The sequence below is a fragment of the Elgaria multicarinata genome, chromosome 10, assembly GCF_023053635.1.
Source record: "Elgaria multicarinata webbii isolate HBS135686 ecotype San Diego chromosome 10, rElgMul1.1.pri, whole genome shotgun sequence".
NCBI lineage: Eukaryota > Metazoa > Chordata > Lepidosauria > Squamata > Anguidae > Elgaria > Elgaria multicarinata.
Window position 1 is genome coordinate 58,434,668 of NC_086180.1, and position 72,089 is coordinate 58,506,756.

General features: G+C 39.9%; 1 protein-coding gene across 1 annotated transcript; it reads left to right on the forward strand.

The window, feature by feature from the left end:
• Window positions 1-288: 288 nt before the first annotated feature.
• Window positions 289-37,903, forward strand: CEP135 (centrosomal protein 135). The gene is made up of 26 exons (XM_063135800.1): window positions 289-385; window positions 1,686-1,842; window positions 3,920-4,110; window positions 5,913-6,080; window positions 8,001-8,142; window positions 9,635-9,719; window positions 10,266-10,394; window positions 10,986-11,201; window positions 12,433-12,498; window positions 13,801-13,951; window positions 16,611-16,804; window positions 18,524-18,667; window positions 19,038-19,181; window positions 21,278-21,355; window positions 21,795-21,946; window positions 22,979-23,094; window positions 23,576-23,730; window positions 26,077-26,132; window positions 28,079-28,247; window positions 30,082-30,192; window positions 32,435-32,620; window positions 32,985-33,194; window positions 34,432-34,634; window positions 35,479-35,583; window positions 36,011-36,151; window positions 37,539-37,903. The coding sequence occupies exons 2-26, from the start codon at window positions 1,730-1,732 to the stop codon at window positions 37,585-37,587; spliced, it is 3,474 nt and encodes a 1,157-aa protein (XP_062991870.1). The 5' UTR covers window positions 289-385; window positions 1,686-1,729; the 3' UTR covers window positions 37,588-37,903.
• Window positions 37,904-72,089: the final 34,186 nt, after the last annotated feature.

The window sequence follows — 72,089 nt, forward strand, 5'->3', positions numbered from 1 at the left end:
TTTGTTGTGGGAAGCGGCAGAGGCAGGTAGAGTAGACCCGTTCCCGTCTCCGGTGAGTGGTAGTCATGATGATAGGAATAGCCCGTTACGGTTAACGACCTCCCCGCCTGAGAGAGAGGCCGAGATTTGAGGCCGTGAAGGCGCGTTTCCATGGCGATGGGGATGACAGTAGAGCGATGACGTCATTCCGAAGGAAGTAGCGCTTGGCTGTCGGGCCTTCCTGGGCCTCGCGAGCGGGTCGCGTTCGGGGGGCGACGAGCTTCCCGCGGCGTCGCTGCCTTCGCCCTCTGCTGCCACATGCTGCGCCGAGCTTGGCTTCATTCTCTCGTGACGCTGTCCAGGCCCGTCCCTAGTCGCCACTTCAGCGTTTGTTTTGTTATCGAAGGTACCACCCACCCCCTCGTTTAGCCCCCCCCCCGGGCCCCCGTTCTTACCCCCATCCCAGCCTTCTTGTGCCTCTGCGACCAATTCATTAGACAGCCTCAGGCCAGCTTTGTTTTTTCCTTCCTCACCCATCAATAGTGCAGTTGGATACCCTCAATGCGAAGTAACACACATGGTGATGTGTATTACTTCGCATTAAGACGTGGTAAAGCAGCCCTCCTTTGCTCATTCCGCTGAAGGGGTTCCTGAACTTCGTCTCCCCCCCACCCCCCAATACTTCCCGTGCTTCCTTCCTATTACCATGTTCAAAAGATGTTTTTTCCTCTTAGTTTTGAAAGAGTAATCTTAGCAAGCATTGCTATATGGACAGTTGTGTATGTATGTATTACTTTAAAATAAATACATCTGTCTACTTCATGGAGCTCAGGGTGGCATACATTGTGTGCTTCCTCTCCAGTTTTATCCTCACAGCAACCTTGTGAGGAAGGTTAATCTAGGTTGTGACTAGCCCAAAGTCTCCCAGTAAGCTTAATGGATAAGTAGGGATTTGAACCTGGGTCTTCAACCTATTTTATGGTAACTGGTTTGGGAATATTTCCTGATTTTTCCTGATTAATGTGTACAGTCTCCTCTCCTTGTACGTAGAAGTTGCTAGTGTGAATTGAGTTTATACTTACCACTGGATTATGTTTGCCTAGCTGCCACTGATGTGATGACCTGTCTGTATATTATTTAGGAACTTGGTCATGTCAGGTGTTTGGGACCTGATATGTCGGGGAGTTTCCCGTTTGCAGCTACACCCGCCCATGTCGCCTCTTCCTGGGTAACAAGTAATGTCTGAGATGTCAGAATACCACACTCCTGTACCAAAATCTTGACCAAGTGGTAGAAAGCAAGGAGCTTGTTCCTGCATGTGTTTGTTATGGTGCATACTCACGTATATCTTTGTATATGTCACCCTGTGGGTAAGTGGATCCTGAGTCCAGGAAATAGGCTCCGGGAGAAGAGCCTTTAGTGTGGTCACCCCTTCTCTTTGGAACTCCCTGCCCCTGGAGGTCAGGCAGGTGCTAACAGTAGGCTGCTTCTGGCACCTCCTGAAAACAACTCTATTTCGAGAAGACTCAACTCAACTGATTACCCACTTTTTTACTGGTTCTTTGTTTTAAATTGAACAATTTTAATTTGCTTTTTAAAATCTTTTTACTCTTTATACCTGTGTGCACCCCTCTGGAACCTATTTTAGATATGAAACGGTATATAAATATCGTAAACAAATGAATATGTTTTTAAATTATTTGCAGATCCCCATATTTAACGGAAAGTAATATTTACAAATATCTTCATAATGAGTACAGCTGCGGAGCGAAAGTTCATTAATCTAAGGAAGCGGTTGGATCAGCTTGGATATCGACAACCACTGGGAGTGGAGAGTTTGCCTTTGGTGGAAAAACTTTTTAGGTAGTCAAACAAAAAGAAATAGCAAATAAAAGAACAAGAAATAATAATGGGAACTGTTGGTCATTATTATTGTTGTTGTTATTATTATTATTAACATTTCTATACCACCCCATAGCCGAAGCTCTCTGGGCAGTTTTCATAAGTTTAAAACAATTAAAAATGATATACAAAATTTAAAATCATAAAAATATGCACCATGTGCAAAACATACATCTAAAAACAACTATATACGACTTTAAGCTTTCAGCGAAACTTAAAAAAAATAATCCGGGATCAGTGAAGCTCATCTCATATTGCTAAATGCCTGAGGAAAAAGAAAGGTCTTGACTTGGCGCCGAAAAGTTAGCAATGTTGGCACCAGGTGGGCCTCGTTGGGGAGATCATTCCAGAATTGGGGTGCCACCACAGAGAGGGCCCTCTCTCTTGTTGCCATCTTCCAAGCCTCCCTGTGTTCATATGAGATTGGATAAAATGTTATGACATTAGTGAAAATTTGGACTTTTTGTGGAATATTTTAAATGGCTTTGTCAAAATTATGGATCGAGGTTGCTGGGAGATGTAGAACTCATTTCTGTAAAAACTCGCATAGGATTGCACCCTAAGTTATGCTTTTAAAAGGATGTCTAAGACAAACTCAGTGCTTTGGAATGGAAGGCTGAGTGCAATACTTAGAAAAATTCTAACATTCTAGAACTCTGATATTTCTATGACAAAAAAGAATCTAGGAAAATGTATTAGCCAGTGAAATGTACTAGTCAAATGCACCAGGACTTAACTTGAGCTAATTAATCAGCCAGATGAAGACCTTATATATACTGTTCTTGTTATTATTACTAATATTCATTATGGAAAGGAAGATATTGCTCATGTATAAATGGGATGTCTTGTAAGACATCCCATTTATACCTGAGCAATATCTTGGAAAAGGAGATGCTGTATGGCTCCCCCCACCCCTGCAAGCTCTTTAACACCATTGATTTTAGTAAAACCTTTCCCCTAAAAGTTTAAGATGGTTAATAATCATTTTTAAAGTGCAGGGAAATAATATATTTACCAATTGATTTAACTTCCCAGAGCAGTGCTTTTCAAACTTCCTTCCTTGAGGAGGGTGCCCTCTCTTTGTTGACTTTGTTTGGACAGCAACTTTTGTATATCTGCCATGAAACCCCTGAGCATTGTAGGAGACTCCAGAAGTGTAAATTCAGCTCATGTGGGGCACTGGCAGGTCTGCATAAGTAGAGAGTGCCCACTAGAACACATTTTCCTTTGAAGCTACACATTCTAGGAAATTTGTCTTTCAGTGAAAATTGCTCTTCCTTATTAATCTCATTGAAGACTGGAGTCTTTGAGAATCTAATCTGAAAAATTTCTGGACCAGACCTCCACAAAGCTGCTTTATTTATACTGCCCAATAGTTGAAGCTCTCTGGGCAGTTCACAAAAACGAAAACCATGAAGAGCATAATAAAACAACCCACAATCTAAAAACAAATACAAAATTCAGTATAAAAAGTACAACCAGGATAAAACCATGCAGCAGAAGTTGATCTAAGATTAAAATACAGAATAAAAACAGTAAAAATTTAAGTGTAAGTTAAAATGAGTTGTTAAAATACTGAGAGAATAAAAAGGTCTTCACTGACAGGAGTACAGTGTAGGTGCCAGGCGGACCTCTCTGGGGAGCTCATTCCACAGCCGGGGTGCCACAGTGGAGAAAGCCCTCCTCCTGGTCAAGAATGCTGGCCCTAGCTATGATTCATCAGGTGGTAACCTTAGTTCAGCAAGATATGAGTTACTACCCCCCTCTCCAAGAGGGGTGGGAGTGTTATTCCAACTCTGCTTCTGCCTGGTTCAAAGCTGAATTTGATACGAAAGACTGTTTCCCTTTGTATACATAGAGAAATTCAGAAAGGAGAGGGATCAGTAGTGACTACAAACTGTGGCTGGCTAATGAGGCAAGCCAACATCTGTGGACATCTGCTCTGGGGTGATTGAAGCAGGGTATTTATAGGAAACTAGTTTCTGGCGTTACAGGATTCATCTCTCAAAATAGTTAATTTGCTGCCCTTGGATTTCAGTGACCTTGTTCATACAACTGAAAGCCTCCGGAGTGCTAAGCTATCTGCTGGGAAAATTGAAAAAGAATACAGTAACTATGATGTTGTTTTGGAACCTTATCGAGAAGAAAATGCTAGGCTCACCCGTGAAAATAATGAATTACATCTAGAAGTTCTGAAACTGAAAGAGCAATTGGAGCAGCGGGTCAAAGGTAATACAAAAAAAAAACTTTAACGTTTTGTTGTCTCTTAGCCTGGAGGCCACAAATTTGTGGTTGCCAGTAACCCCGCAAATCCTTTCTCTTGACATTATGCCTAACATCAGAGGTTAGCAGCAATTCCCTCTGCCTTCTTCCCAAGTTTCAAGTTTATGGGGAGAAGAACGGGCGGTGGCATTTTACTTTGTTGTGGAGTTCTGGAGCCACTTGCCAGAAGAAAAAAAAAAGTGGAAGTACAGGTCAGTGATTCACACATGGGTACCAAAAACTCAGTCCAGAATTCAACATGGGCAATTTAGTCCTTCTCTTTTTAAAAGGCTAGACTGTCACTGAAAATTTTCTGGAAAGATGGGGGACTGATTTAGTCCCGGTAATTTGCACCAGGTAATTTGCAAGCCTGACTTGCAGCATCAAGTTTTGCTTAACACTAACCCTGGGCAGTATCCAGTACTGCTGCTGCACACCTACTCAATCCATTGTGCAAGTGGGATCCACCTCTCACTCAACAGAAAATTGGCGGTTCTAAAGGAAAGCCCAGAAACAAGCGGAAACGCTTGTTTTTGGATCAGGACAGATCAGCAGAGCTTCCTTTTACCCTATTCTGGAAACTAGCATTTCTGCTATTTTGGGGGTGCTTCGAGAGCCGCTAGTTCCCTTTTGTGCTAACAGTGGGTCCTGCTGCCAGGCTTAGATACTGCCCCATGGATCTAAACATGTTATTGCATTTTACATGTACAAAGTATTACAGAGTAATTTGGAGAACTTCTCTACTTTTGTAAAAGAAATAAAATTGCTTTCCCCTTTATTTTTGTATTATATTTTCTGTTTATCTTTAAATGTCTTTATATGGTTTGATCCAGTTAAAAACACACAAAAACATACAAGTAATAATTTTTCAAAGTTCTACTTGAATGAGAATTTGCACTTGGACTATAGGAGTAAAACTAGCTCTCTCTCTCTCTCTCTCTGCTTGGTCCCTGATAATAAAAATGTCTTGATTGAAACTTAACAGTTTCCTTGCTATTGTGTGCCATTTGTTTAGGAACTCTTGACCACCAGATTGGTGGTTTATGACCTGTCAAGATTTTAAAAAGCTGTAGTTAGAATTGTGTTTATTCCCCAGGTCTGCCGACTAAGAACTAGCTACTACATAATGAAATCTCAAGCCCAAGAGGACTCCATGATTTATGGCTCAAGGAGACCGTGCTTATGTTAATATAGCTCCTTAGCTTTCCCATAACTAGCGCTTTGCGATCTTTCTATGGCAAACTATTAATCTGCATAATTTATGGAGGTTGCAGAATTCAGGGTTTGGAGCCAAAATCTCATTTGTTGTGCCATAAACTCAACCTCTGGACTTTTGGACTAGATCTTAAACCATAACATGGAAATGTTAGCCCTGAGAAGCTGTAGTTTAGTAAAGGGAGAGAATAGAGAACTAATTTGCTTATTCATAAGGGTAGCTCAAACAATATTACATTTACTTGAATATGATCTCCCAGATTTCATCTCAGTTTATACTGCGAATGTGCGTGTGTTTTGCCACATCACTTTAAATTACAAGTGAGTTACTGTAGCGCAATGATTCTGGAGGTGTAATGTATTTTAAATCCATTATATTTTAAAGAGATAAACAACTAAAAACACACATGCATAGGCAAATTGAGGTTCCCAGTGTTTATATATTTGTTCTTCTACATAGAAAGAAATATTATTTTAACTGGTCCTAATTTCTGGCCTTGTGCAATTAAAATAGAAATGAAAAATACTGTTGAATTTTTTTTTCCTACTTGAAGATTTGAAAGCTACATTGAGGAAAGTTGAACATGAGAATGCAGATATGAAATTTCTGAATAACCAGTATGTACATAAAATTAGATCGTTAGACAAAGAAAACAAAGCTAAGATTGACAAGATCCAACAGCTGCAAGAGAAAAATCTCCAAGCAGTAGTTCAGACACCAGGTAAAGCATCAGATTACATGATAATCATTCCAACCTGCTGCTACATCGCTTACTAGGTCCTGCACCCGCTTATAGTTACTCAGGTATCTTTGATTTTAGTGGGATTTACGCATCTGTCGCTGGGATTGATGTATCAGACCGAGCCAGCATGCACACAAAGCAACTGAGTGAATATCTCTTGCAGCACCCAGTTTATGGAACTCACTACAGAGGTTCAGTTGGCTCCTTGGTTTAAGACAAGCTGTTGAGACCTTTTTAATTAGCTGAGCTTTGAGATTCTGTTTCCCTGTTTTTATGCTGAAGTGCATTATCTTGTTGGTTTTATTGTATGAAATTTATTTTAATAATATAGACTGTTTCTTTGAACTGTGTGTTATATTTATTTATTTATTGCTATTTACTGTTTTACTCTGTACAGCACCATGTACATTGATGGTGCTATATAAATAAATAAAATAATAATAATAATATTTATTTATTTATCATATTTATACCCCGCTCCTCATCCAAAAAAGGCTCTCGGAGCGGCTTACACTTAACAAAAAAGACAGTCCCTGCCCTCAGACTTACAGTCTAATAAAGACATGACACACAAGGAACAGGAGTTCAGGAGGGGGCGGGGGAAGAGAGAGAGAGAGAGAGAGAGAGTCCAACAGGAGCAGGCCATGATGTTTCTTCTGCCTGCTCCTGTCCCCTTGCTCTTTCTTCTTCCCCACAGGGCCAAGATGACAGTTTGCCCTGTGGGGTGGAGGAAGAGTCCAACAGGAGCAGGCCATGATGTTTCTTCTGCCTGCTCCTGTCCCCTTGCTCTTTCTTCTTCCCCACAGGGCCAAGATGACAGTTTGCCCTGTGGGGGTGGGGGAAGAGTCCAACAGGAGCAGGCCATGATGTTTCTTCTGCCTGCTCCTGTCCCCTTGCTCTTTCTTCTTCCCCACAGGGCCAAGATGACAGTTTTATATATTCTGTGAATTTTCTTGTAAGCTGTTCTGAATTTAGTTTAAAAGTGGCGTATAAATACTTAAATAAATACATGTTAGTTATTTACTTTGGCAAAGGGTATTCCACAAATTGATGTGGAAGCCTGCCATGTCGATGTGAGTTTTGTGCAACAATGTTGCTTGTAAATAATTAATGGATTAGGACATGAGTTGAGGATAAAGCATTATTATTATTATTATTATTATTATTATTATTTATTACATTTATATACCGCCCCATAGCCAAAGCTCTATTTGTAATTTTTTTATGAGTAGTAAAGATATGTCTCCATTCTCTCAGACTTAGGCATTATCCATTTTTTTCTTTAACTAATGGCATTGTATGCAAAACATAGAAGGATACCTCTGTTGACAAGTTAAAATAAAGGGCAAGATCCAGAATATTCACCCAATATTACAGATCTTTATTTAGTAAGTCCCACTAACTAAGCTAAGAACCCCTCAATAATGGAGCATAAGATTGTAACCTAAGTTAACTTTGTAGAACAAGTTCAGGCCCTTGCTGGCTTTTGCCATTTTGTATGCATCTTCCAAACATTATATATTCAGCATATGTAAAGTTTATTCAGAGTCCCACTGAGTTCAGTGGGATTTATTCCTGAGTACATGTGTTTAGGTCATTTTAAAAGAAATGCAAATTGTTAAGGTCATAATAACACTATTTTATGCATGAAAATATTCTTATTTCCAAAGTAATATCATAAAATCGATACATGTTCTTGATCTTACATCAGTTTAGTATAGTTTTATGTCAGTGTAGCACACATTTAATTGACACAATTAATTTTATAATTAATTTTTCGTTAAATATATGTTTTAGTTTGCCATTCAAATAATTAGGCACCGACCTGTGGTTTTCAATATATATGAGAACGCATAATGCTCTACTTGATTTTGAAGTTACATACATTTATCTTTATAGGTGGTAGGAAAAGAAATATTCCATTCAGACGTCAGCGTATGCAGATAGATCAACCTGTCCCTCCCTCAGGAATTGATGCCTATCCAATTCCTCAGCCAGATGACCCATATATTGCTGATCTTCTTCAGGTGGCTGATAACAGGTGATTGATATGTGTCTCAAGATCTTGAATTATTGGTAACTAGCTGATATTCCTGGCATTACTCGGGTCCCTGAATATGGTTTTTCACGTTTGTTTGATAAATAAAAATAACTCTGCAACTTATTCATCTTTAAGGAGGGGCGGGCAGTAGAGAAAGAGCCCTGGAGTACCCCTCCATGGTATCCCAGCAACCAGTAGCCCCTCGCCAGCTGCTCCTGCTCGTCCTTATTGCCACCTTCAGCCTCCCACTGCTGTGGTGCTGGCTGCTCAGCCTCCCGGCCCACCACCATTCTCTACTGCAGGCTCTCTCAAACTGGTGACGACGTCATCGGCATGTGGCCAGAAACACAAACCCTGCACCCGTTGCCTTGGTGACAAAGGAGGGATGCTATGGGCAGCTGTTTTCAAATGCTGTGCCACCTCAGCAGACGTGTTTCTGGGCATGCGTAGAGTGTATTCCCTCCCTCCCCTCCCCTCCCTCTCCCACCAAGGCCTTGTGTGTGCTTCCCCCTTCAGGTTGGAGGCAGATTCTGAGAAAGCAGTGATATCAGGACAGTATAGGGGGTGCTTTGATGTGGAATTGGGTTGCTAGCTCAAGACCAATGTGTGAAAGGCATGCAGTGCCCACCCGGCCATGCACTCAACAATGGTCACTAAACGCTGGTAAATCTGGCCCGCCCAAGGCATGCTGGAAATTGTAGGCATAAGCCTATGTTTTTTATTAAATTATTTAAAAATACGTAAAACCCAAAATTTCATACAGCCAGACCTAACAGCATGCCAATTTTCAAGTTTCTAACTCATCTAGAAGTGGGTAAACATTATTGGACATACAAACCCACCTACATACTTTCAGCTTTATAAGTAGAGATGCTTTAACATCTTGTTACATGTATGAGATAGAATTGGTGTCCGACCCTAACATTTATTCCCCTTGCACTGGTAGAAAATGTTTTGAAATTAATACTCGGTTTGCAAATTGCTGTTTATGTTTTTCTGGGTTCAAGTAAAAGGCAGAGCAATCTTATGGAGGTTGGCATGAGAGAGTCTGGTAGAGGATAGCCTGTGACCCTCTTGGGGACTATTTATTAGGATCCTTTTATAGAGGATCCTAATACTGTGAACCATCCAGAGAGCTTTGGGCATTGGATGCTATAGAAATGTAATAAATAAATAAATGTAAAATATTGCATATACATTTACAAAACCAAGATTGTTTATGTATTGCATATTAGCAATCATATAACAATAGATTAAAGTATACATATCTATATTTTATGGATATATAAAGCATTCTATTGATTTGATTTACTTCGTTTATGGGTTTAAAACATCCTATTGTTTTTTCTTATTTTATTTTCATGTTCTTCTAAATGCACGATAGTAACTTGGCTTTTGAGTTATCATTAGTGGGCATAGAACAAATAATAATGAGAAAACTCTGAGGAGAATATTTTATTCAGTGTAAAATTCCTGAAATACAATATTTCAGAATTCATGAACTGCAACTGGAAGTAGCTGATTTGCAGGAGAAGCTAGAAATAGCTGAACGTGGAATGAAAAATTACAGCAAACAGGTAGACTAATATTTTAAAGAACTTTAGTCTATAGTTGTTTTTGTATTATTGTGTTAATAGCAACATTTCCCCTAGGAATTGTCTGTATTCTTAATGTCCTGGATAAATAGGTTGCTCTGCCATAGCTACTTTAGTACCCTGCCACATGCAAAGGAGAGAGGGGAATTAAGATTTTGTCTTCCTACAAAAGAAACATTTCCTTCACTACATTGATCTTATCGATGCTGGGCTGGGCTGGTGTGTGTGTGTGTGGCATTTATGAACTTGCAAGGCCCTTAGAATGCTGTATAATAGAATGTAATACCTGCAAAGGGCCCAGCCTCTATGCTACCACACCATCTCTGATATTTACAACTGATCAGTGTATCACACGGGACAAGGGAAATTTCTGGGGCAAATGTCTCTCCTAAGGTGGATGTTTCATGAGAAGTCATAGGATCCTAACACTGGTCCCATGTCTTCCTGAGCTAAATGCAAAAGTCCTGGGCCAAGTGTTTCTTGCACTGACAATGATATATTTTAAAAATAATGATTTTGTCTTCAAAGGTTGAGCTGCGAGACAGTGAGATTGAGCGTTTATTCCTAGCAATGGATGGTGGTCGCTCTCATGATGCCATATCTCTAGAAGCCAAAAGCAGAAGTAATGAAAAAATTATTGCTCACTTGAATTTGCAGGTGATATACTTTACTCCCTTTCAGTTTGTACACTCAGAAACCTTTGAAATTTTCCTCAGCCCCTGAAAAGGGGTACTACAACACCAAAATCATTTGAATAGACATCTGTTGTAGTCTTTGTTTTAGCAGAGGCTAAAGAGACAAGCTACTTTACAAACTGAATTACATGTCTTGCAGTTGGAGCTGCTTTAACAAAATTAGCAAGAATGCTTTCACTGCACTTCCAGTCCTCTTCTATGCATCTAAACATCATGCCCACTTATGTATTTATCCTTTTAATGCTTGCTTTGTCCCAGCACATTAACAAAACAGTGATAATATTATTGAAAAGTATTAATGTTCGTCCTAAATTCAAAGCTCTGGGAACTAAATTTATGACTTACTGCTTAAGGTAATTTATGTATGGCATTAGCTTTTTGTTACCCATGGATTTCATACGTTAATTTTTATTATATTCTAAGAACAGAAAGTACTGCAGTTGTTAATAATGGAGGGTTCTCAGAACTAATGACTAAACTTCATTCAGATGTAAATCAGGTTCTACTGATTTATTAACTTGAAATATTTTGTATGGTGTGAATATATTTTTAGGTTGATTTTCTGCAGCAAACAAACAAAGAGCTTGAAATGCGCATACATGATCTTTTGGATAGTAGGCAAAATGCGACTAGTGAGGTGGTTCATTTAAGTAATAAAAATGAAGAACTGTGCCAGGAATTGAGTGAAATAGATCACTTGGCCCAACAGTTGGAAAGGCACAAAGAAATTGTGCTTGAGACTGCAGATAAAGAAATTGGAGAGGCTAAGGTAAGGGAATTATGTAACTTGGTAGAACATCAAGAATATGTTTTAATTCCATATAAAAGTTTCAGGAGTCTAATTGATTTTAAAAGTACATTGTCTTGTATCTTAAATTTCTACGTGTTGTACAGAAGAAAATTTGTTTTAATCACATAGATTAAGTGAAGCTAATCATTAATATAGAACTAATTTGTGTGTGTGTGTAGCATTGTCTTACGCTGCATATAAATGCACATTTTAGTACATGGTTTTCATATTTTGGTGTGTGTTAAAATGTTTATAAAAAACCTCTGGACATTATAGTGAAAGTAGGTCTGTCCTGTAATTAGCCAAGAAACTTTGGAACTGAATAACTTTCCTACAAAAAGCATTAGTTTAAAGCATTCTCTAAAACTACTGAAATGCCTGTGGGGATGTCTGCTTAGCATTCTGATACCAATATAAGTACATAAGTGCCATGCTGGATTAGACCAAGGGTCCATCTTGTCCAGCACTTTGTTCGCACAGTAGCTAATCAGCTGTTGACCGGGACATAGTGCAACAGTACCCTCCCACCCATGTTCCCCAGCAACTGGTGCATATAGGCTTACTGCCTCTGATACTGGAGGTAGCATGTGGCTGTCAGAACTAGTAGCCAATGATAGCCTTCTTTTCCAGGAATTTATCCAACCCCCTTTTAAAGCCATCCAAATTGGTGGCCATCACTACATCTTGTGGTAGTGAATCCCATAGTTTAACTATGCGCTGTATGAAAAAGTATTTCCTTTTATCTATCCTGGTATGTCCTACTAAACAGCTTCATGAGATGACCCCGGGTTTTAATATTAGTATTGCAGTAAAACCCTGCAACGTAGACCAACTATTATATTTGGAACTTGCTGCTGCATTGCCATCAGGCACTTTAGATCTCCTCCCCATCTAGTGAATTTCAGCCTGGGACTTCCTGATTCATAGCTCAGTCACTTAACAGCTCATTTATGATGCACATAAATCTATATAATAGATTCTAAATTGACATTTTCTTCTTTCCCCATAAAATATGTGATTGAAAAGTATAACTGGAATAGTTAGTTGTTATATTAGGCCCCATATTGGACTTCATATATTTCACCTGTTTAGATTGGCAAAGTTCTTAGAATGTAATAATGAGAAACTAATTTTGTGCTATTTTTACCTACCATAATGTCCTATTTATAAATACCCTTAATTTTAAACAAGTATTGTTTATAATTTATAGGAAGAAATTAAAAAAAAGTACAGTGAAATCCAGGATCGTGAAGAGACTATAGCAAGACTTAAGTCAGTAAGTATCACTGCCTCATAAACCCAATTTAGTTTTCTTGTCTATAGTAAATGCACTGAGTTAACTGTTAATAGTATAAGAATGCAAATCAGTTGTCATTGTAATATCTTTAGAGCAGTACTACTTTTTGACACTAATCTCTGTTGTAGTGGTTTTCATGTATAACACATGAAAGCGATCTGCAATTGTACTGAAACTCCTTATTCCAAAGCAATGCCCCCAGATTCAGGACATGTTGCAGTTGTAGGCTTAACTAAAACACCCATGATAGTGTTGCAGCAGTGAGCCATGGCTGAATGGTCTGGCATTTGTGATCCATTCTCTAGTAACATCCCACCCTTGCTACTTGTGTTTTCATATTGCCATTCTTTGGACTTTAATTTATTTTTCTGCTTTTAAAATGTTTCATGCTGCTTTTAATTTTTAAGTGATAGGTTTTATTGTGTTTGTCTTTTTTGATGTATGTTGCCCTAGGGTGTCTCATATATTAAGTAAATACATACCTAAAAAATCTGATTGTGAATTGTTTTGACTAAAATAATGTTTATGTTTGTGAGTTCTTAGCTATTGTATGAGATGGTTTGAACACTTTTTTTTGTCAGAAACAGCATTTAACATAGATAGCTGTTTACCATACAAGCTGCAAAGAATAAAAGATAAAATTAGGGCGGACTTGTCTTGCAAATTTTAAGTCCCATGATTTCAACATGTGTCAGATAAGTAAAATTTGAGAAAGCAATTCTCCACCATTCCCAACCCTGGAATTAAACATTTCATGGTTTGAGATTTTCCCATTATTGTAGACAGTCTATTACTATAAATTATGCTACATTTTGTCATTTTAACTCAGGGGTCCAGAATCTTAGGCCTGGGGGCCAAATCCATCCCTTTGGGGTTCCTCAGATGGCCACGCTCCTTTCCCCTGACCAGTTGTTTGGTGGTTTCCCCACTATTGTGCAGGATTTTACCTATTATAAAAGGCTGAAATGCCTCTTCTCTGGCATAGTTACTGGCAGTAAGAATTCTTAGCTAAAATATCCTGGTGTTTTTGAAAATTTTGGCCCTGTCCCTTGTGCCCTGCACATGATTGGAATGTAGGCCCTGAAAACTTCTCTGTAATGGAATTTGGCGCTTGGGCTGAAAGAGTCTCAACACACCTGTTTGAACTAATTGAACGGTGGTTAGAATTTAGGTATATCTATCATGTATAAATGGAATAGTATCTGCTACAATTAGAAACTAGTTTCTAATCCTTACTGTACTTAGGATTACTAACATTTTGCAATATTTATATTATTTCAGGAGTTATCTTCATATCGTAGAGAAAAAGAGAGACTGACTGAAGAACTCCTTGGAAAAACAGAGGATAAACAAAATCTTGAAATGTTATTAAACCAGGCTCAATTAGAGAACCATAGACTGGCCAAAAAACTTGAAAACCTTGAAATTATAGGTAAGCATTTAAGAAACCCACTGGATCATGGAGGCATATCTCCAGCCCTAAGACCAGATAGTCCTTACCTAAACTTAGGGGAAAAACATCCCAGGAAGGTTATTACAGAATTTTCACATATGCATTTTATTTCACTGCTAAACTGCTTAGTTCAACAATGAAAAATTTGCCTCTGAGTCCTTTCAAATCCTTCGGTGCCCACTTTGAACTCTTGTGCTGTGTATGAAAGCAATACTTTGATGAGATGTTACCATTGCTTAGAGATGTAACATTTCTGAAAGTTTTGAAGCCATGGGGAAAAAACTCCCCCCCCCCCAGGTTTTTTTTGGGGGAAATGGAACATGTCAGAAACATTGAAAAATAAGCAATACTTACTTTTTAAAGCACTCTTTATAAATCTAAGTCATGTTATTCCTTTAGAACAGCCTTCTCCAACTTGATGCCCTCCATATACTTCAGCTCTTATCAGTTCAGGCAGGATGGGCAATGGACAGGAATGCTGGCCATTGTAGTCCAAAACATCTGTAGGGCACGAGGTTGAGGAAGGCAGCTTAGGAATACACAGCAGCCTTTATGTTCCTGAAGTTATTTAATGTACAACTTGGTTTGCCCATGAAATTATCATTATATTTGAAAACTTTAAAAGGTGAACTCAGAAAATTTGTAATTATTGTCTGAATAAAGTGTACTTTTAAAATTTTATTAAACCAAAGATGATTAATTTTATGAGCAAACCTAGTTATACGTAACATATTTTAGGTTCCCTGAAACCTCTGAATTATCCTAGAAACCAGAAGAAGTAGGAAGAACTGAAGGTAGAGGAAGACAAGTCCAACATCACAGGATTCTGTAGAACAAAATCCAAAAGTCAAGAATGTACATTATCTTCCGTATTCTGATACAGTGATTCTATTCACATGTTGGGAACCTGAGCATGACATGGAGCATCCCAAAATCTTTATTAGTAATAGATACTTTGGATGAATAATTTTAATAAGAAATGGAAGGAATAACTGCTGAAAATCTTACAGAGAAGATTAAAAAATATTTCCCCCACAGTGTTGTTATTACTAGACATTTCACATCCCTAGTATTTCTGTAAAAATCTTACTACCATATTTCTTCGATTCCAAGACACACTTTTTTCCCCATATAAACATCTCTAAAAACGGGGTGCGTCTTAGAATCGCGGGTGCATTTATTATTTCTTAGAATCAAAGCTTTTTTTCTGTTGGTGGTACTGAAATTAGTGTGCGTCTTACAATCGATGGCATCTTAGAATCGAAGAAATACGGTACATAGTTTTTAGAAATTATTTTGGGAGGGAGTAACAACATAACAACATATAAACACTTTGGTAACAATATATAAACACCTTTTCTTAAATTCTAAAAGAAATTTTCTCTTAATCCAAAGCTGTTCAACTTTTGGAAGAGGGGAGTGGTCCTTCAAAAACTGGAGGTGGGGAGAATGAATTTTTCCATTTTTTTCTGGGCTTTCACATCCCTACAGCTGTTCATTTGAACAGTATTATTACTTCCTAAAGCTTCAAACAGATTCCTGCTAGTATTTTAAAATGACATTCTTATCTGCCAGCAGCATCCTACAACTGACAAATGTTCAGTTGGATAGACTCTTGATAAGAAATGTTGCTAGAGAGTAACTGTCTAGTCAGCTATACCTGATCTGTACATTTTATTCTTTCCAGTGTGTATCATATGTGCTTTGTTGAATTCTGTCCAGCCTTTTTAAAGTATAAGACTAGCAAACCACTAGAAGTATTTTGTTTGCGATTTCAAGTCAATAATGACTCTACTCAATGCCTAGCTCAGCATACTTAGCCTCTTTGGGAAGGTGAATACCTAAAGGGTGGGATAGAAATATATTTAATAATAATGCATAGCACCTATGCAACACTCATTCTGATCCTCTTAGTTGTCTACCCCATATGCTCAAGGTAGAACCGGGAGATGCTTTATATAATGAAAATATGTCAGACTTTATTTTCCTTGCAGCTGCACTTGCACTTCCAAATTTGTTGCTCTGCGAGGCAGAAATGGAAGAATGAATTAGTAAGGCTGGAACTTTCATCAGGAGATTAATCAACTAAAACTTGATTAAGCAGGCACCAATTTTAATTGATGAGACTGTGAGTCAAGCACAGGGTTGTTTATTATTTTTAAACTGTTTTGTTTCTGGTATGTGATTGTATTGAGGAATGAAAAGGTGTAATGAAAGATGGATTTTGTTTTTCAAATGAGTGGCAACTTTTGTTAAATTGTTGGTGTTTTGCACATTTCAATATTGCAAATAGACAATTATACTGGGTATTTCATATGCAATTGTATTTAAAATCATTTAATATATGTATTGGTTAAAAGGCAGATTTATCCATTTTAAAAGTTTGACCAGTTGGCAGCCCTAATAAAATACCACAGCTGTTCTTCAACAGTTGCAAAGATATAAGCTGAGCATTTGAACACAAGCTTTCAAGTCTTTACTGTTTTCCCTGTCTTTGTGAGGGATTTTGAATGGAAATGGAAAGCTTGTAAAAGAGCTTGACTTTTACAACCTCCCTAATGAATTTGGTTATGCTTTAATTATGGACTGTTCATATATGGAAACTTTGTTCATGCTTGTTGGTTACATTCTCCTGCAGATCGTGAACTTGTTATAGAACTAGAGCGAATGAGGTTAGAAGGCGGCATAGCGCTTGGAGACAAATCACCTTCTCGTCTAGATGCATTTATAAAGACTATAGAAGAAGACAGGGACTACTATAGGCGAGAACTTGAATGTCTCCAAAAGATACTTAAACGAAGATCTAGTCCATTACGCCGGTCTCCAGAAAAGGTAATGATTATTTTATTAAATATATAATACTTTATTATGAAATACTTTTTACAGAGTATAATAATTTACATTATCCTTATAAATTAGCCCACAACTGTTACTAACTTATTGACCTCTTATCCCAGCTGTTCACCTTCATGTATGCAATTTCTTATCAACTATGGCTATTAAGTGAGTGGTGAAATACATGGATAGCTTACATCAATACACTACTACTCAGAAATGGCTGTTAGCAGCCATTTATGTAGTTAGAAGGGTTATAATAGGAATGAGACAATCAAGCAGTGTTCAAGTATTCAGATGTGTTGACTGAATTAATACACTATTTTAAGGATGGGAAAGCAGATTTTTTCCAAAAGAAGTGCCAGGTTTAATTATGAGTCAGTGTGATGTTATTAGTACTGCAACACCACATGTAGCCCAATCCTATGCAATGAGAGAGGATGATCATCCTGCCAAGGCCTTAGTTTTTTTGTAGAATGGTGAGATGTGACAGGCCATCGACTTCATTGCTGCATCTGAGTGCCTTCTCTGGCTGTCCCTTGGTATGCTGAGTAGCTGCGGCCAATGAAACTGGCTAGATGTCATTTAGAGCACAAATGGTGTAAGACTCAACGTGAAGTCAAGTAAGCATGTTCTAGAACATATAATGTGCAGAATGCGTGGTGCTGCCCTATTTCAGCATGTAACATGGATGGACAACCTTGGAGGGTTTGAAGGCCACACACATCCTTGCCAAAATATCCACTACCTTGCCAAAAAGATGCATTTTCCCTTTAATACAAAGTGTGCTGTGAGTGCGCACCTTGTTTTAAAGGTGAAATGTGCCTTTTTTGCTGCCAAAATTCAATGGCAGTGGTACTTTCAGGCTGCAAAAGAGGTTGGGGGAGGCTCATGCAACCTGTGGACTTTGCCCTGCCTCCCCCTGAAATAACAGCTTTGCATTGGCAGGCTATTTGTTACTGTGCCATGTTTAAGGTTCTGTTTCAGTGTTCGAAAGTGCACCTTTTCCTATACCAGCTGCTCAGTCACTGAGGTTATCAGGTGAGGCACTCCTGATGGCTTTGTGTGGACCTAAATAAGTTCTGTTTAGAGTTCACTCAGAGTAGAGCCATTAAGTGTACTGGCTACCTCTCTTTGGAATTCCAGCCAGCTGATATCAGGTGGGCACCAAAAGTGCTTTTTTTGGGTGTGCCTGCTAAAGACATTACTTAAACAATTTTTTCCTGAATGACCTTCCACGATTTTATTAGTATAACTTGATTAGAAGTGGAGAACACATTAACCCAAGATTTGCCTAGGCTCATTCTTGTAACACTTAACTATGGTTAAGCATTGTATCTGAACATAATCATCCTTAATTATTATTCTGGTTTGATAACTTACATATTAAGCCAGAGTTTGGATATAAATAGGAGTGCTCAAGCCCAATACCCATTGACTGGGTTTATTAAACTGTGGCTTATAAAGCCTAGAATGATCCTCTTTACCAATGCATAGTTTTGAATGCAATCTTTTTGTCAGATGGTACCTGTCATTGACTTCAGTAGGATTTAAACAAGAATAATTTCTTTAGGATTTCAACCTTGATTATTTACAACAGTAGAATATATCTGTTTCTATTACAGTAAGGGCTCTACCATGCCAAGTAACTGGGAATATATTGTTTTAATCATTTATTGAATTTAATTTTCCTTTTTGTGTGTCTTTCTTTTACAGAATGATGATCTTAGATTAGTTACCAGAGAAAGAGATGAGTTGCAATCTATGCTGGATAAATTTGAAAAACACATGATAGAAATTCAATCTAATGTCAAACTGTTAACTGCAGAAAGAGACAAACTAAGTATTCTTTATGAACAGGTAAGTAAATATGTGCCTGATCCAAATTAGCACATCAGGGTACTATCTGAGGTTTGTAGAATCATGAACAAGAGTTAAATAATTTATTGTTATATAATGGTTGCACAGCCAGTTTAGATGGCCTAGTCTGCAGGATGCACAGCTATCTATAAATTGGGTAGGAATAGCCTAAGGTTGGGCAGGCAGATTGGTAGAAGTCAATGCTGGGTTAGATTCCTCATAACATCTGGCAGAGTTTATTTCATTCTCCAACCTTTCTCTTTATTTTCCCCCTCCCTCTCACAGTTTTCTCTCATAAAGGCTCTCATGTTATACATACATGTAAATTTTCTAAATAATCAATTAAAAAAGTATTAATTTTGTACTTTAGACTCAGGATGAGTTAAACCTTTTACGGAGAGAAACAAAAACTTGTTTTCTGACTCAAAGTCATGCAGAAGAGGAACGAAACATTGCATTGGCTGATTTCAGACGATTAGTGGCAGAGAAAGAAGGGCTAAGGGAGAAATTAAAGGTGAGCAATGTTTTCTGCAGTGTTTTAATTTTGTGGTAACTTTGGGCTACTTTCTTAACTCGCAAGAGTGGGCATTTCTGTGGATGGTGCAAGGAAAACAGGGCAGTCACTGATTCCAGTTATAAAAATCCCAACTTTTTAAAGGCACATTTGTGAGTTTCAGTAACAGCAGAAAGTGGTGCAGCTAAAGTTGGTTATTGGGAGGATTCAACAGTATTATTATTATTATTCTCTTTCTTGCTCGTGGCGGTTTTTCTAGACGGACATGACCGTTTTTGCCAAGTCATGCTGTTTTTTTTTTTACAGATTCAGGAATTTCCTGACAATTGAGCATGTCTTAATTATGACTGCTTTCTGGATGTCGGTGTGGATATATTTTGGTAGGCCCAGTTTCTGAAGGTTTTCTGAATGGTTTTTTGATGTGATGCTGGTGACTGAAGTGACAAACGGAATTGTTGTGACCCTTTCTTGTTGCCCTAGGTCTTTGACTTCCGTTGCCAGTGGTATATATTTTTCTCTCTTTTCCTCTTCCTTACAACATTTTTGTCATTAGGTATTGCTATGTCAATGAGGTACGTGTGTTTTTCTTTTTGTCTATGACTGTTATGTCTGGTCAATTGCAAGGTATTAGCTTGTCTTTACGAATTGTTCTGTCACAGTATATTTTATGATTTGCATTTTCCAAGATTGTTTCGGGTGAGTATGTATAGTATGGTGTAGGTGGTTTGATGAGGTTGAATTTGATGGCCAGTTGTTGGTGAATTATTTTTGCAGCTGTATTGTGTCTGTCTGTATAGTCTGTTCCTGCCAGAATTTTACAGCCTTCTGTTACATGATTTGTTTGGTTTTTGTGTCTCAGAATTGATGGCATTTCCTACATAAATCTGTTGTTACACTGTTAGTTTGTTCGTTTTTATGATGTATTTTTCGTAGTTCTTGGCTGTTATAACTTGATCCTGTGTAGGTATTAGGAATCCTTCTGTTTCTGGAAATAGCTCACTCTTCCTGAACCATTCGTATGATTGTTCTTTGCGGGTTCTGTATTATGTTGTAGTGTTTCCCATGTAGTGTTTTTTGTGCCCATCTTTCTTTTTTCTCTGCGAGTGGGAGTGGTCATGTTTGCTCTTCATTTTGTAGTGCTAAGTTGAGTAGAGTGTAATTTTTATCTGCTTTTACTATGGCTTTATGAATGGGGGTGTTTTTAGTGTGGAAGAATTCTCTGAGTGATTTTATCTGTTTAACATGAATTGTGTTACTGTCCAGCAGACCTCTTCTTCCTTCTTTCTTGCTGGTTGTTATTCTTTCAATGCATGAATTGGGATGGAGCATGCAGTGTTTTGTGAGTTCAGTGCGATTGAGTCTGTTTATTTCTTTGAGTTTTGTGTGTGACCAGATTATTATTGTTGTTGTTGTTGTTGTTGTTATTATTTTTATTATTATTATTATTATTATTATTATTTTATATGCCACTTGTCATAGGTTCTCAGAGTGGCTATTAAATCATAAAATACAATTAAAACACCAATAAATGCAGAAACATAATAAAATATTTCATCCTTACAAGAATATCCACATAAGAGGAGAAACTCAGCTGTGTTATAGTATTAAAAAAACCTTGGTTTTCCAGGCCTAGTCTGCTTTATAAATCACTAGAAATAAACATGCCGCATCTTCTCTGAGAAGTGCTAGATTCCACATTGCCCTTTCATGAAAAATAGCAGTACTGTTATTGAGACTCCTGTTCCACCTTTCTCTATAGTAGGTCACTTGTGAGAGTTAAGAGCCAAAAGTAATGTGCAAACATCATTGTGTGAGAGTTGTCACTGTGAGGAGGCATAATGTTTGAGTAGTAAAAGGAATATAAGTGCTCACTGATCAATTGGGATGCCCTGCTTTCCATCTCTCTTCTTGCTGTCTCTCCCATCCACATTCCTTCAGCCAGGCTTGATGTCCTGAAGGAATACAGCGGAGGAGTCTTCCATGCACCCTGGACCACCAGATACTTTGGGAAATCCTGTACTGACAATTTAGTTCATAACAGCCAAGTAAATTAATTTTTACTTATTGCTTGAGTTTATTGTTCTTTGTTTTATTAGATCCAACAGAAGGACAATGCTTTAGAAAAATCAAAGTTGGAACAGGAAATTTCAGAGCTAGAATGCACTGTTCAAAGGGTAAGTGGTTTAGGGTACTTGCTAATATCAATAGTGATGGGATGTCATTAGTTTCTCTGGGCTGACTACTCAGTTTGTATTTAGAATCATGATATTTAGAGGTCTATCCACTTTTTCATGATCATTTTAATCTTGGGAATTGTGATAGGCACCATGTGAATTAGTAGCAATTCCTGTTTGTATTCCTGGTAGTAGTTGCATTACTGAGGGCTTCAATGCAATCATTGAAATATGTAATGCTTTCAATGGAATTTATAATCATTTCAATGGAATTTATGATGAAGTAAAGAGTTTAAGAGTGCAACCCTGGTTTTGTAGCCTTTATTTTATTTCTTTGAATGAATTATACTGAGCTTTTTGTTTAGCTTTCAAAAATATTTTCAAATTTATACCACAAGTAGATTTAGAAAATAATATCCGTTTCTTGTTTGTGCTGTAGTTGGAAACAGAACAGCTTGACCAGATAACTACTATTTCTTTACTGAAAGACAAAATAGTCTGCTTAGAAGATGAATTAAATGCTAAGTGTCATCAACTCTCCCAGTCATCTGAAGATACTTCACAATTTAAGACAGAGTTAACCTCACTTCAGTAAGTTCAGCAGTATTAAATTCAAATTTGTAACTCATGCAACCTTACACAAATTATTCGCATTCAAGATAAACACCTAAAAGAGAGGTGGCAGATCTATGTCCTCCTGACAGTCATACTGGATGTTGTGCTTCTTAATCCAAAATAGCAGTTGGTTAGTCTGGTTGCTCAGTAGTGATGAAAAACATATTATATATGTTCAGACAGTATCCTTTTAATGTTATAGGGCTCAGCACAGTTATTTGGTAATCCTACCAAGGTGCTGTGTAAGTAATATAGAAATAATAAAATCACAATGAACAGTATTAACAATTTTTAAAATATCATCAGAATCCTTCCCACAGGGAAGTTGGTGGAAAGGCGGCCCTGGGGGGCGGGAAGCATTCAGGTGGAGCAGGTGTCAGGTGTATTATCCTCATCTACCTCCCTTTCTCTTCTGGAATCCTTCCAACAGAGCTGTTGATGTTAGATGGCCTTATTGGGTGGTGGGAGTCTAGCTGAGGCATGGCCTGACATCTTCTTCTCACCCTCTCCTGGAATATTTCCCACAGGGCAGTTGGGGTTAGATGGCCCAAGGTAGAGGGAGTCCAGCTGAGGCAGGATGTGCAGTCTTCTGTTTCTAATTCAATAGAAACAAGGTTGTGTTCCTTAAATGCATACTGACATTCAGGGTCAGTATTCATTTCTAGCTGATGTATTGGCAATATTGCTTTCCACCACAAAATTTAATAGAATCCAACACATTCACAAGCAAAACGAAACCTTAAAAGATGAGTTTAGCTGTTGGATGTCATCCAACAATAAGGAATTAGATTTAAAAGGTACAGATGTTAATTACACTTTTTGTGAGTTTAGTGTATTACTAATTTGGCAACTATAATACCCACTGCAGATAAAATGGAAAAACTGGTTTGTTTTGCTTTTGCAGTCTCTTTCAGTTTTGTTCATCATATTCTAACTTAGTTGTATTTAAACATATGCAATTTGGGTTCTCCCCCACATTGCCCCCCAAAATGTATATTGATTCTGCAGGTTACTAAATGAACAAATACAGAAGTCCCTAAATGAGGTACAGCACAAATTATCTCTTAAAGAAGATGAACTTCATTCAACTCAAAATGATATTGCAGTGCTAGAAGACAAAATAGGTGGGTGTTGTTTCATTTCTTAGAAAAAAAGTTTATGACTTGGATATTTAATCATAGAGATAGAAATGACTGGAACAGTTATTTCAACTCCCTATAAAGAAAGTTAGAAACAAACATCTGCCTTCTCTTTTCCCTGTCTGTACTAAAGGCCAACAGTTAGCTGCTCTTGGGTTGAACACGGTCTTCAGTTACCAGCCCCTCTTCCTCTCCAATCTTGTTGAAATGCTAACAGGGATTAGAGGACAAGAAAGACAAGGGGAGTGACCATGAGATAGGTTTCTCTTTCTTATGCATTTTGGATTCTCCTGTCCTTTTGAGCCATTTCCATTTAGGAAGAGGGATGAAAGAGGCAGGGAGGAGGAACATATTCTATTGCCCATGAAATCCTTTAATCTAGGTAGTCCAGACTAGTGTACTGTATATCTAGATGGTTCAAGCAAGTGAGCCAAGCTAAAGTAAGCATGTGTTCATTCATTTTCAGATAAATTCAATAATAAGAACTCCACACAAGATGAAACTATTAATGTGCTCAGAAGTACTATTAATATCTTGGATAAGGAAAAGGACAGCCTTCAGGAAAGTATAGATGAAAAGACTGAAAGAATTGCATGTCTAGATGACAATTTAGCCAATAAGGTATGTACATAAAGTAGGAAGTAGATTATGTGAACCTTTTTATAATAGGTTTATTCTTGATTCTTGGACTTGTAACATGGAAAGAATGGGTAAACAAAATGACTGGGGAAATTCAATGGCTTGGTTCCAAAGGGGCTCTAAATATGAAGATGACACTACCGCTCAAGCCATGTTCCCTCCCTGAAATTTTGCAAATTTCTTTGTCCTGCTGCAGTGTATTTTTATTTATTTATTTATTTATTTATTTATTACATTTTTATACCGCCCAATAGCCGAAGCTCTATCTGTATCCCATTCCAGGAGGTCCCCTGATCGATCAAAAGAAGATTTTAGGGACATGGGGTTGCAGACAGGAGGAGGGACCTGGAAAGCTCTGTTGCATTAACAAAGTTCAGCTCACAAGTCTTTGTACCCAGGCCAGTGCATCTAAATAGCGGATATTAAACTAAAAATGGATCAAAAATTCAAGAAAATGATCCATTGTTAACAGCTTCTTAAAAATCACATTAAAAAGCAAATAATATATTAAAAGGCTGGAAAGACTATGCAGCAGATAGAAAAATCAGCAAATATTGTTTGATATTTGTAGCCCAAGTTTCAGAGCAAGTTACAGCAGATTCATCAAAACTATGGGCATGTTCGCTTGAGATGCCAACCCATCATGGGTGACTAGTAATGTACTGTGGGTTGTTTTGTGAACAACCCACACTGCATGGTTGGTGTGGCTAGGAGGTGATCAGGCACACTACCCACAGTGTGTAGCTTGTCGTCCCTTCCTTCCCCTTGGTCCTCCAGCTGGCTCCGCCTGGCATTCCAGGGAACTTTGCGGTAGAACTCGTATTATCTGCCACCAAGCCCCCATCCCTACTCCAACTGCGTTAATTATTGCGATTGGAGCTTTGGTGTTTTTTTCCCCACCTCTGAAAATTACATAAATAAATTTGCATCAAAGAACCAAATTTTGTGCCTAGTTAAGAGAAATTACATAGGCAATTAAGTTTTTGTTTTTTAAAATATTTTATGTAATTTTCCTGATGCCATTTTTTGCTTCTTTTTGTGCGTTCCGCGGTCTTGTTTTCTCTGATAGGGACTGCAAGCAATGCAATTTTACTAAATTCTGATTATTTCTGAAGTTTGTGGCCCTTTCATTTACTGATCTTTTATTTCTGAGCTTTCTGAATTGCCAGAGTACAAATACTTACTTTTTTAAAATGCATATTTATTACTCTAATAAATATGCATTTCTGCCACTCTTGCTGAGCAGCTTTGTAGCTGATATCTGTAACCTACAGCGGCACAACATGCTAACCCACCCACTGTAGGTAAAACAACCTCTACTGGAAACCATGGGTTCTCAGGGTGGGTTGTTTGAGTGAAACATGCCACTATGGGTGGGAAAAGCAGCCTGCAGGTGACACACTGATCCATTGTGGGTTGTTCCAGAAAACAACCTATTGTGGGTTAGTGTGTTGTGCAAACCCAATCATTAGATCTAACACTGCTTCTAGAAAGCTCATTGTTTGGCTTCCCACCCCTGATCCAAGTAATGAATATGATGGGGATTGAGATTTTAAAAATGGGCAAATAATAGAAATAGGTGCTGCCAAGACCCCTTCAGCCACCACTTCACCCCATTCTTCCTTACTCCTTTTCCCATTTTCTGGCTGCTGGCAAAGTGTGGGAGGAGGAAAAACATTGGCCAGAGGGACCCACATGCTTTGCTGCTGTTTTCTTAGAGGAACATCTCCTTTTCTATCACAATAAACATTTCAAGAAGGAGAGAGTAGGGGAAAGGCAAAACATATTGCAATATATGTGAAGAAGGAAAAAGATTTGTGCATCAATTCCCCTCTTCCCCTCCCCCCCACTACTACCATACTGTCAACCATTTGTGGCCCGCATCATGGAGAAATATGAATTTAGGCTGCAAGATGAGATCAGGAAGTGTATACATGGGGTGAGTAGGTGTGCATCAATGACACACATACTTCCATACCCACATAACATAGCTGAAACTGGTGGTGGAACTGATGTCAGTGGCCAAAAGAAAATTGCAGTATTGATGGGGTGGGTGGGAAGAAACAGTAAGACAAATATAATAAATGTTAAAAGTATCAAAAACCATGAGTAACATTTATACTACAGCTGTCCCTAATGACTGGTGCTAGTGCATGACTGGTTGAATACTAAATTGATATTTACAGGGTTCTTGAAACATCTGTACTGGGTCACTTGAGAGATGATGTTTTAGTGCTGTTTTAGACTTTAAATTACATACATTGTTTTAGACTACATTACATATATTGCTGCTGTTATCTCTTCCTGTAATCTTCTCTCTTTCTATAGGAAAAAACTATTCTCAATTTGCGACAAACGATTACTCAATTGGAGTCGTCTTTAGAGTAAGTATTGATAGTGAAAATTATTATATTTGAATGTTTTAAATTCTGTTACAGTAGTGAAGGTATCCGCAACGCCACCCCCTCACACACAAGGCTTTGACGCACACACCTCCCTCAGGCTAAGCACCACCACTTAAATACCTGAGGAAGGGGTAAAAAGAAAAGTATAACCTTTCCCTTATAGCAGAGGGAAAAGATAAGGAGATTTGGAAAAGGCTTTTCTGTGAGTATAGCAGGCTGAAGGTTTAATGTAAAGTGTTTATTTATGAACCAATAAAGCAGGAGACACAGCCAAACTGACATGTGGTTTTATGGTAGCAAAATAAAGAAAATGTTTATTGTTGTTTACAGTTCTTAGTTCCTTCAAATTCTATTCAACTCCTGTCTATTCTTAAGAATACTGGTAGTAACCGATCTAATAATAACAATCCTTAGTCCCTATGATCATATTTTCACTCACTCCTCACACAACAACTGACAAGAAATCACACAGCTAAACATATCTACCCTCCAAACCCAATCACCAACCAAACACCTCAAACCACTCAGCTCCCCCATACAAAACTCCTCCCCCCTTTCCACAGCATCACCAGCCACACCCACTCAGTCCAACATTCCACACTCTCTAGACATACTCACCCAGACATAGCTAAAGGAATAGAAATGTGGGTACCGCCACAGTATCCCTACTCCACACCCGTAACTGAACCTTTATATGTATGCAGCAATTGCAGAAGAAAGTTTTAAAAAGAAATCTGAAATCTGACCGTTTAGAAAAAAGTAATTCAGAGAGCAATCCTATGGGCCCTAGACAACGTCTGTGGGGGCCAATTGAAGCTGGTGACTCCGATTTCAATGGGGCTGTAATTGTATCCTCGGTTTTAGTCAGAATTAGCCAGAGCTCTAAATGAGCTATCCAAGGTGCTAATGCCTAGCTTCCAAAATGGGTTCAGCACCTTGGATAGCTCCTTTAGAGGTCTGGGTGGTTCTGACTAAAACCAAAAATGGAATTGTAGCCCCACTGAAATGGCAGTCGCCAGCCTCCACTAGTGGGAGCGATAGGATTTTTCAGATTAATGGATTTTCCCTGACCTCAGGGCCAGTAATCCGTGCTCCTCTCCTTTTCTCCCTCACATCATTGTTAAATGAGCAGTAGGCCCCAAGCCTGTTTGCCCCCATCCTACAAGCAGGTAAACAAATCAGGCAGGAATAGCTTAGTGCAATATCTGAAACTGCATTTAATTATTACACTTATTATATGTATATCCTGCCTTTTTTCCTTCAAGGAACCCAAGGCGGCTTACATAATCTTCCTTTCCATTTTAACCTTACAACGACGCTGTGAGGTAGTTTAGGCTGACAGTTAGTAACTGGCCCAAAGTCACTCAGTAAACTTCATGGCCGAGTCAGGACTTGAACCTGGATCTCCGAAGTCCCAGTCCAACGCTCTAACCACATGTGAATTATGTTTTTATTATTCTCATACTTGCCAGGATAATAAGCCAGCTTTAAACCAAGTTTTGTTGTTGGCTTAGAAATGGTTCATTTACACCAGTTCCTGGCTTGCTGAGCAAACAGTGGTTAAATGTTGCCAATCAACATTTTGTGAACCACCCAGAGAGCTTCGGCTATTGGGCGGTATAAAAATCTGATAAATAAAATAAAATAAATAAATCATGATACTGTGCAAGAAATTCAGGCATACTGCACAAATGCTTGGACATTAGGTTGGTAATATACATAAGAAATCCATGCTCATTACAAAAATAGAATTTTTACTTTCAAGGCTGTTGGTAATATTTAAAATATAGGTATTATTCAATGAAAAGCTAAACACAGGAGTTGACTGATCTTAATTACTAGAATGTGGTCATTATATAGAATTATATACTATAATGCAAAAAGATAAATTCTGTTTAAGGTTTTCCAAATCCCCCATTTGCTAGCCAATTAAAGGATGCCTTAAATGGTAAAGACCGCGAACTAGCCAGTTTCCGTCGCCAGCTTGATGCAATACACTCTGAGCTTGGAGAAACCGGCAGGGTGAAAGAAATGGCTCTGAAGGAAAACAGAAGACTGCAGGATGATCTAGCCACAATGGCCAGAGAAAACCAGGTACAAGGATAATTCATAATGATGCACATCGTAATTTGCATAAAATTTATTTATTTATTTATTTATTGCATTTATATACTGCCCCATAGCCGAAGCTCTCTGGGCGGTTTACAAAAGTTAAAAAACAGTAAACATTAAAAATATACAAAATTTAAAACCATCAAAAACATAAAAACAACAGTATAAAAACAACAGCATCCATTTAAAAACAACAGTTTTTAAACAACATCCAAAATGTTTTTATTATTGTGGCCTAAAGTGAATCTGCATTACTTATTTAAGGTAAAGACCTTTGCATTTTGGAGCATGTATAGTTCTTGTACATAGATATTTGGATATTAGCTTGTTCATATTCCTTTGAGTCGCAAACATATCATCCAAGTACCATATGAACAAAATAAACTGCTACTATTAAGTATTCATTCACATTCCAAGATTGTCCAAGTGAATTTTTTTCTGCTCTTAGACTTCCTAAATTGTCCTGACTGATATATGGAATTATCTTTTTCCAGATGTTTGACGTTTTCATTGTTGCAGCTTCATTAGGGAATGCATCTTATTGCATAGAACAGTCATAGTAACCAAATAAATTATATCCTATAAAATGAGTCTGCATGTGTAGTTTTCTAATTACTAAGTTCAGAACAAACATTCCAGGTGCAAAGAACAAAACATTGCTGCACTGGACTAGTAAATGGCTTTTTTTTTTGGCAAAATGTATAATATTGGATGGTACAATTAAAGTGAATTATTACTTAGAATAGTCACATCAATAATGGACAATCAATGTGTTTTGAAACACAAGAATATCTGCCAATCAGTCATACCAAAAAGTTATATCTGGCAGTCTACAAAAAGGATATAATTGCAATTTGTTGGACTCCCACTGAAATTCTGTTTCGACTACGGGAAGTCTTCAGGTAGAGATAACTCATAACAGTTTATTACTCAAAACGATTTGCAAAGACTATTTGCAAATAATGTAGAAAGGCCTGAATGATTTAATTATAAGCAGCCTGCAGGTCAGTAAAGATGAAATAGCCTATTAAATTCATGGGATAATGGTGAGATAGTACTTCTGTTTTTTCCAGCTCACCCTTCCCAGTGTGTAAATACTTCTATGACCAGTCGCAGACACAGCAGTCATGACACAATCACAAACAGAGCAGTATTCTCATTACAATCCACAGTCATTGGATAGGGAGAAGCCTTGGGAAAGCCTTGTAAATTTAGATGAGAATTTTGAGTTTTAATAAAGCGTCTCTCTACTTTCCGTAAGCCATTATGTACTATGTACTCAGTGATCAAATAACTTTCTTTCAGTAGCTTTAGAACTCAGAACCAAATGTTTCTTCCATTATGTAGCAAAAGAGCCATAAATCTTTATTTCTTCCAAACTTGTTTTTTTACCACTATAGACATTCAATTGTGAAAATATGTAAAATGTTGAAATAGTTATCAATTAAATGTTGCAAGTGCAATATTAAAGTGTACTTTTAGTGGCTTAGTTCGCCTTAAGGTCGTCATCCAGTGTGTTGGCTGTACAACACTATAGGTGGGGACTCACACGATTGAATGCTCTTCAGTTTAAAACAAAACATGACCACCTGTATGTAGAAAACAAGAGTATAAGAGCAGGGGTAGCGTTCTTCCTGACATGTAATTCTTTGCAGGGAGAGGTGTTATTTTTTTTTCTTATGCAGAAGTATTTGGTTATGTGAACATCCACATTGAAGTTGTACAGCCCATACAAAGGTGTACCAGCTGAAGTGAGATGTAGGCCTGTTTTATTTGTATATAATATATTATCTAATACTACGTGTAATCTAAACAGGCAATCTCAACTGAATTGGAAATAGCCTTGCGTGAAAAAGAAGAAATGAAAATTAGAGTTCATAATTACATAACTGAAGTCTCCAGGTTTGAAAGTTTAATGTCCTCAAAGGTGAGGAAATGCATTCTGTGAAAGTTACCATGAGTACTCTATGAATCAAATGTACTATGTGTTAATTTCATAACTAGGGTTGTATTACACTCTCTACTAACTTAATCAAAATTCTGCAACCTGTGAAATCTATGGAAGTCATGCTATAGTATGCTCATTATGCTTAAATCTTTCACTATCCAGGGGGAGGGACAAATAATTATGCTAGGCATTGAAGCCATACATTCCTAAAACGTTTGACATCCAGATGAGCTCTTCTCTGGCTTCTGAAATTTCTGAAGTCATTGCCAACATATTTACAAGTCAATCTTCACAGCTTAATGGCTGATGAAAATTTTCTTTTTAAAAAATGAAGCTAAGGTAGGGGCATACTCTAGCACACTTTGATTGTACAGGTGAAATGCTGCAGAGGTGGGGAGGGCTACTAGGGAGGAAGTCAAGTTATAGCATTGTTGGAAGACAGTTTCAGCCCTAGGTAGAACTCTTGCATTTAGAAGCAATGTTCCAGGACTTCACAGACAGCCATTGCAGGAGCATTTTAAATACTGCATCCACATTCATTAGCATTGATCTAGCCAATGCCTTCCTGTTTACTTCCAGGGATGAGATGCATCCTTATGGATGAGAACATGAGAGACAGCCTTATGAGTTCAAGTTCCATGCGAAGAGTTGGTTTATGCCCATTATCAGCATGCTAAATTCTGAAGCCACTCTCAAATTCTGCATGTATTTTACTGTTGGACCATACAAAGTCTTTCATGTAACACGCAGATCATGAATCTAATTTGCTTGTGAAAAGTTTTTAAAATAATTTTGAATCATAAACTTGTTCCAGATATCTCAAGCATATTCTTTCATACTGCATGCAATTTCTTGCTTGTTGTAAAGATAAAGGATACAACCCAGAAATCTGTGTGCACCAGCTAGAATGATGCAGAAAAATTCTTTCAGAAGCTCACAAGCTGCATTTATTTTATTAAATTTATATACCGTCTAGCTGTCAGATACCTTCAAAGCAATTTACAATAATAAAAAAACCCAAAACAACAATGAAAAGATCAAAATATTAAATGCCTGCTGGAAGAAGGTCTTAACCTGGCATCTAAATGTGTACAATGAAGACACCAGGTGGATGTCTTTGGGTAGAGCATTCCACAGATAAGCAGGGGGCACTACAAACATGCCTTTTCCCTGGTAGCCCCCTGACTTGTTGCATCATTTGGGTGGCAGCACACAGAGAAGAGCCTCTGGAGGTGATCTTAACAGTCGGGCAGGAATATATGGGAGAAGGTACTCCTTCAGGTGGACCGGTCCTAAGTTGTTTATGGCTTTAAAGATATCTATGTAAAAGACTTTCAATCAGGCCTAGAAACTGACTGACAGCCAGTGTACTTGATGCAGACTGGAATAATATCTTTGAAATGGCCAGGCCCAGTAAGCAGCCTTGCTCCTCTACTCTGTACTAACTGAAATTTCTGGATACTCTTCAGAGGTAACCCCATATATAACATATTGCAATAATCCAGGTGGGAAGATACCTGCATGGATACCTGCATTCAGGCTTTATCACTTGGGTTGTAGCTAATGTATCAGCTGAAGCTGATAAAAGGCACTGTGTGACACTGAGACCACTTACACCTCAACTGTCAGAGCTGGGTCTATGAGCACATTTGGGGTTGCTCATTAACTTATATTTAATTAGATTAAAAAGCAGTTTATGTTTTTTTCACAAGTGCACAACTGGTTCATATATACTACTTTGTGTGTTCCTATTTGAAACAACTGTCACATCAAATCTCCAGATTGGTTTTTCAACTTAAAACTCATCATTCCAATGAGGTATGTGAGTGATATCCATGTACCCAGCCAAAGACCTTCATTGTACCCCCTTAGCTGTTTTAAAATTAGTATAGCACATGGAACCTAAAGAATAGCACCCTTATTGTGTGTAGTAATCAAATCTTTTATCAACTGATTAAAAGAACATCTGCTTCAAATCTTTTGAGATCTCAACTTAAGGATTTGGCCTGACTGTAAGAAGGGAGGAGTTTTTTATTTTTATTTTGAAGAGTGGGGAAAAGATGAATGAATAGTGTGGAAAATATTTCCTTTCCTGCCGAGTGTAGTGGACCAGTTTACTGATTTGATTCGCAAGTGTAAATAGGGTCAGATGATTGGCTGATAGAAAGCACTTGTTATAGTGATTCATTGCTCAGTGGATGGATATTTCTGTTTGAACTAGGAAAGAGAAAACAAGGAGTTGTTGGAGAAGTTCCAGATGCTCCACAGCCAAGCTGAAGACTGGGAAGTAAAGGCCCATCAAGCTGAGGGGCAAAACAGTTCTGTACGACTAGAACTCCTTTCTGTTGATACTGAGCGAAGACACCTTAGAGAGAGAGTGGAACTGTTGGAAAAAGAAATTCAGGAGGTAATTATCTCTGGTAGCTGTGTTTTGCTGCCTGTTCCACTTTATTAATGTGTTTTCTTAATCAAATGCCTTGGCATTAATTTGAGATTTCTGCAACGAGCAAGTGCTGTTAATTAATCATCAGTAAGTCCAAGGGAAAACTAATTTCATATCTATTTCTGTTCTTGCCTAATGCCTGTTATATCTTGTAAATGGTTGTAAGTGTATTTTGGGACAGAATAATAATTCAGGTTGTAGGGAGTTGTTTTCTTTTTTGTTTTGTTTTATAAGTGAGTAAGGGAACTTGAACTTCAGTTAGTATACAGTGAAAAAGGCCATTATATGTATGTATGTAGTAATACAGTTGCTTTTGTCTTTCACTTAGCATATCATTGCACACCAAGCTTATGAATCACAGATCTCTTCAATGGCAAAAAATATGGCCAGAATGGAGGAGAGTCTCAGGCGAGAAAAAGAAGAAAAATCTTCAATCACTGTTGATGTGACTTCTGTTAGAGAGTTGTGTGTTAAACTGGAGTCTAACAAAGACCTTATATCACGTCAGTTAACATCCAAATCTCTGGATTTGGAGAGGGTAAGAAGGGGAAGAACTTAGTTCTTAGTACATCTAAATAAATTCTACATTTAAGAGACCTGGTAAAACTTTTGACACCAAAATAGAAACCCAAGAGCTTGGACCCTAAGATAAGTTCTTAAGGAAGTTGTCTTAAATTAGATAACTTAAGGAAGTTCATCAGTGGAAACTTCTTGTACCTTCCTCCCCTCTAAAGCCACCTGTGATTCTTGGAGGGACATCTCCTTAATGTTGGATGGGGTATGAGGAGCAGCTGAGCAGAGTAGTGGATGGGAAACTCTGCTTCTGTGAAATTCTTTAAGGACCCAAACTCAAGTTTTGGCAGTTCCTCTCCTTAAATTCTTTAAGGACCCAAACTCAAGTTTTGGCAGTTCCTCTCCTACCACAACCCTTCATGCCACATCCCACATCACTCTTACTGTCCAGAGAGGCTTTTCATAGGAGCTGCAAGGGAACAAGAGACTCTCTGTCTGTGAACAACCTCATTTTTTTAAGATTCAAGCCAATGTTTCCAAAGTGAAGAATGGACTACAATGAGACATAAGAAATTCTCAAAGCCACTAACCCCATTGTATGATATTATTCATCCTCCCACAACCTTGCAAGGTAGTTTAGTAATGTTTCTATGTTACAGTTACAGAGCTTGGGCTGAGAGTGGTTTGCCCACATTTTAATAGCTATTTGAACCCAAGTAAAGTACAGTGTTCCATCCTTGGACTACTTTGTATTCTTGTAACACCTTATAAATAAATAAATCTTGATAGCTTCTTACCTCGATAGTATGGTGTAGATAAAACTCTTATCCATGGTTAGCACTATTATTTATTGCCTTAACCCTTTTAAGCTCCCAAATGCATAGAGAAACCATAGTTTTATCTTCTGAGTAGTCCTGGCTCTAAAGTGCATGTATAAAAACCTGCTTGTTGTCTTACAAGCAGTAGGGAGTGGGGTGTGGAGAAACAGCCTTAAGCATGGTTTAGTTTGTACAGATATAACACTTAATTATGGTAAATGCAAACTGATTTGAAAAGTGGCATATACTATTTTCCAGCTGACCCTTAACTGTTGTTAAAATATTCAGACATTAAGAGTTAAACTTAGGTAAGGAAAATCGACAAGGTTAAGCAATATATCTATACAGTCTCTGTATGTGAAAGGATGTCTGTAAATAAAACCTTTAATATTTAACATTTACTTTGAGGCTGCTAATTGGAACAAATTATTTTCATGCTCCTAGGTTATGTCAGAGTTGGATGATGCAAAAGCAGAGGCAGAACTGTTAAAAAAGCAACTGTCCAGTGAGCGACTTACAATACAAAACCTGGAAACACTCTTGGCTACCTGCAGAGACAAAGATTTTCAGAATCATTTGATAACCCATGAGAAAGATTCAGAAATACAGCTACTCAAAGACAAGTTAACACTCTCAGAGAGTAAACTGTACGTTTTGAAGCACCAAACTACAATTCTAACTACAATTTGAGTTTTTTTCAGCTGTTATTTGTAACTTAATGCAGAGATTCCGAGGCTCTTATAAAACAAGCGTCTAAAAATATCGATAAAATCCTAAATTTCTGATTAGTACACCATATACATACAAATTTGTCATTAGATGTTGCGAACTTCATTTATTTTGCCTGGAACCCCAGTTCTTCTAGTCTTCCATCCAAAGATCTTCCATCCAAACATCTTGACTGACTAAACATTGACTTAGAAGTAAGGGTGGTTTCGCATGTTCTGTTAATGGTGGTGATGCATTTTCTTCCCTAGCACAGGGTCCCTTCCATGTGGGTTAAATAGTGACTGTAATATGGTAATGGAATATATGAAACAAAATTTCCTTCAGATGATTAGGATGCTCGCTACAATCTTAAGTAGCCATGCATTTCTCATTCACATGGGAGTGTCTCCATATAGCTGTGGGCAGTTGGAAGCTCAAAGATGTGGAAAGAATTCAGTCAGCAGCATGAACAAATATGGGAACTGATCTTGAATCCCAGTTTCAGATTAATTTGCTTCCAAATATGCAAGCTTGGACTGGACAGAACTGATCTCTTAAGCATTTTTCCCAGCACTGTTTTGCAATTGAGAAGTAGTATCCTAATGTTTCACAGCTGTGTGTATTTGCATTTGTGTGTGAAAATTCGCATGTATGCAGATTAGTGCATTTCTTGATACTTGTTTTTCTGTTTGCCTTGCTTGTGGCTATTTTTAAAATTACTGTAAGATGCCATCTGTAAATGTTCAATTGTTAAGACCTTTCTTTGTTCGTCAATATTTTTAGAACAAGTCTTAATAGAGAAGTTTCTATACTCCGAAATAAACTTGCACAGCTGCAGGCTGATTATGATATTGTAAAAAGACAGCTGACAACAGAACGATTTGAACGGTAAGTGAATTTGCTTTACAGAAGTGCCATTATCTGGATTCCTGTGTTTAACAGAAAAACTACAAAAGCACTTTGTACACAGTTCTATAGAAAAATATTTACTATTACAACTGATTACATATCTGATTCAAGATAACTCTTCCTGTATGCCTTCTTTCCCAGTACAATTGGGCTCTTCACAGCCTGCCAAACAGCTGGAGAACAGGGGTAGCAGGTAGAATCATTCCTATGTGCCTTATTTCCCAGTGCAATTGGGCTCCTAATAGCCCATCATTCAGCTGTTTGCCTGGTTGCTGGAAGCCCAGTCATGCTGGGTATACAAGGGTTCAGTTTATCCTATAAGAAGGCACAGTGTCCAACTTGCCTTCAGTTTAGTAAAATGTGTGGAGATACTCCCAAATTTCCATTATAACTTTCTACTTGATAGGGAACGTGCCATTCAAGAGATGCGTCGGCATGGCCTCTCTACATCTTCTCTACGTGCTTCATCCCCACTTAGTTCAACGTTGAGATCTCCTTCACATTCTCCAGAGAGAGCTCTTACAATAACAACAGAACGAACAGACAAGTATGTCATTAAATAGATTACATGCTTACTTTTTTGACATTTTGCTAATTTGCATAGTTTCAACATTGAAATGTCAGAGTGGATGCACTTAGCATTTTTCCAGGAGTTTGAGTTGTAGATCAATACTTTTAAGAGGCATTGCTCCAAGTCCTCTCTTTACCATTCTGACTCAGTGGGAGGGGAGCTATTGATACTGTGCCCTCTGACTACAGTGCCTAGAAGTACTCCACCTATTTCTTGCATGCAGAGAGCTGTGCTGGCTTTTATACAGCTGATATAACTATTATGCCAGTATGTATTACGAACAATAGTTTTCATTACGATGTAGTCTACAGAACCTGAAGAAAATAATTTTACATGATCATGTAAGATATGCTATGAATATAATTATTTTAATTTTTTTCCTTCTCAGAAATGTGGGCTTCAAGGATTAATCAATTACTTTAAAAGCAGAACAATAACGGAAGGTTTAACATGTTTGGACTCGTTGTCAACGTTGACATAAATTCTACCTCTAAAATGTTGTTAAATCATTAACACCATAGAAAACTGAAACAACAGAGGCTTGTAGGAGTGTTTAATGTGCGATCAACCCTTGCTACATTCTGCTATTGCACTTAAATTGGCATATTTTCCCTTAGCTCTAATAATGAGCTTTGTCTTTAGGTTAAGACCAAAATCTGAATTGGAGTAAGTGGTGTGGATTGTTCGCCTCATATTGATTTTTTACGCTTATTCACATTTGCTTAAAAAAGATGGGATGAGGAGTTTTTCAGCCACCATTTATTTTTTTGTGCTTCTGGTTATTTTGATGTCTTTGGGCAGTATCCTATACTGCCTGCCTGCTAGCGTAACCACCAGCTAGCACAACATGGAATCGCAGTTTCAGAAACAAGCAGCAATGCTAGTTTCCAGGGTGGGGCAGTTCAGCAGAGCTTATAGAAGGGAGTTCCCCTGGCCTCTTCTGTTCCAGAAACGAGCATTGCCATTAGTTTCCAGGGTTGCTTTGGGAACTGCTGGTTCCTGTTGTGCCAAGGGATGAGTTCCACTTGTGCAAGAGAGCCAGAGAAAGCACCGCAGCAGTATAGGATACTACTCTTTGTTTATACCCTACTTAATTTTATATAACTTTTATGTAATAAATTATTGTTCAACTTAACCTGACATTGCTCTGTAACCTTAACAAAAATGTCAAATGGGTGACTAGAATATCTTATTAATTTTATCTCAAAAATGAATACTTGATCTGATCTTCAGAACTGAGCCTATGTTCTAAAAATCATTTTGATTTTTTAAAAGAAAAATATTTTTACATGTACCAAATAATCATGGTAGTATGTATATTTTAAAGAGAGCTGGCAACATAATATGTTTTGTTTTTTTAAAGTTCAGAAATAAAGTTTGAAGAAATGACCCAGCTGAGCTCCAGCTTTTAAAGGCGTAAAACAAGGGAGGTTAGATAGAAAAACCATTAGGTAAGTGAAGAAAGGATGGATCTTATTTCAAGAAGACCAATACTCTTGAAGTTCTTTTCATAACGATGTCATAATATAATAGCACAGGGGTCCTCAACACTACACCCAAAGATGTTATGATACCTACAGGGACCTCCAATGCCACCCACACTGCTCTTCATTCACTTGCCCCATCAAAAAAATAATAATTAAAAAATTGAAAAATATTTGTGTGCCAGGTTCTCCTTCCTGTACTTGAACCTGCCACTGATCAACTGTTTAGCAAGCAGACACAGAAAATGAGGCAAAAAGGTAGAGGGGAGAGAGAGAGCAAGGCCAAGAGTGGGAAGAAAAATAGCACCTGGGAGTGGAGAGAAACAGCAACATAAAGGAGTGAGTAGGACATAAAGAGCAAGGCTAGGGGCTAGGAAGGGAGAGGAAAGAAGACTAGGGATGGGAAAGGGATAGAAATCACAAGGCTAGAGGCTGGGAGTGGACAGAGAAAGGGCTGTGTCGACGGAGCAAGATTGGGTGGACCAAGAAGCAAATCTTTCCATTTCCCCGTCCCAGCCTCTGGCCTTGCTATTTATCTCTCTCTCTGACTCCTCCCCTCACTTCTAGACTAGCCAGGCCTCTCCACCAGCCATCATGTGACTGGCTACATCCTCCATGGGAGCCATTTTTGGGTGGTGCCCACAGCAGTTTCTCAAATTCTCAAATGTGCCCACAGGTCGAAAAGGATTGGGGACCCCTGTAACAGCAGGTTCTAGGATATGTTCCACAATAGATTCAACTCTACTAATGCTATCTTGGCTCTGTTATCAACCAGCAAGCTTTTCTGGGCTTGGAAATGTATTGAATACAGAGCTGCCTCTCTGCATTTTGCCCGTTTTTTGTGTGTGTTTGTTTTTAAAGGAGATAGATTTAATTTTGGAAGGACGTCTATAAATTGAAGGCTCAATAACCTTCACATGCATAGGAAATCCAACTGTGTATCAGAATGTGCATGGAATTCTGGATTAGAATTCTGGTGTATCTTGAATAATTGTCTTTCTACTATACTAATGTTTCTAGTATATATCCTTCTGTAACATATGTTCTTGGTGCTATAATAAAGTGTGATAATGCATAATGACTATTATGCATTATTACTAGATGAGGTAACTTCAGTTTTCAAAGCATAATTGCAGACTGACATGCACTTCTGAAGAAGAGTTTTATTTTCCAGTTTCCATTATCGACATCGGTAAGAAGAACAGGGAATGGCATGCGACATCGAAGGAAGACCCAAATCCTAAATTTGGCTATGCCTAGGGTACTGCTAATAAAATTGTTAAAACATGTTTTAATAAATAATATATATAAGCTAGAACAGCTGTCTCAGCAGAAGAATCCTACTTAATTTAAATATAAGGGTTACCCTATATTATTGTTTCTAAGATATTGACAGCTCATTGGCCTGGTATCTTCTTTTACCTCTTGCATTATTCAGACTGAAAACATCAACGGAGAACAGAAAATACTAATAATAAAAATAAATTGAACACTTTTTAAATAAAGCCGTTATCGCTGCTTCATATCTAACAGCAGAATCATAAGTTGCTCTTTTGGATATTCAAAGGGAATTTGCAAATCAGCATGCGCACATAGTGCAGGCTCTGTTAATTTCAGTGGTATAAGTTCAGGACTATGGTAAACATGTTTATTATTAACACAAATATAATTGCCGAATAAAAGAACAACTCTCTTGAGAAGAAATTGCAGTTTTAAGAAAACTAATAAATCATGAAACTTCTCTGGATATGTTTTTTTCCAGATGAGCCTCTTGTTGTGCCATTACCCTGCCTCATTCATGGAATTTTATAAGGGGGTCCATACAACATCTTCCATGCATAACTGTCTCATGTTTCCTCACCACTACTGTTGTCATTCTTGTCACAGAAACTCTGTTCTAGAAAATAAAATAGAATAGATGCATAATTCTGTTTATATGTAAACTCTATTTTAAACAACCCGAGGTCAAACTATAGTTTAGGATCCTGGTTTGTTCATTAACTAGAGTTTAAACAAACCTCAAATCTCATGGCCATAAAAAAGGAGTTGAGAGAATGGGGAGCACACGAGCTTAAAGCTCACCCAACTAGTGCACATACAAAGAAACCATGGATGATCTTCGCATGAGTATTGACGGGGAGTGTGTCTCTGCTCATACTTTTGGTCCTCTCAGCAGCTTTCGATACCATCAACCATGGTATCCTTCTGGAACGCCGGAGGGGATTGAGAATTGGGGGCACTGTGCTCCAGTGGTTCCGGTCCTACCTCGGGTAGGTTCCACATGGTGATGCTGGGGATAGCTGCTCAAAGGAGCTGTTGTATGGCGTACCACAAGGCACAATCCTATCCCCATTGCTGTTCAACATCTGCATGAAACTGCTGGGAGAGATCATCTGGAGGCATGGGGCAGGGTGCTATCAGTATGCTGATGACACCCAAATATATTTCTCTAAACCTTCAATAATAGCATCAGCTAAGGATAATGTGTCTCCTCTGTATGAATGCTTGGAGGCGGTAATGGGCTGGATGAGGAAAAACAAACAAGCTGAATCCAGACAGGTGCTTGCTGTCAAGGGCCCTAACCTGGGTTTAGAGGTATGTCAACCAGTTCTGGATGGGGTTACACTTCCCCTGAAAGACTGTGTTCGCAGCCTGGAGTTGCTTCTGGATCTGTTGCTCCAAATGATAGCCCAGATAGATGCGACAGCCAGGAGTGCCTACTATTCGCTTTAGCTGATAAGCCAGTTGTATCCTTTCCTAAAGTAAGAAGACCTAAAAACGGTACTGCATGCACTGGTAACTTCAAGGTGCGATTTCTGCAATGTGCTACCTTTGTACCTAGTCTGGAAACTTCAACTAGTTCAAAATATGGCAGCCAGGTTGGTCACCGGTACACCTAGGGGTGACCCTATTACACCAACTTTAAAATTACTTCACTGCCTGCCAATTAGTTTCCAGGTGAAGTATAAAGTGTTGGTTATTACCTTTAAAAAGCCCTACATGGTTTGGGTCCAGGTTACCTATGGGATTTCTTTCTCCTGTACAATCCACCCCACACACTCAGGTCCTCTGGGAATGGTTTACTCCAGTCAGCCACAACTAGGCTGACAACTTACCCCGAGGACCTTTTCTTATGCTTCCCCCAGACTGGAATGGCCTGCTGGAGGAGATTCGTCAGCTTAATACTTTTAAGGCAGCCATAAAGACTAGTCTCTTTTGGCAGGCCTACCTGGATGAGTTTTAAAGCTAAGAATTTTAAGATGTCGTGATTGTTATTTTAATATTGTTATTTTAATATTGGCTTTATATGCTCTTTTAACCAGTTTTATGTATTATATTTAATGTTCCCCGCCTCGATCCAGAGGAAGAGGTGGGTAAGAAATTATTATTTTATTTTAATATTGAGGAACATAGTCCTATGTCCAGATTCTTATCACTTCAGATTGAGGGTAGGGGCTCACATGACAGTTACTTCAGTAAGAAAACATCCATAGCGTATTCAGCAACATCCACTTGAATGAAAATAATCTGTATGATGTGGTTATGTACTACCTCACCCACATTTCAGTATAATCTTTCTATGGCATTCACATATATATCAAATGGTATGTGTTACATAGCTATAGTCTGATAGCAGATAGAATTTTCCCCCAGGTATTTCTATTTACAATTCAAGGTTCCCATCCACCCCACCCAAACCAATGATGCTCAGGTTGCTTGGTTTTACTACAAAAAACAAAACAAAACAGTTCTCTTCGCAAGTCATTCATGGTATGAATTTCAATTCTGCAGTTGGTTAGTACTTTTCTTCCATCTTGAATTTCTTTTCTAGTGACTATTTCAAAGAGAGGAGATAAGCATGACTTTTGTTCCATTCTACTGTATGTCTTCCCTCCACCCTTGCCGCTGCAGAGCTGCATTGCTTTGTCTAACCTCTAGAGCCCTTTATTACAAGACTTAGTCATCATATTCTAATGAGCTGTGAATTTTGGTGGTAGTCATGATTGAAAGATAACACATCGTTTTCTGTAGGCTTTTATCTTCTATCACTGGCACCACTCCAAATATGAATCATTAGACAAAAATCTGAGATTGTTATATGGATCAAGGTATGAGGTGGTCTGTATGAAAAATCACAATTTCAAAGTTGAAAAATTAAGAGATGAGTGCTAAGTTAAAACTGAATTAAGCAGAATTCGGATACAGGTTGATGATCTGTACCATTCAGTTGCAGTTTGGTGGCTAGTCTGCAGGTCGACTAAGGCTTGTATTCGATGTAAGTCCTACTTAGAGAAGACCCACTGAAATGAACTGGGTTTAAGTTAGACACTAGTGGATGTTTATTTTAAGGCAATAACCTTTGGGGTGGGGAATGTGGGGGGAGACCTAGATCCCTAGCAATTTAAAGATGTCGTTTATTTCAGAAACACCTGCTCTGAACTCCTTTGAAAAGGCATTATGGTTCCATGATATCCTTCCTTTCACACAAGCCAATACTAAAGTAGCCCTCTTTCCCCGTAGGATCTGCTAGGCGAGGCTTTGGGGAGGATCTTGGATTTTTTTTAAAAAAAAAACAAACCTAGCAGGCTACGATCAAATTGTGCCTCGACCCAAGCCGAGGCTGTTCCCTCCCTTGTCAACTTGAGGTTGTCGGGTTGCAGGGAAAGAACGAGCATGTGATCGCCTGAATTGAATTCGCTCGCTCTTCGCTTTGCCATGGTGTGGCAGCAGCGCGGAGAGCAATGGAGGCTGCTTGAGAGACGGGGTTGGGCGGCTGCTGCTGCTGCTCTTACTAGATCCATCGCGAAAAAGAAAAGCCCAACCAAATTTCTCGTCGCCAAGCCAAGGATCCGAACAAGGTAGGGCCGTCACGTTCTGAGTTTTTCTTTTGTCTTAGTGATATATTTATTTTTAAAGCGTCGATGAAGAGGAGAAGTTTGGGCTGCAATCCCTCCCTTGTGTTCTGACCTTGTCAGTTTCAGGCGTTAGCACCTTCGTGCCATTTAACCCCCTGGAATACATGTCTTGCCTTTCACAGAGGGCTCCATTCCCGTCTATTGTTAGCCTGAAGGCTGGTGTTTCCTTGGGCGCTGGGGGTTTGCAATGAAAGGCTGCCTGCGCTTACACTGTCAGTCAACCTAGGGGATGTGTCAGTTTTCTGAAAAGATGGTATTTCTTAAGCATCAGCGAAAGACAGCTGCTGTGATGAAGAGCGGGGGCGGGGGGGGGCGGTGAACTACAGTCATATTGGTGCTCTCCTAAATGGATTAAATAAAACCAGCACTATAGATGTTGGCAACCTTGGCAATATTTTCATGCCATATAGATTTCCGGAGTGTGTGCGTGCTGATGTATGGTTTCCCCATTTTTCTTAGTTTGCTTAGCATTTTTCTTTTAATCTCGCATTCATTTTCCTAGTGGCAGAGAGAAAGGAATGACTTTTGTTGCTTCCTATACCCCCTCCCCACATTCCATCTCCAGAACTGCATTGCTTTGTCTAACCTTCTCTAAAGCCATTTATCATAGAACCCGGTCACCATATTTTAATGAGCTTTGAAATCTGCTAGTTGTCATGGTTGAAAGATAGATGGTAGAGTTTTCTGTGCACTTTCTGTCTGCCACCCCCACCTTGCTAAAGCAAGTGCACTAAAGGTTGCACTGCCAAGAATGGAAAACCAGAGTCCATCTAGGCTTATCATTCTTGTTTTGTTTTTTAATTTGTCATAGGTAGATTTGTCATTCTTTTTTCCTTTTCTTTTTAAGCAGGTTAGTTTCTTATAGCTGGGACATCTGAATGACACAAATACTACTGTATGAAAAAGCAGGCTATAAAAGAGGAATATAACTAAAAAGCATGACTTTATGAAAGAATTTTGCAAATATTCTTTAGAAAAGATCCTGCTTTATGTGATCAAATGTTCAACGGGTTAAAAGAAAACTAGAAACCACAACCGTACATGTTGAAATTTTAATATGGTTAACAATAGTGCTGCTGAAACTGAGCTGCCAGGGAAGGGGAAGAGGTTAGAAGAGAGAAGGGAAAGTGCCCATTGCAACTACAACAATGAGTGCTTTAAAGACAATTTTTTAAACTGGGGTTCCCCCCACCCCACTTCACAAAAGAGATACCTGTGTTATACCAGTAAGGGCGTATTTTAGGGGTTCGATACTAGAATTTCTAAATCAATTTCATTTAGGGGGGAATCTAAAAAACATTGTGGAGCAATTTTACAACCAGTTAAAATGTTTACTACTATATGTATTTGTGGTTATTTATATTCCTCCCACCTCCTTTAAGGATACAAATCATTCAGGCATACATGTAAGATAAAAATATATTAAACGCAACGCATATATACACCAACGTGTATAACAAGACATCAGGAATTCCCACAGTTCAGCTGAAGTAGGCTCTGAGGTAATCTTGGCTTTGCCTGCTTGCCTGCCTCTTTCTCCTCCCTCCTCAGAGCCTGCTCCAGCTGGACTGTCTTCTCTTCCCCACATGGCCATTTATCACCAACTGCCCTGTGGGAAGGACTCCAGCAGAGAGAAGGAGGTAGTTGGTCCTAATGAAAAATAGTATTTCAGTGTGACAGTAAGGTACATGTTACTGTTGCCAATGTTAGAAAATTGTGAGATATTAATTAGCGATTTGGGGTAGGGGGACTAACCAGACCTCAGAAAATCATGAAGGAATTAAGTATTAGATGTGTTATGTGAATCTATTTCTCCTAAAATTCTGTCTGACTAGATTTGATTCAGGCCCAGTGGCAAAAAAGGCAAGAATCTGTAGATAAAATACAGCCAAAACATTCTAGAGCACCTGAAAATTATTTCCTCTATATTAATTATTAAGCTCAGAATGTTGGAGTAACGTCAGCTGTGGTTCCAGGAGGCTATCTTCATGGGGGATTTCCTACAGCTTGGGTGTGTTGTAAGGGCCTTTGCAGCACATGACGTCATGGCCAGCACATGCCCAACCAGCCGCTTCCACTTCAAAAAGTCACAATATCACAGAGTCATTTTACTGTGTTCTCTTTAGTTCAAGTGGCTCCCGTGCCCTTGCTCTGCAATGCATCCCCATTCCTCTGCATTAAATCCTGGACATGCCTTTGTGACTTGACCGTGGTGTGGTCAAGGGGTGGGGCTGCCCCTCCTCCCACTGCTCCTTTTCCTAGCCCGCTCCATTGAGAGCTGTAATTATGCGCTTCCTTGTTGCTTCTCTGATGTTCTTATTTAGCTTCTCTGATGTGTTATTTAGCTTCTCTGATGTTTGAAGTAAATACGGGTAGGAAACTATAACTCTGTGATAGTTTGCTGGAACTGGGCAAAATTAGGGTGGTGGGATGCTGTCATAGGGAGCCTTCAGATCCTGTTCATTGGGGATTTTGCTTTCTAAAGGAAAATTGGGTCGTTTTCCCCAATCACCCCATTTCCCCCTTTTTGGCTATTGCCTGTTCCATTCCATTTTTCACCTTTGCAACATTTCTGCATATCTGAAACGGCACATTTCTGGAGTTCCAAAAAGGGAGCTTTTATTCTTTCCTTTGCCGTTGCACAGCTGCACATCTCCAGTTTATCAAAATGAAAATCTGCCCCATTCGTTTCTTCCCATTCCCATTCATACAGCCAGTAGCAGGGAGAACCTGGGGTTTGGGGACAGCTGGCTCTGCTGTGTAACATTGATGGAGCACAGCCAATTTCAACATACTGTTGAGAATGAAAGCAATGTGCTTTCTTCCCATGCTCGTGAAGATGGGGCCAGAAAAACATGTCAGATGGGATTGAAATGGGATTTTAAAACAACTTGTTTTTCCATTCAGTAACTCACTATGCCATATCATAAACTGCTGTTGAAATGCCCATAAAGTTGTCAGTGGCAACTGGTGCCCACTGTCACTTAGTAAGGCAGAAGGCAGGTTCATCAGAGACACAGACATTTTTTGAATTTCCAGCAGTCCATACCACAGAAAGGGGAAGCTGAGGCACACAAGCTTTAAGAGGAGGGGAGGAGCCACACAAAAGCACTCATTTAGTCGCATAGGGCGTCATCAGGCAAGTGTTTTGTTGCATGCTCGTCGCTGGGCACTCATGGATTTTTGCGGATCCCTCTTACGACATTGTCTGCATCCTGTGCACCTCCCGCCCCTTCTAGCCTTCTTCACACGACAACAAAAAAACACCCCAGTAAATCTGACTTGTTTTTTGAGATGGAACTTGCTGCTGTCTCCTGCTGTGTGCAGAAGAAGCAGTGCAATCAAAAAGGCTGACTGAATGGGCCACGTGTAGGTTTTTTACTTCCTCTTTCAAAAGAGGAAGTAATAAGGGACAAATGAGCAGGTGGAGCGACAGTAAGGAAACACGATTTTCCCTTGTGTGATGATACTCATATTTTCCTTTTTCAGCAATTTCTTTCATTGCGTAGGGAATCAAATGACCATGAATAAAAAATGGGGTGTTTGTGTATGTGATCCACACAAAATAACGATTAAAAGTAATAAGCCACTGCAAAAAAGTGTACAGAGAGCATCCATCAAAACAGAGTGTACAGGGGATGGGATAATAATAATGATAATATCCTCAGAGCCACAGAAAAGTAATATTCGGAACCCAGGAGCAAATTCTGAGAGAATCCACTCCTTTGCATGTCCGTCACAAGCATCCTGCAAACTATCCCTCTGAATATTTACTGATATAACAATGAAGAGCCGCACAGTACAACAATCCAGCTTATGAATGTCTATTCAGAAGTAAGGAGGTATGGATTATTTAGGAGTACATATAAGATAGCATACTGCAAAGCTAGAGGCAGGGGGTGGGTTGATGGTGGTGGGAGAATAATAAAGGTTTTTAAGTTAGATTTAACAGAAAATTCACAAAACAAGATTTTTTTAAAGGCAAAAAAAGAGGAGCTTATAAAGTGTTAAAGTTACCCCCAAAATTATCGGTAAAATGAGTACCCAGTTAGCTGGGGGAAAGGTAATCATGGCCAGGGAAGGCAACGGCAAACCACCCCGCTATAAGGCCTGCCAAGAAAACGTCAGCGAAAGCTGGCGTCCCTCCAAGAGTCAGTAATGACTCAGTGCTTGCACGAGAGGTTCCTTTCCTTTCCTTTCCTACTTTCCTCTAGTGTCTAGTCTGGATCCAATGAGCTGACCTCATGCTGCCCATTTACACAGATATACACCCAGTTATCCACACAGAGATAAAAGAAAGACCCACCCACACAACGCACAGAGAAACCACAAATACACCACCACCACTGAAGCCCCTCCTGAATGCTGTTTCCCCCATGACTTCTGACATCTCTTTCTTGCAGGAGACCCAAAACATAATGATATAAGGGAGATAAGGAAAGGAGTTCCTTGCTATTCACCGCTCTCCCTGTTGCTTTCTAGCTAGCTCTGCTGGGGAAACATTTTGAGCAAGCATTGTCACCACACATGGTCAGTATTACCCCAACCCACATCAAATCAGCATTTTCACTGCAATATGTATCCACCATAACACCAAGATTTATTTCCTGCTCAGTTAGTGCCAGTTTAGACACCTTCAGTATATGTGAAATTGGGGGTGGGGGTGGAGAGGTTATCTACTTACATTTATGCACCTTGAATCTCAAGTGCTGTTAGCTACTGATTCACCCAATTTGAAGATATTTTTTGGACTACTTCACAGTCTGGCTTTTCATCATCCTGAAAAGTTGTTTAGAATGATGAAAAGCTAAAGAGTCTGCAAAGAGCACCCTCTCTGCTCACTTGGTGGTCTTACTAGCTTACTTGGCTACAATACTGCTCTCCTTTACTTCAGATAATTTAAGTACCATGTCCCAATATAAATCCCTGGAAGTTCCCACTGTTGTCCCATCCATTGTGGGAGCTATCATCTTACTCCTACCCTCTGTTTCCGATTCTTTAATCAGTGTTCAACTAAGTCTTGATTGCATACTTTTACCCTTGGTACTTTAAAGATTGAAATGTATATATTGGGGGTGGGGGTAGAGAGATTGTAGAATAGTCTGAGGTACATTTTTTTGCTGATTTATGAAATTGATAGTGCTATTATTCAAACATGTCACTATAGGTTTTTAAGGTCACCTCAGTTGAGACCAAAAAAGGCACAGCAATGTTTATGAAAGAAAGGTAGTTTTTATTATTCTGATGTAGCCTGTTTGTATTTCATTTCATGTATTTTCATACCTTATGAGGTAGGTCTTTATTATTCTTAATTTATAAAAGAAAAATTGAGACTGACAGATAAGTGATGACTTGCCCAAAGCCATCCAGTGAAATTACAGCTGAACAAGGATATCCCAAGTCTAAAGTAAACCATTGGAGGATAAATAAATGAGGCTTCAAGCATTACAGAAATAGTTCTGACCAATTCACCAATGATCTCCTTCTGGCTAAATCCTATTGTCTTTCTGTATTTTCTTCTAATCTTCCTTTTGCCTCTAGCACTGTTGATCACACTTTTGTCCCCTCTCAGAGTTGGGATTTGGTGGTTATATCCTTATTTAAATTCATATGTCCAATCTTTTTGGAATTCCCCCATGGAATGCTTTTTGTTTTCCAATAATCTATTCTTGGTCTTTTTCTGTTCTCTAGATTCTTCTTCTTGGTCCTCTGATAGCATCCTTTAGCTTCTTTCATTTGATGATTTAGGCATTTTAAGATTTATATACAACTGGTTTATAAGGCAGCTTCCAAAGCAGCTGACAAAATCTGAAAGAACACAGTCTCAATAAAGATTTATATAGTACAACTAAAGAACACCTCACCAGAAGAGCATTTTTAAAAAGTCAGATAAAGCTGAAATTTATAGGTTTATCTCTCTGGTTACTTTCCCAGCTGTGTGTACTTGCTAAAATATTCAGTTGTCTTTCTAATATCACAGCTTGGATAATTTTCTCAAACTAAATTTAAAGAAAACCAATTCCCTTCTCTCTCTCCCCTCTCCCCGCCAGTTTATTTGTCTTTCAATAACCTTCCTTCTGCATAACTTGGAGAGTGGGTGGACTGTTGATTTTAAATATCCTTTTGTTTTGCAGTTTAAAGCTGTCATTAAAACTTTCCATATTCAGCTCCATAACATCCAAGTATCTGTGCTTCCCCCGCCCCGTCTTTGCCACTGCTGACATTAGGCAGTATCCAATACTGTTGCTGCGCTCCTGCTGTTTCTGTTATACCAGTAGGATCTACCACTAGTGCAATGGGAAGCTAGCATTTCCTCAAGCAACCCCCAAAATGAGCAGGAATGCTGTTTCCAGAATGGGACAGCTCATTGGAACTCACTTCTACAAGTTGTGCTGACCTGCCCCACTCTGGAAATAAGTATTTCCATTTGCTTCAGGATCTGTGTTGTGCTAGCCGTGCTCCGGTTTATTTATTATTTATTTATTTTATTACATTTATATACCGCCCCACAGCCGAAGCTCTCTGGGTGGTTCACAACAATTAGCACACAGTTAGCACACAGGCTGCACTGGATGCTGCCTATTTTTACTATGGCTGTGTGTCTTGTTAGTTCCCACCTTGATCATTGCAAGGATTTCCCATGCCATTTTTCCTGCTTTCGCCTGGAACTTCTACTAATGGAATTGAACGTGTCTTTCTCTTATGTCTCCCATCCTTTAGCTAGTGAGCATAGATTGTCTGTAAAGTGCCTCGCTGTTTTTAAGTGCTTGGATATTGATTTCATGGTCAAGTTATTTTGGACTAACAACTCCTAAACTCCCAGTGACCTGGTAATCTCTAGATTAGACTATTGCAATGCATTGTACATTGGGTTGCTTTTGAAGACTTCTCTGAAACTTCTGTTAGTACAAAATGCAGCTGCTCAGTTAATAACTGGGGCCAAATGTAGCCATCATATCATTCTTAGGGCATCTTCAGACAGAGCTTATCTCCCATGACATAGGCCACAGCTAGACCTAAGGTTTATCCTGGGATCATCCAGGGTTCGCCCCTGCCTGAGCACTGGATCCCCTGTGTGTCACGTAGATGAACAGGTTTGACCCCTGGATGATCCAGGGATAAACCTTAGGTCTAGCTATGGCCTTAGTGCTTCTTCCTGTTCTGGATTCTTTTTGAGCAATCATCTAAAATGGGGTCTTTATACAGCTTTTTCCTTTTTATGCATAATGCTATATATGCCATTTTCAAGGGTGGGTGGAGCCTGGCTGGATGTTATCGGATATCCACCCATCTGGCATAGCCCCTTCCCTCTCTCAGCATGAAATGGAACATGTCTTCTCTCCTATGGAGGGTGAATAGAAAGGGCTAGAAGATTTCCAGGCAGCATGTGCAGAGCAGAGCAACCCATTTCCCATTGTTAAGTGGTGATTCTTTGCAAGTTCTGTGCCTTTGGAAGCCTGCCTCCCCACCCCCACCACGTGCAAGTCAGTACTGTCCCTGTAAAAGCAATCAGTGAGCTCCATCAGACAAGCGTTTTATTGCATGCTCGTTACTGGGTACTCACGGATTTTTGCGGGTCCCTCTCATGACGTTTGCCTCCTGCCCCTTCTAGCCAACTTCACGTGACAAAAAAACACCCCAGTAAGTCTGACATTTTTAAAGATGAAGTTGCTGCTATCTCCTGCTATGTGCAGGAGAAGCAGTGTGATCAACATGGTTCACTGAATGGGTCATGTGCATGTTATTTACTTCCTCTTTCAAAAGAGGAAGTAATGGGCAAACATGCGGGCAGAGAAGCCACGGTAAGCAAACACAATTTTTCCCCGTGTGATGATGCTCAGTAACTTTTTTCGTTTGAGTGTACAGTAGGAGAGGGGATTAAATGAAAACAGGTTGCATGTGCTCACTGTCGTATTGCAACATTTTCCTCTCTCATTTTGTTTGATCTATATCAGGGTGGGGAATGTATGGCCCTCCAGATGTTTTGTGGACTGCAGCCCCCATCAAGCATAGCCAATAATTAGGGATGATGGAAGCTGGAGTCCAACATCTACAGGTCCACATGTTCCTCATCTCCAATCTGTATAAACCAACCTTTCCCAACTTGTAGACCTACACATCTGGGGGCCACCAACTCCCATCATACTGCAACCTACAACGTCCACTATCCCTGCCCATGCTGTTTGGAGGAGAAGGAAGGTTGCAGCCCAGCACATCCAAAGGGCACCAGGTTATGAGGGAGACTAACACAAACTATGGATGTTAATATCATTCCTATATCTCTTTTCCCCCAGAAGAATGTACTCTTCTTTTTAGTTTGATGGAGTTAGTTTATTCCTTCATGAACAAGGCACATTCATTTCACTTTCAGTTGCTTTCTGCATGTCAGCAGGTTGCTGGGTTGGTAATACTGCACCAAACAAACCTCTGTGTTGCCAGGTAGGTGTATTGTTGCAGAGCAATGCAAAGAGAAACAGCGCAGGTTTTGGGATGGATATGCGAGAGGAGGCTGAGGGAAGAAGCTCTAGTTATCTCCCAGCGTGCCAACAGCATCTTCCTGCTTTTTGCAGGGTCTGTTGGGAGGCTAGAGCCAATGTGAGTGTGGAAATGTAAGATAGATCAGGGGAATCTGCATTCCCAGCAGTGGTGGTTGGTGGCCAATCTGACTGGTGAGGCAGAAAGTGGGTCAAGCAGAGGTGGGGCCACCATAGGTGGGGCCAAACATGAAATTTGACCACACATGAAGCATAGCACTTCTCTAAGGTAAAGGAAATGCACTGCAATGTCATAGGAGCTGTTAAAACCATGAAATTTGACCACCCATGAAGCATAGCAGTTTTCTAAGGTATAAAGGAAATGAAAAACAGTGGCAGAGGAGCTGTTAAAAACATACAATTTGGCCATCCATTAAGCATAGCAGTTCTCAGGCATCAAGCAGCAGGGAAACAATGTCACAGGAACTATTAAACCATGAAATATGGCCATTGAGACACACACTTCTTAAAGACGTACAATTTGGCAAAGCACAGTCAATAACTTCTTAAAAGGTTAACCAAAAGATCGACAAAAGAGTTTTGGAGATCTCCAGATCTCTTTATCAGAGAACACGAGATAAATGGGTGGAGGGGGCATTGGAGGGGCTGGGGGGGGATTACTAGATGGTGAAGCAGGGACGGCTGGCCTTTTGGGGCAGGGGAAATGCCAAACACCTAACCCCCATGGCCCCCTCTATGTCCCAATCCCCCTCCAACGCTCCCCTGCCATCTTGTTACTTAACTTGCGCAACACCTTGCGCAAATGTAACTTGTTGCATTTACTGGCAATGCTATTACTTGTGCTGTTGATTTCTGTGTGGAAAAACCTAGCAGCGGCTTCATTTTCCAAATTGAGCAGGTGAGCTGATTGTGCATGCTCAAATCATCCCTCTGCTTCAGAAGGCAATACAGACTTTCAGTTGGTGATGCCGGAGTCTGCCAGCCAGCCAGACAGACAGGGTGTCCGGAAGAAACGATCCCCCATAGAAGGTAGAGGGTGGCTCTCTCCTGGCTTTGTAAAGCTGGAAGGAGGAAGTGCTGTGCCGCCAGGTGATTTCTTTTGTCCATGGGTGGCAGGGTGGGCACTCAAGGCACTTGAGACACATTGGTAGGGGCAATGATCACACACTCCTAAGTCACATGAAGAAGACCATCCTTCTTTTTGAGAACTCCCCATTTTCCAATCAACTATTTGATTGACTCCCAGTAGGAGAGCAAGAGTGAGACTGTAAGAGCGACTGAACAGTGTCAATACTATGAAAAACAACTGAAAAAATGGATGTATTATTGGAGAGGGTGTGTGTGTGTGCATGCGTTTGTTTCTTTCCATCCCTTCCTGAGGAGCCAGAAGCTTGTGGCAAACCATATGGAATCTCTGTCCACCATCATATTCTAATTGCAGTATGGGTGGGGGGGCTTGCTTGCTCTTATCGCCTGCATGTTCTGTTTTAAAAAAGTAATTATTGCTTAAAGACCATTTCTAGAGCTTGATCAGATGGGGGCATTTAAAAAAAATTGTAACCAATTTCCTGGGGTTGGGGGAGTTGCTATTTTTTATCTAGTGTCCTGGGACTTGGGGTTGTTTCATCTTTTTCAACATTCAAAACTCAATACTGTAATAATACCTGTATTAGGCCAACAAAAAGATCAGGAAAAAATGTGCAAGTTTTCATGATCTGCAGATGTCTTCATCTGTCAAGATGTTATAAAGGGCAGGTTGTGGTGGGCAGAGGAATTAGGAGGAAAATAGATGGTGGAAGTCACTTTGTTTACAAGTTGAGCCAAGTTCAGAGGGGATCCGCACGTCGCTCCCAGAGCGCTTCTATGCGACCCCAGTGCACCCCGAAAACGATAGTCTGACTTCCCTGTAAAAGAAACGAGGAAGAGCTGTCCATGCTGTCGCCGCCGATGACGAGGAGAGCTCTCCGCCGGCGAGGAGAGCTCGGCAAAAGAAGGCGGGGTAGAGAGCTTCTTCCGCTCTTCACCCCGCCTTCTTTTGCCGAGCTCTCCTCGGCGGCGGCGGTGGCGGCATGGACGGCTCTTCCTCGTTTCTTTTACAGAGAAGTCAGACTATCGTTTTCGGGGTGCACTGGGGTCGCATAGAAGCGCTCTGGGAGCAACGTGCGGATCCCCCAATGTCTACTTTAGATTACCCAAAATGGAGGATCAAACAGGATAACCAAACTGGTTGAGTACAGCCCATCTTGAATATCTGCACACTACTCCACCACCACCACACTTTGGAACTAGTCTGAACTTGTAGACAATGTGACTTCAGGTGAAGCAGAGATGAAAAGCACTTCGTGGGTGGCAACCGTCCACAAAAATAATTAGGGTGCAGTCTCCAGTGTAGGGTAGGTAATGATATCTCAGGATAACAAACCTGACAGGATAGTTAGGAATCTTAGTGGTGGTGGTGGGGAATAAAAAAAGAAATTCTGAACCTCAACTTATCCCTTGAGTTAATTATATCCTGCTGTTCATAGGTACTTGACAGAGCTGTCTTTCTATCCAGTGTGTTTTGAGAACGTTTATATGTCCATTAATGTGTCTTGTTATACAAACAGGCTCAAAGCTATATGAAATTGCTTTACTTTAAAGAAGGAAACAAAGCATGGATGTTGCTTTGGGTTATAATGTTAAAAAAGCAGTTTGAGAGATGTGTTTACTCTACTGACAATGTGGATTTTAAGGATAGCCTCAGAGTTCTGAATTTTATTGTAATTTTTTTTGGTGGCCTCAAACATGTTTAATAAATCATTCTTGGTTCTTTCTTTAAAAGCCTAGTCTTCCATGTTTCGTGCTAAAATAATATTAGCCCTGGAATCCACAATATGAGGCAAGCATGCAGTTCTGTTACAATGATATCATAGAAGTCATTTGAAGTCGTTGAGAGGTAAAAGTGCTGTGTTCTAGCCAAAATTAAAGCAGAAAATTTGGCACCCCAGGAATTCTTTTACAACCACTCTCCAGTTGTGTTAGATAAACCAGGTAATTATATGCTTGACCTTCATGTAGGACATTAGACTCTGAGCCGCATGAATAGCGAATACAACCTCTCCTGAATTGCATCTTGGGTTGAAGAAATAACTGCAGAGGGCATGCATTCCAGCTGTTATTTTCAGTCCGTTATTTTAGTCATTCTCCAGTTCCTTTCATAATTCTACTCTAGTTTGTTAGTCCTTTTCAAAAACAACAAAGAGACTTGTGACACCTTAAAGACTAATACCGTATTTCTTCGATTCTAAGACGCACTTTCCCCCCCATATAAACATCTCTAAAAACGGGATGCGTCTTAGAATCGCGGGTGCGTTTATTATTTCTTAGAATCAAAGCTTTTTTTCTTCTGTTGGTGGTAGTGAAATTAGTGTGCGTCTTACAATTCTAAGAAATTCTACTGATTTCTTAGAATCGAAGAAATACGGTACATTTATTATGGCATAAGCTTCAGTGGACCATATTCCACTTCATCACATGCATGACACATTATTCTAAGTTGGCAGATATTTACGCACATAGTTATAAGGAAGAATAATATTCATTGTTGTATACACATGGCTGTAGAAGGGCCAATGGTAACCAGTGAGGTCAGGGGAAAAGGAAGCACAAGAAGCAGAGGATGACATTTATGCTAAAACTTAAATTCATGTAAAGTAGTTACAGGGACCATTCAGAAAGCAGTGCTGATGACAACACGAATGTCCCAGCATTGGTAAAGTAAGTAACAGGCATGTTAATTTTTTCTCCCCCTCTCATTATGCTAGAACTGGGGATCATTCAGTGAATCTATAAAACACAGGTGGGTAATTGTTGGATCTTCAGATGTTTTGACTTACAACTCCCATGATCCTTCACCATTGGCTACGTTGGCTAGGGCTGATGAGAGTTATAAGCCAAACACCTGGAGGGCCACAAGTTGCCCACCCCCTGCTATAACAAGATCTAATGATGGCCACCAACCTGGATGGGTTTAAAAGAGGATTAGACAAGTTCATGCAGAATAATGGCTACCAGTCATGATGGCTGTATATTACCTCCAGTATCAGCGCCTGCATGCCTCTCAAGATCAGTTGCTGGGAACAAGAGAGGGAGGGTTTCTATTGAAATCCTGTCCCATAGGGATCTAGTTGGCTATTGTGGGACTGGAATGCTGGACTGGACAGAACTTTGGTCTTGTTAATACTTTAGTGCCGCCTTCCTTAATCTTGCGCCCTCCAGATGTGATGACGATATCTCCATCATTCCTGGCCAACATGATCAGATGTATATTGTTAAATGCATTTTATGATGTTGTTCAGCAAAAATTCCCTTTGAAGTTCAAAAACTTTAAGGTCAGTAATAGTGTGCTGGGAGATTGAAATGTTTTCCTACTTGTTTCTGAATATTATATTTTCTGATTTATTTTTCATAAGGACTGGCCTGTTCATCCTATGTAAGAAGCAAAGGGCATTGCTGACAGATGATAATATATATTGCATTGGAAAATGAGCAAGTGAATGAGCCGCTGATGTTGTGGCTGATGTTATTAAGTCCTGTGATAGCATTGCCAAGGTGCATGTGGGGAGAGAGTTGGCATCTGCGTTGGTGACTCTTATATGGCCTGTCATTGCTGGTGAGTAGCTATTTTAGGCTAACGGGCTTTCTGTAAGAAGTAGCAGACCTACTACCCAAGGCCCTATAAGAGCAAAGTATTATTGTTCAAGATGGTCTTGAAATGGTTTTAGTTGACAGTAATAGGTGTAATAAGTAGTATTCTATCACTTTCTCTTCTGGGTCTGTTCTCTAGTGGATTATCCCTGGGTACGAGATTGTCTTGTTGATCTGTTTTTTCACTTCATATAAGTGTTGTAGTCTAATAAATCCTTAAGTTGCCCATCTCTTTTGAACAATTTGGAGCACATGGTGTTGTATCATGGGTTTTGGCTGTAGACAATGGAATTTGTAGTGTGTTCTGGATGAAAGCTAGAAGTATGTATGTAGATAGATATAGATATAGATATAGATATAGATACAGAAATATAGATATATAGTGAACAGTAGGTTTCCGATGCTTATATGTCTATTGAAGCATCCAGAAAGCGAACCTGATATGTGGACTGGTTTTGGCTTAGGTTGATGGTAGGATGAAAGTTGTCAGAGTCCTGAAGGAACTTCTTATGAGCCTCTTTTCATGTGGATCCAGATGATAAAGATGTCATCAGTACACTTGAGATGGGGAGAGTTTTGGGGGGGACAGGAGCTGAAAGACAGTTGTTTGAGGAAACCATGAAAAGGCTGGCATACTGTGGGGCTGTACCTTTGCCAGTATTGATAGCAGTTCCATTGATCTGAAGATGTCTTCCCCCTGAAACCTCAAATAACTATGAGTAAATACAAAGTGGTTGAGTTGGCATAAAGGGATGTTGGTATAAAGAACCTCAACATCCATGGTAGCAATGATGAGAGATTGTCAGTGGATTGTAGTTTCCTAAGGGTGTCCCCCGAGTACCTATGAATATCTATGGTCTGAGAATGAAGACCATGTAGCTAGACACTCCTACTGTGATAGTGGTAATGCCTGAAACTATAGGATACCTGGGAATGCCTGGTTTGTTTTGGGTGGCAGATAGAAGGCCAAGGCTCCTGTTGCTGCAGGTCTGTAGGAAATGCCTTCATCAGGTTATATAATTCCTTTTAGTATTTTCTAGTGGGATCTGAGGATAGGGGGCTATAAAATGTAGTGTTGGGAAACTGCTTCTCAGCTAGGAGGCTGAGAATATGGGAATATATAGTCCAACTTGTCAATGACAATGACAGCTACTCCTGTGCCGGTCTCTTTGATTATGATGTCAGGATTTTTTCCAAGGTGTGGATGGCATCACATTCTGCAGACTGAGAGTGAAGCTGTTTGCAGATTACCTCAGTTGGGTGTGGCGGCAGAAGCACTCAATGTTAAAATAAATTAATAAATAAATTAATAAATCCAAACCGGTATTACCTCTATCTGGTGGGGACCATGCAGAATTCTTCTTTGCGTAACATGGAGAATTTTTTTGCTGTGTGTCAGTGCACAGTTCAGTTGTATATTGATAAAATGGTGGTCCTGTGCTAGTACAATGTTGTGGTGGAACTATCCTAGGCAGTAGGCGGGGAAGTCTATAGGTTGCCATAGAACTGTATCATATGCAGGCTTCAGCAATACCACTTGCCATGGTGAGTGCGCTGCTGCTCTCTGGCGAGTGTGACAAGCAGCTGGCCTTCCTCCCAACGTGAAAGCTGTAGAGTTAGGCAGAAACTGACCCAGTTGTGTGGTGATCCCCATCACACACACACACCCAATCACCAAAGTTGAGAGGGTGGTGGTGGTTTGGCAGTTGTGTAGCCAAGGGGTCTTGGCCATGCAGGGCCAAACTGGCAATGCATCGCCCACTGCCAGCCTTTCCTGCTTCAGAACAGGAAAGATGGGTGGGTGTGGATTGGTCTCCACAGCCTGAAGGCGCTTAGGGCACCCTCAATCAGCCATTCTCCATACACACCCTTCCCATGGGAGATGGGTATCTACTGGACACTGCTGCCTTAAAGGCCCAACCAGCCACTCCCTTACTGATTCTGCCCTCAGAAAGGGCCATGGGGGAGGGAGGGCTGGGTGCTCCTGCTTACAGATGCTCTGAGCAGCAGTACACAACTGGCCCTTCCCTCAGAAAAAAGCTGAGAAGCTTGCTCAGCTGGTGGCTACAGGTTTTTTTTTGCATAGCTAGCAAGGTCAGCCAAACATTGTAGACCCCAATCATTCTTACGGATTTGGTGGGGTTAGAGAGGTCCTGTGAAAGACCAAGCTCTTCTGCCTGGTTTTTCAGTGTGTGGCTCAACAGAGTAACAATATTGTTGGGCAAATTCAACATGTCCCTGTTGTGATGCAGGGAGGCATGCAGTAGGCTAGATACCTTGGTAGCTTCCCTTTTCTTTAGAGAAACAATGTATGGATGACAGGTTGTTTTGTGAGAAGTTCTTCCAGGTAAACAACGTTTTGGAAGGTTGGTTCTGCCAAAATTCAGTGATGCAGCACCAGCTGTGGGGTAAAGCCCCTACTAAAAGGAAAACCAGCGATTTGCTGCTGAATTTCAGCAGTGCGGCAGCTAAAAGGACCTAAAACAAAACAGTCCCTTTTTGCTACAGCCGCCGCCACCACTACACCACCAAAATTCAGCAGCAAATCACTGATTTTCCTCTTAAAGGGGGCTTCCCCCCCCCAATGCAGCAATGGCAGCAGGGCAAGTGGTGGCAGGCCCCACGAAGGTCAGGGGTCTTCCCAACCCCTGGACGTTGCCCACCCCTATTTTAGTCCATCCAGCAAGATGTACAACTAAACCAAATCAGCAGGGCCGGGGCGGGGCGGGGGGGAGAATAGCCTTGTCCCCTGATTTTTTTGGCAACTGGCCTGAAAAACGAAACTCCTGGTTTATTTAGCAACCCTACTGACATGGTAACTGGGACACTTTTCATATAAGGGTGATTTTTAACACCACTGTGTGAAAATCAAAAAGGAATATCCATTGCTACACTGGAAATGTTTCCAATGTTTCTCTCTCTCTCTCTTTCTTTGCATGCACATACAAAAGGCTTACCAAAAAATATACAAAATGTACAGGAAAGCAGAGGAAAACAGCTGGTGACATGCTGGGAATGAACGGTGCCTGCCTCACCACGGGGGGGAAATGGTGGTAGAACTGTTTGATTTGAGATGTCTGTACGAAGGGCCAATGCATCTTTCCTGTATAGGAAGCACTTATTTTTGTCTCTGCAGATGGGGATACCATGCCTGCCATCTGCTTTGGTAATTCAATTGTGTTGGTGGAAGTTTTGGATATAACTGCTGCTGTCATGTCTTTCCAGTAACCTTGTTTTGTGTGTGTGTGTGTGTGTGTGTGGTCTCATCCGCTTTCTGAATCTCTAAACACTGCTTTGTCAGTCTTGCACCTGGCAATTTTCTGTATTTCCATGGTGCAATATAGGAAGCTGTTTAATGTTGCCTCTGTGCCCAGTACTACCCCAGCAAAAGCACCTAAGCAGGAACAATATATTCTTACAACGGATCCACACAGTTTCATTAAAGGCATTCCTCGAATAGAAGTCGACCTTTATAGAAGTAGATCTTTATCTTGCAAACAATAGGATCTTTTCTCTGCCCATTTTGCACACACCCATTTCTTGTCAACCTTGCCTCACCTGTTCTTCCCTTTCCTTTTTCAAAACGTAGATGGTAAGTTCTTCAGGGCAGGAGCTGCCCCCCTTTTTTTCTTTTCCTTTTTTGCTTCTGTTACTTGGTAAACTAAATAACATCCCAGCAAATAAAAATGAGCATGCAACAAAATGCACACCTGCACTCTTTCGTTTCAGTGTAGTAATTTGTTTCCCCTTGGGATGCTGATTTTAAGATATATTTTCCTCTTCCTCTTCCTCTTCCTCTCTCTCCCCACCCCGTCTCTCTCAAATAAAAAGGAACAAAATGGAGTGGGGGGGGGGAAGGTAGTCAGATCGTGGAGGAGGGCTTTCTGCATGTTAGGAAATTCAAAATCAACAGTGGATGGCATTAAGCTACAATATATCTTGTCATATATTTCCTTTAAAAACAACCCTTTTGTTGCAGAAGCTCCAGCAGTTGAAGATAATTTTGGTTTAGAGAATTCTATAATACTCTTGATAATACGACATGATTTTGCTGACTTGGGGGCAATTGTCTCCAAGAAATGAAGATTTCTCATTTTGTAGCATGCTTTCAAGCTCCAAATTGCTATGCCTGCTGGGTTTTAATTTTTGAAATTCTTGTTCAATTGAGAAACAGTGATTAATTCCCACATATTGACAGTGGTAATTAAGTTTTCTATGTCATTGCTTAGAGATGTCATAATTCCTTGGTTTTATAAGTGGGATTTTTTAAACTCCTTTAGCACCAGTTCATATAAACCTTAACTTCTTTTGGAAAATGAAAAATTGCAAAGAAATATAATATACATTTCAAAATTGGACCCCACTAGCAGAAGACCTCCTATGTAGGCTCATGTGTTGTTTATGGCATTTCAGCATTTAGGATGCATTTTTAATGACAGTGTTGAGTTTATTTAGCACATTTGAAGCTGCAGAGAGTGAGGTGAACCAAAGGACCGGGAAAAAATAAATATGAAGAGAAGGAAGGAAAAAAGCAACAAATGATGTTGTAATGCAGCTGATGGTCAAATCTTGTCAACATGAAAATTAGCTGTGTTCTTCTGGATTATTTTGATGCTTGATGGTCCTTAAATTTGATGTATGTGTGAGTATGTCCATTAAAAATTTTTTTTTGCATAGTTTACATATGCAATTCAATAAGAAGGTAGATAACATTAAAAAAATTATCTGTGACAAATATTCCTAAAATGTACAACATCTAACTCAACAGAGAATCTAAAAATGTCATGTAAACTTGAAATGCCCTCCACAGGGTTGATCCATAGCAGACTGTAGCAAATAATTGAATCCAGAAGATACCATGGAAAAGGCTTTTTTTGTGTGAGCACTGACAAAGAGGCAGCAGGCCCTTAAATCCCCCAAAACATACATCTTATTTGACCCCCTCCTTGTTTTAGCCCCCCCTGCTGGTCCTCGTAACTCACATCCCTAGCCTGCTCCTACAGTTTGCTGTACAACGTATTTACATAGAATACATGTCATTATGAGAAAATGGCGGCATTTCACAAGACATTGGGTTAGATCTAGACTAAGTTAGGTTCCATTGAAATTAGTGGGACAACTTAATCATAACGAATTGCAGGCCCCATTACTTCAACTGGAACTAAGATCCATCCCTTTAACTTTAGTTTTATAACATGATCTCTGATTTTAAACAAGAGTACACAGTTTTAAACAAGTTCTGGTTTTAAATAAGAGCACATTTTCAGCACTGGCATGTAATCATGCAGAGTCTCTGCAGAGGCCACCAGTGGGGGAGGAAGCAGCAGCCAGGCACCTCTCCACAGTGCCTGGGTCCAGCTCCAGCTGAGAGCTCCCTCCCTCCTGCTACCAACTGTCTCTGCAGAGGCCACCAGTGAGGGAGGAAGCAGCAGCCAGGCACCTCTCCACCGTGCCTGGGTCCAGCTCCAGCTGAGAGCCCCCTCCCTCCTGCTGTCAACTGTAACTGCTGAACTTTCCAACTAAGATTGTAGTGCCTGAGTTTGCTTTCCTTTCAACCCTCCTCCTCCCCCTCCCAATCCCCTTTCCTTTTGTGTCATGTCTTTTAGATTATAAGCCTGTGGGCAGGGACTGTCAAGAAATACTTTTGTAAGCCGCCGTGAGAGCCTTTTTTGGCTGAATGGCGGCATAAAAATCCTTAAATAAATAAATAAATAAATAATCATAGGAATGGGGAAACTAAGGGCTTCTCCATATCAGCTTTTTATCCCCCAACTTTACTGGGAGCTTTGCTTCCGTATTCTTTGCAGAATTAAGATCTCGCCTTTTCAACCACTTCCATCCCCCACCCCAATCCCTGGTGAGTTCTTTTATCTGTAAGCTCTATATGTTTCATTATAGAACCTCTAGACGGTGCTGTGTTATAGCACAACTTTCTGTTTCCACAGAGAAAAACAACTCACAATATTTAAATAGCTCATTATATGCCATCTTTAAAAAATGGGATAAAGGTCAAAAAGTAGGAGAGAGGTCCTGGAGCTTGACAACATCATGTAAAGGACCCACAAACTTCTGTGAGTAACCAATCTTGATCACAGGATAAAAACCCTGTGTGGAGAAGCCCTAAGTCTATGTTTTCATGTACATTACTTTTGGTTCCTGTTATAAATATCTGCCAAAGTAATCCTCTTTAGCTTTATTCTCTCAATGCTTATGAGAGGTTGGATTCATCAAGGCAAATACCTCCACTTCCCCCCACCCACCCACAGTACTGAGCTCACTCAACAAGAAATCCCCCCCAGGGAAAAGGGGATAAACTGAGATGTCGCTGGATGGTGGATTTTAACTGTTGAATAGAAGTAGAATTGTAACATCACTTTATAGAACTTGCCAAATTTATTAAATCAATACAGGGCAGCCTTGTAGAGTACATGAATTCAGGTGCAAATGGATAAAATGGGCCTTCACTAATGCATATGAGAGAGAGAGAGAGAGAGAGAGAGAGAGAGAGAGAGAGAGAGAGAGAGAGAAGGGTGTGGAATCTGCAAGGTGTCATCTTTGGTGTGAGAATCGAGGTGATGCAAGTATAAAAAGGATGCAGATATTTCCATCCGTGAAATGTTGGAGGTCATGCCATTGATAATTCTTCTGACATGAGATTTCTCCATTGGTGTGCAAATGATCCTGTTTCCTTCAGTTACTCCAAGGGCGGCAGAGGGGAGTGGGGGATGATTAGTTGTCCCTTTCATTTCTCATTTTCTGCCTAGTCAACTTTGCATTAATTCATGTAAAGCATCTTTCATGAATGAGAAACAGGTGAAAATCAACTTAGCCACATGGTTTTAAAGCACGGAACTGTTAATTTTTGATAAGAGATTTTCTACATCAGCCATTTAAAAACTCTGTCCTGGGTAATTTTGATTCCATGAGAAATGATTAGGGCTTTCTCACTTGGGGGTGAATCCATATTCTCTCTTTTTTACCCTCCACCTTTTGCAGCTAGATACAGATTGCTAACCTTATAAATTTTATGCAGCACTTTGTTTTATTTTCATTTTTTATTATTGCATTTATATCCCACATTTCTTCCAAGAAATAAATGTGGCACTCATGATTCTTCTCCCCACCCCTGGTCTCCATTTTATCCTCAGAACAACCCTGCAAGGTAGGTTAGGCTGAGAAAGAGTGACTTATCCATGTTATCCAGTGAGCTGAATGGGGATTTGAACCTGGGGGCGTTATCACTTTTGTAAACTGCCCAGAGAGCTTCGGCTATGGGGTGGTATATAAATAATAATAATAATAATAATAATAATAATAATACGAGCTTTTTATTGCATGCTTGTTACTGGGCACTCATGGATTTTTGCGGGTCCTATTCACAATGTCATTTATGTCCCACACACCTCCCACCCCTTCTAGCCTTTTTCGCTCGACAAAAAAAGACCCCGGTAAACCCGAATTATTTTTAAGATGGAAATTGCTGCTATCTCTTGCTGTGTGCAGGAGAAGCAGTGCAATCAAAACTGCCCACTGAATGGGCCATGAGCACGTTGTTTACTTCCTCTTTTGAAATAGGAAGCAATGAGGGAGAAATGTGTGGGCGGAAAAGCAACGGTAAGTAAACACAATTCCCCCCCCCCCATGTGATGATGCTCTAGGTCTCCCCAGTCCTAGATCAGCATTCAAACCGCTACACCACCCTGGCTCTCTTAAATTGTAATGAGTTTCTTTTTTAAGCTTTTAACTATAGCAATACTGATACAAAATGCCGATACAAAAAGTTAAGGAAAGCGGCTTGGCCCATCTGTTTATGTCCCAAGCATTTTGAACATTTCCTCTTCTTTAAAGTAGGTGTTTGGTAAACTCTAAGGATATTGTCTCTGAGACTGTTTTTTTAAAAGTAGATTTTTTTTCTATGTTCACTTAACGTGTCCACTCCAAACTGCTTTTCCAGAAGTTCTCGTTCCCGGGGAGCTCAGTATTGTCCAACTTGGGGTCCTCTTCTCCTAGATTCAGGTTGAAGAGTGTTAAGAACTCTCAAGGCTCTCTTGGTGCGCGTTACATGGGTTGTGTTGTCTTGCATGATGATTATCTTAAATGGGAACACCCATCTCTATTGAATACTAGCACCTCTCAGTTGTTTTGTACAGTATGTAAATGCTCTTCTCTTTGAAACATATTCCGGAAAGAGATCCGGGGCAGGGAATTCTCCTGCACATTTAATGTTTCCAAGTTGCTTTGTTCTGCATAGTACATCTTTCTTTGGTGAAAGAAGATTGGGGCCAATTGTCCTGTGGGCTCTTTGAATGTCTCCAGATCCCATTTCAGTGGAGGAAAGATGTTTTTTGAGCCAGTGGAGGAAAGATGTTTTTTGAGCCAGTTTAATAAGGAGGATTTCAACTTTTATCCTTCTTTGACCCCGCAGCTTTGCAAATTGAGACTTCTAGTCTGCTTTTCAAAATCGTCCAAATGCAAGCAGACATCGGTATCTGATATCTTTAATATTCTTATGAATGCCTGATGGGGTTTTTTTTAATAATTATTTTTATTGATTTTTAAAAAATAAAACATGAATAAGACAACTCGAGCATACATTGTCACTGTCATCAATATCCTACATTACAATACAGAGATTGCTTCATCTATACTCTATTCATTTATCCTACTCCATTCATATCCTATTATCCTAACAAATCTTTCCATAATTGTCCACGAATATGTGGTGGTTTTAATGGATTTCTGATGTTTTATTACAGTTCAAATACTTCATTCGTGATTTTTGAAATGTTGCTAATTTTCCTCAAGGGGGTTGATTGTGGGCGTCCATTTTATGGTTAAATCTTGCCTGAGCTGGTTGATTTGACCACCATGATCTCCCAGCCGTCTTTCACTATTCTTGGGTGTTTAGGTGCCATTAGGAGGCCTTCATCATCATCTGATTGCCCAGTACTTGTTTGGCTCTCTCAAGCACAAAAATACATTTTCAACCTTCATTCTCTGGATGGCACAGAGCTCTGTACCATGACCCTTCAGGAGCTTCTTAATGTATAGGATTTTGTTTACTTTGGTGTACTGTTATTCATCATAATCACTGGATCCTGCATTGGGGGCAAGAGCTCAGGATTAACACACCTTTCAGCACTTATGTCATACCCCCCCCCAGTTGATTGTTGCTTTTCCTCACCTGGGTAAAACAAACCCTGCCATTAGGAAGCATGACTTTTGGATAAAGATGTGTGTTCAGGTTAAAAACACGTGTGTTCAGGTATATGTCCATGATTAGGTTTGTGAAGATGAGGACATGTCGTAACAGTAAAGAAACTCCAGGTTTGGAGCACCTTCTCACATTTTACACGGTGAAGGAAAATTCTTTATTCTAATAAGTGCTTATCAAGCCATGTGTGGTTAAGTGCAAACCATGCAAAGAACATTTTGGGGAGAAGCCAACATTGCTTGAACTCAATAGGAACTTTTCCCTCTTTCCTTTTCCCTGCAGCTCCTTGTACCTCCTGAAACCTGCCCCAGAGGGTCCCTCAACCCTCCTAAGTAAATTTTGAGGGTGTGCAGGAAGTTGCAGTTGGGAGGGGGAAATCACCTCCTCCTGGTTCTGCTGACAGAAACCATTCCATTAGCAGAAAAACTGCATTGAATTCACCATTAGGCGAAATGGCCCCATTGTCCAGTATTTAGCCAAAATTGCTCTTTTATTGGGATGGGATTTGCTTGAGAACTTAGATGGAAGGCATTTCGGAGTACGTAGATGTGAAATCCAGGATAAAATTTGTCTTCTAATCTAAATAATATAAGAAGTGTTCTTTTCTAGCAACTGGTCTGTAGGCAACAACAATGGCAACAAACTGGCTGGCATACATACACACACACCCCACACACACCCCGACTGATTGGCAGATCAAGAGCACGTTTTCAGTTCACACAAGATGACTGGTGACACCCAACAGCACCCAGTGTGAACTGAAGAACATCTGACTCCTCCTCAATATGCAAGAGTTCCCTCGGCAACAAACAAATATGGAAATCATCTCTGAAAATGAAAAGTTTGGAAACCACAACTCTCAATCGCCTCTGGCCAACCCCTTTGGCACATGTGCTGCAAGTGATGCTCAAAGTATGTGCTGTTTTCGGTGCACCCCTACAGTGACCCACTGACTGATTCCTTGGTTGAACAAGGATCGTACTTTGTACATTTTGAATATTTCAAATATTGTGTGTTGCTATATGTGAGCAATTCTGTATTTTGTAATGGCCTTTGTGCTATAAACAAATAAACTTTTCACTCACAACTGTATGTGCTGTTTTTGTAAACTATTTTAAACAGCACAAGCCTAAATACTGCTGTGTTGGCTGGGGGCAGGGAGGCGGCTTTGCCAAACCTGTGGCAGCCCTGGCTGTTCGATACAGGAAGAATATAGATAGGTAGATTATTAGCAAGGTAAGCTTTTGGAGTTTCTGATAACAACACCTAAACTCCAAAGTCCCAGGTATGGAGTAGAAGCAAAGGAAGCAAAACTATGTGTCAATTTACTATGTGTCAATGGCTAGTTGGGGAATGTTGAGAGTTGTAGGACATTTTTTTCTGTTTAAACATGCATAGGATTGCACCCTTCTTTGATGTAGTCCCAGCACTCAGGTAGATTCCAAGGTATGAATTGCATTTATCCTCCTCTCAGTCCTCTGGTTGTCAGCAGTGCGGCTACAGCTACTTGACTCCTGTGAGCAGGAGAGGTCAGCGCCTTCACTGATCTTCTCCAGGTGGAGAAGGGAGGATGGCAGGTTCATTTGCAAGGACATTTCCCTGCTGTGGGGAGAAGGGGTGCTGCCACAACAGCAGACATGAAATACGTTTTTAAAGTTATGACAGTATGGAGAGAATTGATACTGTGAGTGTGTGTATTTCTATCCTCCACTCAGAATAACAGAATTTGATTTTGCTGTAAACTTGGGACAGACAAAAGAACAATCAATTTAATCCTTTAATATATGGAATACTCTGACATCGCATAATGGGGTGATGTCCACCAGCAGGTATGAGTTTTTTAAAAGCATTTCACCAATGTTTGATAAAATTATCAATGGATAATATCACTTATAATAGCTAAATGGATTCTCCTTGTTCAGAGGCAGTGTGACTAAGTGCCAGATGCTTGGGACAAAAACACTGGGGTGGCTCTCACCTTCATGCTCTCCCTGTGAACTCCCAGAACATCTGTCAAGAGTTTTTTTGGCATCCCCAGCTCTCAGTAGAGCCCACTGCCTACCCTGCTGCTCACCCAAAATGCAGCCACTTGGGCCCAGTACTCTTAATGCCTCCGTAATGACTCTGGGGCCTTTTCAATCTTTTAGAATGTGGAAAAAACTGCACAGAAGCCAGGAAACCATCAAACAATTAGTAGTTGGGGCAAAGGAGATGGGAACAGGCAATGGAGTGGGGCCATCTGGGGAGCCTGGGTACCTCAGATTGGGACCCCAAGAGGGTCAGAACTCCAGGCCTGAGGTTTTGCACCCCGTTTTGGAAGGGCTATTTTCATCAGTCATAATAAGAAGCTGAGCAAAGAAAAGTTGGAAGACCAACGATGTCAGATAGGTCATTTGACCAGTTTCAACTTGGTGTCCATTGAGTTGCACTATTTATTTATTTATACATTTCTTCTCAGCCTTTGGAACAGAACAGCCCTCAAGTTGACTCCTGTTGTCTGCTCTTGCCACCTCCATATTTTCAACTGCCCATGGGTAAAAACAGGGGAAGGGTATACCTGAATGTGTTCCAAAAGCCCTGCTTTGTCACAAAGAAATCTTGGTGTATTCTTAGCTCACAGAATACTCATAGAGCCTTCCACAATGGTGAGGACTCCTAAGCGTAAGCTGCCACTGACAGTGCAAATGTGAAAGTCCTTATCTGGCTGGCTGAGGGATGCCGGGAGTTGTAGGCCAATACATTTGAATGGTACCAGGATGGGGAAGGCTGGTATACAGGAAGTCAGTCATTTTAAAATCGATATTCTTTTTGTAGTAGTAATAGTTTTATAGCTTACTTATAAGTCATAGCAAAATAGAAGGAACATTCAGAGCTGAGCAACGAATTTAGTTTTCGACTGCCTGGCCGCCACCACAAATAAGGAAGCATACAAGGTAACAGAGTTTTCATCATCAAAGAACAGAACATGCACAAAATTCATTAGGTGTAACAAAATGCCACAGCCTTAAACTCAGACAAATATTTTTCACACAAATATTTATAAAGGGGACATTGGGTAACATAATGGACAATATTCTCAGTAACCCTATTTATTTATTTATTTATTTATTTATTTATTACATTTCTATACCGCCCAATAGCCGGAGCTCTCTGGGCGGTTCACAATGGAATGTTCATTCTGATCAATGGGACCTTGTCAGTTTCATTTTTTTGTTGGTACAAATACTGTTCTTTTTCTCTCTTATGGAAATGCCCTTTGCTCTCCTCGGTGCTTTTACCATTTACAGGAAGCCCTCCTAAGCCAGGCATGGCACCTCTCGAGTGGAAACACCACACCTGGCTGCCCAGCTAATTTGACAGAATGGGACAAATGAATTATGGCCATGTAAGAATTGTAAGGATTCCAAATGCAGAGCAGGCTTCCTAGCCCTGGAGTTTCCCACTCCAGGTGTAGTGAGGAGTTGACGGCATTTTTGTGCAAAGTCAGTTGCAATCAGCATTAATATTGCCAAACCAGGATGCTGAAATTCACTGTAGAAAAGAATGAGTACAATCTCTGTTCTTCAATTTGTAGACAAGCTCCAAATCAGAAGCTACTGCCTTAACCCACTGTATTTTGTACTGTATAGTTCACCAATTTGATACATGTATAAAAAAATACAGAGTAAAGATTGAACTTTTCACAATTTTAAAATCAAAGATCATGCAAGTCAAAACTCAAGAACTGACAACAAAAGGAATGTCAATTAAAAAAAACACCAAGATCAAGATCAAGTTGAAGATGTCCAGAAGAACTTTAGAGTCACATATACTACCATTCCTTTGCCATTATTCCTCTTTTGTCCAGCTCTTTCCTCCATCTCTTATCCTATCCTTGACCAGTTCTTTGCCCATCAAGGCTGAAGCAGAGAGGCAGTGCCTTTTCTCAAACCATCCCAAACTGGCTACTTCTCTCTTCAGGGATGGGCAACATGGTACCATGTGGTTTTGGACTACAACCCACACAATCCCTGATCACTAGCTGTGCTTACTGGGGCTGATGGGAGTTGTAGTCAAAAACAGCTGGAGGGCACCAGATTATCTTCCCCTGCATCTAATAAACCATCTTCATTGCTTCAAAGGCATGTAACAACTGGGAAGCTAGCTTTTGTCTTCCAAATAGCAAGGAATGTTTTACTACACAATCACGACCAGTTAAATATCCGGTAAGCAAGGTAGTGGTACAATTCTTCTCCCATACCAATCTGCTTGCCCTTTAAGATCTTTTGCTGGTGCCCTTGTCCAAGCACCTCATCCTTTGGAGATGAGGCAGATGTCAACTAGGGACAGGGTGTTTTTTTCCAGGTGTGGTGATTATGGAAAGCTTTTCTTAGGAACGCCTGCTTGGTAACCAATCTTCTAGGCATAAGACAAAAACCTTTATGTTTACCGAGGCTTTGTAATTATGTTATATCTGTAAGCATTTATCTGCTGTTTTTATCTCTGTGTTTATGGTGTTTTGGGGTTGTTCTCGTAATTGTATTATTTTGAACTGCCTTGGAATCAATATTTAAATAATATTACTTTAAATAAAATAAAAATATTTGGCAGGATGATACAGCCAGCTTTGCACATTGTGGTAAATTTCTACTTAGTAAATAGTTATCTGTATTTAGTTACCCAGAGAAACACAGTGCCATAGGAATAATAGTTCCTATCCTAGGAGCATTCCCAGTAATATCATGGGGTGACAGTTCACTGGCTCACTTCGGGTGCTTCTAGACAGATGGCTCATGGGGCTACCAGTCAAAAGACATTGTACAGCTATTTCATCTCTCCCTCCCTAATGGATTTTCTGTGGTAAGAAAAAAGAAGCAGCAGTGGGAAAACACAAGCAGGTTACAAATGGAAAGAGGACGACATCCGGAGCTCCTTTAAAATTCCATGTTTGAGGCAGGGCAATTGCACAATAAAAGCCTCATCTGAAAGAGCACACGGTCTGCTTTTCCAGTTTCTTTCTAATTTTTGTGTGTCTGTGGTGGGGGTTGGCCACTCGTTGTGTGCATTGGCATTTATTTGACCTTTCTTTGCTATGATATGACAAAGCTCTGCTATGCAGTCACTGCTTGCAGAGAAGTCCCATCTTTGTTTTTGCAAGCTGGTATTTTGAGCACAAAGGGCAATGGACAGCTGTAATTTCATGGTTCTCAAAGTATCATGAGGGAAAGGGGTCAGCCTTCTCCCTATTTGAGATGTAAAACCAGCAAATCCGATAGAAAGTCACAGTCTAGCCCTGCTTCCTGTCTATGCCTCTCTCTCTTTTTATTGCTTTTGTGTCATGCTCTTCAGTGTGTCATAAATGGGTTTATCTTAGTTTCGCTTTATAGTGAGAGTCTCCTCTTGTGCAGTGGAGGCTGGTGGCTCCAATGTCAATGGGGTGGTGAATGCACTCTGGATTTCAGTTAGAACTCTGAAGGAGCTATCCAAGTTCCTTTAGAATTCTGACTGAAATCTGGAGTGGATTCACCACCCCACTGTCACTGGAGCCACCATCCTCCACTGCTCTTCTGCGAAGGATCAGAAGAACACGAGTCCTGCTGGTTCATCGAGTCCACCATCTTGTTTCCCTCAGTAGCCAACCAAATACTTTCTGGAAGCCCACAAGCTAGGCATGGGGGCAATAGTTTTCCCAATGTTGCCCTCACCCCGACGACCCCTGCTTGGAACTGATATCCCATAGCATTTTGCCTCTGAACATGGCGGCTCTGTTTACCTATCTGTTGATGGACTTCATTAATTTGGCTATTCCTCATTTGCACCCTTCTAAGTCCGGGCTGGGCCTACCATTAGGCAGAGTGAAGCAAATGCTGGGATAGTGGTGTTGAGGGATTGGAGGACAGAGATATGTGGGCCAGATTCACTCGTCTGTTCAATCAACTTCTGTACATAGAAAGTGAGGGCTGTCTTGTCCTTTGCCTCAGACCACAATATGTTTTGGGCCAGCCTTGCTGGGAGTCATGGCCACATAAATTTAATTCCATATCTCTATTCTTCATTGAGTGAGGGGACACTTTCTTTTGGCTGCCCTAAATCTACTGCCTATAGATGCCATTGGCTCACCCTGAGCAATAAAAGTTCTCCCCACCCCACAATTATCTACTCTTCCCCACAGGCTGCTATGTGTATATAGCATGCACATGAAATGCAAAGACTCATGTCTAGTTTGGCTCTGAGCTATGACCTCCCCTCACCCACTTCTCCAGTGAGTAGCCACAACGGGATAGTGCAACTGGAATGCACTAATGTCTGGCTTGGAGGAGTTTTTTTTCATACATGGAAGCAACAATTGGTGAAGAAAAATCATCATGGATGTTGCAGCTCATGTTCTCTATAGCCAATCAACAGAATGAAATTGTAGATGAGAGCCAGCATTTCCTTGTTCCACATAATAGGAGTGTCTTGGATCGCCACAAGATCACTTTGTTCTTTTTTGAAAGAGCGGCTTCTGTTGCCAGTGTATTAGCTCCTATTCAGCTAGGAATCCATTCCTTTTAATACATGTTATGTTCCTTGAGAAAATGCCCAGTTGTGTTTGCTGCAGCCCACATGACCTTTTGCAAAAAAAAAAAAACACCCTTCTGAATGGGGGCCTGATTGGGGAAGAAAGCAGAGCTTAAATCAATTTGTGGGACTTAAAGATAAGGTCTTTAATTTTGCATCTCTTCATACTTGCACAAACGAGAGCATTTAATCTATATTCTAGCCTTTGCTCAAATTTGTGTGTTTACATTCACCCCATAAGTAGAGCCAGCTATGGTTTTTATTGTGGTGAATTTGAATTCTCAGAGCAGCACGTTGATGGAAATTTGTACTTCTGATTGGGGGACCTTCACATAAGTTCAGGCACCTCCAACGTGGGACCCTCCATATCTGTTGAACTACAACATATTTGGGGTGTATGTGTGCCAGGTTGGAGAAGGATAGCTTAAGTCTTATGAAAAGCAACTTTGAGTGCTTCAATGGGGAAAAAGAGGGCAAATTGTAAGAAATACGTACAATTGAATTTCAGCATTACGTTTTTTCCTTCAGCTGCTTCCCTTTTCTAACTGCTGCATATTTTCCCTGTGCAAAGTTAAAGCT

Excerpts from the sequence above, each read along its gene's own strand:
- CEP135 (XM_063135800.1), top strand. The coding sequence starts at position 1,730 with ATGAGTACAGCTGCGGAGCGAAAGTTCATTAATCTAAGGAAGCGGTTG. Across the intron at positions 21,356-21,794 it reads TAGAATGCACTGTTCAAAGG|TTGGAAACAGAACAGCTTGA; the intron begins GTAAGTGGTTTA and ends TTTGTGCTGTAG. Across the intron at positions 23,731-26,076 it reads ATGACAATTTAGCCAATAAG|GAAAAAACTATTCTCAATTT; the intron begins GTATGTACATAA and ends CTCTTTCTATAG.